A 72089-nucleotide genomic window follows, 5' to 3' on the forward strand; every position below is an offset into this window, starting at 1 on the left:
AAAATTGGGACAAGTGTGTGAAAATAAGAGTGGGCCGATTTTAGTGTGCATACATATTCTCTCAAGTTCTTCCAAGGTGTTTTGGTGATTTGTGATTCGATTTGAGGCTTCCACACTATTGGGGCTAAGCTCTTAAAGCTTGAAGACATCAAGCTACATCAAAAGGTATGTCATCTAAATAGTTAATATTTGCATGTATAATAGAGAAAACATAGATCCAAGGTTTATAGGGTTGCATGTACACCATAGGAGTGTTAGAATGCTCAAAACCCAACAAGTATAACCAGAGTCTCCTGGAGGGAGAGCGTGAGATTTGTGAATAGATCTATTCGGGACTGACAATCCCACATCTGGACTGCTAGCTACAGTTAGGCGGGCACGCCTGAGATGTACAAATGTCATTTAACTCGACGCCTGAAGAACGTTGGAAAGGTCTCTAGTCATATCAAGCATGGTTATACGACTCACAATATGTATAAATCACTTTTAATTTACAACTTAACACTCTTCGACAGTTTTATTTACATTAAATAGAACTGATACACACTACAACTGGAAAACTTTCAGAGTTTACAAATAGAACTGAACATACAATGGTTTCACGCACGAAATACTATTACATCATGATAAGCATTAGCTAGTCACATGAAATAATAATTTCGCATATCATTACAGTTTCCAGTGACAAACATTCATGGTTTTACACAGAATTGAAATCACTACTTTCTCACTAAAGAAAATATCGGATTTTCTTGGCACTATACAATTATTTTACAAACTCATTAACGATTTTCACTGCAAATCACCGCTTATGAACTCACCAGCTTTATGCTGATACTCTTTCAAACTGCTTGTATTCTCAGGAAATCAGTAGACAGGTAGTTGCTGGATTTTTGAGGATCTGGAGCAATAAGAGTTTATGTTTATACTATATACAGAGCTATTGAATGTGATTCAAACCGAGTTTCAGACAAAGTTCCAAACTGATGTAAACATTTTTATTTAAGTGTTCAATGTAATGGTTGTGTTGCTATGATTGCTATTATTCATTGGTTGTGATGCTACACATGACGTCCTCCACCCCAGAACGTTTCCACCATTCTGGTTTTGGGGTGTGACAGGGTACCCCTTTGACTAGACCCTTCTTGGACATCTTTTTCATCGACTCGAAATTGATGTGCCCAAGTCTTGCATGCCATCGCCACGTATCTTCACTTAGTCTCGAATGAAGGCAAATAAGAACTCCAATTTGTAATTTTATTTTATAAAGTCGGTTTGGAGTTCTTTGTACTTTCATTAATAAGCAATTATTGGCATCGTGCATGGTCAAATAGTTGTCTTTCATTCGAATATCACACTCGGCTTCGGTTGCTTGTCCGAGACTAATAATATTGTTATTGAGATCCGGTATATAGTAAATCTCCGTCATCAGCCTTTGTTGACCCCTCTTGCTTTGAACAAATATAGCACATTTTCGTTTGATTTTTACACACGAATTATCTCCGAATTTAACCCTCCTGGTTATGCCTTCATCGAGTTCGAAGAAAAAAGATCGGTTTCCTGTCATGTGATTGCTCGCCCCATTATCCAAATACCACACATCGTTATCTTGTGAGTCGTATCGAGACGGTATCACCTTGTCTTCGTTTAAAAATACGGTCTCGTCGGTATCGTTATATTCGGCAAAATTACTTTCTTGTAATTTTTGGAGTCGGTCCGGACATTGAGACGTGAAGTGGACTGGTTTATCACACCGGTAACAGATAATATCAGATCGGTCCTTTTTTGATTTACGGTTCGGATCAGAATTGGAATGGGGCCTGCCGTTGAATTGGTTATTACTGGACCGAGTGTTATTAGGCCTTCCACCTTGGGCCTGTTTTGTTTTACACCCACTTGGGCCTGATCCACTTGACCCACCATTCGACCCGGTTCCCTGGTTAAACCCACTCGACCCATCATTCCCCTTCCAGTTCCCTCTTCTTCTTCCCTCTCGCTTATGCCTCGATGATCCACCACCGCCACACGACGCCGATTTCGTGAGCATCACTCTCGCCTGACCCATTCCGTCGTCCTCCTCTTCTTTGATCCTTTCTCCGTACGTCTTGAGTCGTCCCACTACATCTTCAAAGCCAACATATTTTAGGTCCAAGACCGGTTCTAGTGATGCTACTATATGGATGAATTTCGATCGGGGTAAAGTTTTCAGAAACTTCTTTACCAACTTGAATTCATCAATGATTTCTCCGAGGGCTGCTGATTTCGAGGCGATATCGGACAATTTTTCGGCTTAAGCGTCAATTGACTCCGACTTTGACATTTTGAGTCGATCGAACTTGGCGATTAGGGTTTGCAGGCAAGCCTCTTTCACACGATCGACCCCAATATGACGAGCTTTGATTGCGTCCCAGAGCGTTTTTGCAGAATCCACATCACCGATCTGCATAATCAGGGATTCGGGGATTGCCTGATACAAAAGCCCCATTGCCAGGTAGTTTTTCTCTTCATTCTCTTCTGTTCCTGGGTCAATTACACTCCATGCCTTATGAATTCTTAAGACAACCTTCATACGTAGGGACCAAAGTGTGTAATTTGTGGAATTGAGCATGGGACATTGAACTGAGGTCGATCCAGTTTCTCTCATAGCCACCGGAGCGGCTCCTTCATCTCCCCCTGCATTTGACATGTTGACCTGACTCGTCAACAGGTAAAATTCGATCTCACAACTTCTTGTTTCACGCTCTGATACCAATTAAAGTTTAGAAAACAAGAATGCAAAACAAAATAACCAAAATAACTCTTTGATTAATCGGAAAATCACTCAAAACCGATGTTTTACAATTGTGCACTCTTAATCCTAAAACTCGATTAAGATATGTATATATAGACCTAATGACCGACTTGAATTAGATCACAATTAGGAAACTAGGAACCGACTTGAACATAGTTCCCTAAAACTAAGTTGCTTTAAATTGAATTGTTTGGTCTCCAAGTCCTACTCGGCTTAGGATTCCAACAGAGGATTTGTTCCATATTTGTCCTTTTGCCTTTGCGATTAAGTTGAATTTAGTAGTTATGGTTATTCACAAAGTTTACCCACCTAATTCTTGCATTCTGGATAGAAAAGCATCATTTTAGTTTAAACAGTTATGTTGGGGAGTCTAGAGATAATTAGGTATTTATGTGGTTCATGCTTTTTGTTGGTCAAATGAAGTAGATATGCAAATAAAAACCTCCAAAATTAATTTCCAAAATACGATAATATATCCAAAGTCCAAACGACCAAATTTTAATCAACTATCATCAAATATAATTAGAAAAAGTAATTATTGTCATGGCTTTTTAGTTTTATATTTATTTTATAATGTTATTATCCAAGAAACTTTAGACCAAAAAAATCAGTTTATTAGAAGACTTTTCGGAACTGTGTGAGTTATCCCACATAAGAAGATTTGAAAAATAGTGATAAATATTAAAATATATTATTTTTAAAAGAATTGTACAAAATAACATATAATTTATTTAATTGCCTCACATGTTTTGAAAAATAATTTTTATAGTGAATTGCATGTGGAATTTGTTGGATTAGTGTCTAAGTTCATAACTATTTTGGTATGTACTTGACCCGATTATGAGCATGGTCCTTTTGGGTTACCTTCACCATAGCAATATGTAGGATGAATTAAGGAGAGAAATGTTTAATTATGATTCATTAATATATTATAAGAATAATATATTAAAGGAGAAATCATAATGTTTAATTGATATTAGTCAAGAATTAATTAAGAATTAATTTTGTGGCTAAAAGAGATTAATTAAACTTAAGGGACTTGTTGTGTAATTATAAGATAATTATATAATTGGGCTATCGATCACCTTGGAATAATAGGTTGGGCGAATTCTAAGGGGAAGCCCATTAGAAATCGTCCAAGACATGTTCCAGAAGGGGTCCATGGGCTACTTAGGGCTTAAGCAGTCAGATTAGGGTTTCCTAGTTGCAAACCCTAATAACCTACATGTATATATAGGACCCCTATGCCCCAAAAACGTGGCTTAAGAGTTCCTCTAGGGTTTCCAGCCGTTTTGGTGCATCCTCTCTCCTCCCTCTTCATCCAAGTTGCTTAGTGGTGTTTGTGACTCCATTAGAGGTGCAACACTTGAGGCACTAAGTTTTTCTGAAGCCAATCAAAGCAAGGATTGATTGTTATTGCTATATAACAATCAAAGGTAATTACTAAACCCTTATTTCAGTTCTTATTTGATAGATCTAGGGTTTGTAAGTCTTGGATTCATTGCATGTACAATAGAGAAACCTAGATCCAAGCATTAGGGTTTGTATGAGCACATAGGATTGTTGTTATGCATAAAATCCATCAGTGGTATCAGAGCCTTGATTGGTTTCTGTTGAATGTGATGCAATTGTCGTTTTTCTGCTGAAAATCGCTTTTTTTTGCCTCTGCCCGACTCAACTCGGGGAGTCAGTATCTGGACTCGGCGAGTTGGCCCTACTCGGCAAGTTCAGGACTGACTCGGCGAGTCCGGGAGTCAGACAGAGTATATTTCGGGATTTACTTGCTGTTTTGCTGTAGGATTGATGCCAAAATCGTTTTTTGATAATAAAATCCGAATTTTATTGTATGTAAATGATTATCCTTACCAAAACAAAATATATTTTCAAATCTTTTGAATAATTGTTTCTTTATATGATAAATATGGATTATTCAAATTATTTGGTAATTATCTTGTGACTAAAATTGGATTAGGTCAAATATAGATAATCCCAAAATTAAATGTTTGATTTATATTATTTGTTATTTGATCCCTAGTAAGTTTGAATAGTTTCAAATTACTCCCTTTAGGTTTTATAGTTTAAATTTGAACTTAAAAGTTTTGTTTTTGAAATTTAAATAGTTAAACCCTAATGTTTTGAAAAGTTTCAAAGCTTGCCCTCAAGTTTTGGAATTTAAATTTTTGATTAAAAGTCTAATTTTGAAATATTTAAATTCTAAACGCTAATGTTTTGAAATGTTTCAAAACTTGCCCTCAAGTTTTGGAATTTAAAATTTTGATTAATAGTTTAATTATGTTATATTTAAATTCTAAAACTCTAGTATTTGGAAAAGTTCAAATTACACCCTCATGGTTTTGTTAAGTTAATTAAAAGTTTAATTAAAGGAGAAAGTTAATAAAACCACCTAGTATTTTAAAAGTGTAAAATACACCCTATACTATATATATATATATATATATATATATATATATATATATATATATATATATATGTAACATTAAAAGTCTAATATTATATATATGAGTAAAGAGTCAGTCTTACCGTTAGTAGGCCTCATTCATGAAGCTGGTCTATAAGGGGTGTTTAAGGAAATTGCCTATAAAATGGCGATTGAATGGGTATCCACTCTTACCCACCGCACTCTTGACTAGTGGAGGGTCGTTAGCCGAACGGGTAGGATAGGACGAAACCTTCCATTATAAGTATAATGAAGTACAAAGTAACTAAATGCTTTTACAAATTCCCAATCTTAGTTACTTTAGGGCAAAATGTGAATTTGTATGCTAATCCATGGAATTACACTTCGTACCATTGTCAAACGTTAGTGGAGCGTGTGTGGCTAACCGGCACACTAATTTGGGATTGACATTGGTGGCGAAGGGTGGCTCGATGTTTATCATAGATCAATGGAGCGTGTGTGGCTAACCGACATATTGATTAGGTGATAGTAGCAATTGGGTGCACCACGTGATTCGTATGGTTATTCACACCTTGTTTGTGATCCTCGGCATCCCAGTCGCAAACTTGAAGGGCATAATCGAGATTAAACATGCCATTGAAAAGATTCAATGAATCTCAAAAGATATAGGAGTTTCAATTCATTTAAAACTTAAAAGTCTTTTTGTTTTTCATGGTGGAATTGGTAAATCGTCATTTACCTACCTTCAAATATTCTGCAACTAGATTATGGCATCCCTTTTCTAGGTTGTAGAGTATTGTGTTGGATCCTAGCCTTGATGTTTCATTTGGGTGTTACATCAAGGATTCTTATCAACTAACTTGAATTTTCTCCCGTTTTGAAGATGTCTAAATCTTACAATGGTCTTCCCAAGTCCCTTGGAACAAGCTTTCCAAATGAAGATGACGTTCCACGATACGATCAAGGAAATGAGAGTCATGCTTCACTTCCTCCACCTCCTCCAATTATTCTCCCTAACCTACAAGTTCAAAGGCTTGAAAAGTTCAAGCTCACTCAAGCCCTATTGGCAAGTAAACACGAAGATGGGAAACCTGTGTGTGCACACATCTTAGAGATGAAGTCACACATTGATAGGTTAAGGATGATGGGTGTCGATATCTCAGAAATGTTGGTTGTTGACTGGGTTCTTCAGTTACTTCCTGAATCATATAGTGAGTTCGTTAGAGAGTACTATATGATGGACCATGACGTGACCCCCATTGATTTGACCTATTTGCTTATAGCTGCTGAATCAGAAATGATTTGGCGTGCTGATCGAACAAATTTGTCTGGCAAATCAAACTCCCAAACTTCAATGGACATTAAAAATGGTGACATTGGAAATCCAGAAAAGGTAAATTCTGAGATAGTTCCTTGTGCCATTCCAAAAGAGTCCATCTGCTTCTACTGCCAAGAGAAGGGGCATTGGAGACGAAGCTGCCCTGTTTACCTGAGAGATCTAAGAGATGGGAGAGTCAAGACGTATGGCTCTACTTCAGGTAAAATCCAATAACTAACTCTATAAGTTCCTATTCTTTGATTTTCAATACATGATGTGATAAGATTACATTTTTATGTTTTGTAGGATCGAAGAAAAGAGAGGAAGCTTAAGGGAAGAAGTAAGATGAATCTGATCGTGAAGAAATGGATTTCGATCGCATTGCTTGAAGATCGGATTTTTGAGCTACTACTTTAGAGTTAGAATAGATTGCTTAGAAATTGAAATAGCATAGTTTTCATTTGAATTGCATTGTAAGGACAAGTTTTTCCGCAATAAAATGAATTTTGATTTCGTCCTATTTATTTATCCTTGCAATGGCATATGTGAAAATGGATGTTTATGTATTTCTAATTTTAGCAATGTTGAATTGGATGTGATTCTTGATTATGTTATTTGTGAAATGTCGAGGATTTGCCAAATAAATGAAGATTCTCATCGCCCAAGTTTCAATTGGACAGAAACTTGGAATCATACAACTTGGTTGCGTGATGAATGAGAAACTTCATATTTTGGAAATTAGACTAATTCTTTGGCAAAGTGTCAAGAGAAGGACCAGGAGATCGAGTACACTAGGTTGTGCGTTGATCAAGTCCACCACAAGAGTGATAAATATATTCGTCATGATTTACTAAAGTTTAGTAAATATGATTATACTTATAAGATTAAGTATAATTCTGAGTTGATTGAAAGAGTTTCAATCAATAGCAGAACGAATAAGAAGAATCAAGTAGGCAGAAAGATAAAAGTTTCTCTATTCTAAGAAGAAGGGAGAGTACCTTTTATTGTGTTTTATGATAAGTCTTAATGATTAAGAACCATATCTCAATTGATCCTCTAAGTGAGTCTTAGTGCAATTGCATGTCTAAGAAGTGGAATCGAGAATTGTAGAAATGGTTAAATCAAGAAGTCAATCATACTTCGTTCCAATATCAAGTCTTAGAGCCAAGATTCTGACATGAGTGACAAGTCTTAAGTAGGTTTATAACACTCGTCAGATGTGGAATTTGGAAAAGTTTTCTTATTCTTGCACATTTGAAATTGGTAAGTTGTGATGTCTTGGATAAGACAAAGACCAACTAGAACCAAGTGATAGTCATGATAAAAACTACACTAACTCTTGAATATTTGTTTTGTCAAGGAATGTCTCTTGAGAAGAGAATCTTATATGTCAAGGAGTCAGTGGGAGTCTTAATGGTCTTGAAAAGTTTCAAGAACAAATCAAGAGTTAAACCTAGTTGATCATCACTAGCACACGACTTGAGGTCTAAAGCCTATCGTGGATGACATACTCTTTTTTTGTGCCATTCAATTGAGTTAATTATGCATGTGAGTTCTATGAGTTCTCATTTGAATGCATAAAGACAAAGCACCTTGATCGATGGAAAGTACATTGATACGAAAGGGTGAGTTGCTTGGAAGACGTGGTGGGCATTCATGTTACCATGAGGCAAGAAATCGAGATTAAGCACGTTCGGTCCATATGAGTTTGGATTTGTCGTAAACTTTGGTTTTGACAAATTCACATGGATAGGAACACATACATCATAAAATCTAAGTGTCATAAGGTTTTCCTCCTTCATGAAAATGATTGTGAGGAAATGCTTTCACTAAGAGAGATTTTAAGAAGATAGCAATTGTGAAAATTGTATTCTCAAATTCGATTATGATTACGGCATCCCTTTTCATAGTTCGAATTGTGAGATTTGGCAATTGATCTGAACATTTGGGACTTAGTAACTAAATTCTAAATTGTTTAGACACACATGTGAGCTATCTAAGGCAAAAGTGTATGAGCTTAAAAAGCTTAGATAAAGGCTTATCAAAGCAGTAGGTATTAGAAATATGAACTTAAGGAATTCAATAAGCATTGTTTTCTAGAAGTTCAATTGTTTTCTGAATACATGTCAAAACTAGTGGGAGCATAAGTGTTATGCTGGTAAGAAAATAATCATAATGTTAGTGGGAGCATGATTATTATGGTAAGTATTGCAAGTTAGCAATATTAATTATAGAAAACAAAGATTCACGTTGCAAAGTTGCAAGTGTTGAAAAGTTGTTTTGCTATAATTAAGGGAGAGAATATTATACTTCGTTTCAAAATTATAAAGCTTAGATCGAGAAACGTTAATAAATATAGTCAAGGATACATAGTGCATTCTCAAAATTCGATTATGATTACGGCATCCCTCTTCATAGTTCGAATTGTGGGACAAGGCACATAAAATATTATGGCAGAAGGCTGATAAAGTATCACGTCTTTATGTGAGACATTATGCATCGTGTCCAATACGCTTCGGGTATAGGATCGATTGCATATGCTATAATGTTTGACCATTCTAAATTTTCCAAATGCCTAGGGCATTAAGAGGGAAAAAGGACTAGAATCGGTTTTGACTAAAATAATTAAACAACTATCAAAGGACGATCTGAGGTTCACTGAGGATTTGTCGCTTGTGAGTAGTTGGAAGTATAGTACTAGATGGACTATATTGACATTATTATGAATAGATAAGATTCTATTAAGAATGAGTTGTCATATGGCAAATATGGAAATGTTTCCATTAATAGGAGTTGGATATTAAGAAATATGTCTAGATTAGAAACTTTTATGCGAGAAGAATGTTCAAAGGAATGTATTTTGAATGTGAGACTTCACGTCTATGGAATTGTCTTGTAACAATTTCCGATAGAATACCTTGTAATTTCATTAGCCGGGTCTTGGTGACTTTTGTGCTATGACATTACGAAAGAATCATTGCATAAAATGTTAGAATCTGACATATTCTAAAAGTGGCAAGAATTTGATATTCTTATACTAATAATAAGGATTGGGGATTATGAAATGAGTTTCACTGGAAAAGTTTTCAAAGTATGGACCATAGGAAACCAAAGTGTGTATGCTTGGAGCATGGGAAAATTGTGGTTATAATTCGAGTAATAAGTTGATTTTCTGAAACAGTAAGCAATGAATAATGAGTAATCAATATGGTGTTTAAATATTATTATTGCATTTCATTTTGCATGTTTTGACTTCCAGAATAACTAGGTTATTCGAACCTCCACAGTCGGTCATCCGTTGGAAGTAGGTATGAAGGAAGACTGTCATGAATCTGTCTGTAGATTGTCTAAAGTGTTTAGACATAGCACAAGTTTGCTGCAGAGTTCATGAGTGCTTTGATAAGATTCAAGTATTGGATTAAACACACGCTCACTTGAATCACTTCATGCTTTTATCACGAGTGATTGGTGAGACGATAACATTGTATATTCTTGAAACTGAGATGTGTGAGTTGTTATTTGTTGGTCGGTTGCACATTGATGATAAGTAAACACACCAGTAACTTGGTGTTATAAAACTTATTGTTGTGTGTGATTCGATTAGTAGGTGCAAGCAAGCATTTGAGTCAAAGTTTATCCATTCCTTTTACCCAAGGTAGGATAAAAGCGATATCTGTGGGCCCCTCGATGATTTAATGATGACAAAGGAAAGTGCTCGGCCGGGCCAGGACTGATTTGATTTGTTCAATTAGTCGGTCGTCATAAATCGGAAATCGGGAAACGACACATAGACTGAGAGAATGATTTCAATCCATGTCTCATATCTATACGATATCTTATAGAATGGAGGAATATATGATCCCTTATCTAAAGGACACGCGTATCTGATAAGATCAGAGTTGACAGCGGCTTTTGAAAGCTACGATTGTTGATCAGGTTCTGAAGTTATGCAAAATAGTTATTAGACTTATCCAAGTGGGAGACTGTTGGATTAGTGTCTAAGTCCATAACTATTTTGGTATGTACTTGACCCGATTATGAGCATGGTCCTTTTGGGTTGCCTTCACCATAGCAATATGTAGGATGAATTAAGGAGAGAAAGGTTTAATTATGATTTATTAATATATTATAAGAATAATATATTAAAGGAGAAATCATAATGTTTAATTGATATTAGTCAAGAATTAATTAAGAATTAATTTTGTGGCTAAAAGAGATTAATTAAACTTAAGGGACTTGTTGTGTAATTATAAGATAATTATATAATTGGGCTATGGATCACCTTGGAATAATAGGTTGGACGAATTCTAAGGGGAAGCCCTTTAGAAATCGCCCAAGGCATGTTCCAGAAGGGGTCCATGGGCTGCTTAGGGCTTAAGCAGTCAGATTAGGGTTTCCTAGTTGCAAACCCTAATAGCCTACATGTATATATAGGACCGCTATGCCCCAAAAACGTGGCTTAAGAGTTCCTCTAGGGTTTCCACCCGTTTTGGTGCATCCTCTCTCCTCCCTCTTCATCCAAGTTGCTTAGTGGTGTTTGTGACTCCATTAGAGGTTCAATACTTGAGGCACTAAGTTTTTCTGAAGCCAATCAAAGCAAGGATTGATTGTTATTGCTATATAACAATCAAAGGTAATTACTAAACCCTTATTTCAGTTTTTATTTGATAGATCTAGGGTTTGTAAGTCTTGGATTCATTGCATGTACAATAGAGAAACCTAAATCCAAGCATTAGGGTTTGTATTAGCACATAGGATTGTTCTTATGCATAAAATCCATCAGAATTATCCACAACAGAAGTTTAATTTGAAAAATATAAATAAACTAAGTTATAATTTCAAAAATATAAATAAACTAAGTTATAGCCCTCTGGAAACCACGATTATAAAAATAATTAATTTTTTCTAGTAAACTCATAATTATTAATCAATTATTTTCAAAAAATTATTAATTAAACATGATGTTGTAGGATTTTCAATATATAAATACAATTAATTATCGGCAATTATAACCGAAACCTATTCAAGAAGAATTTAAATTTCTTCTAAAAATCAGGAATCAAATAAATAATTGTCTAACTTTTTGTCAATATCAATACTTTTTAAAAAATAAAAAATAATGTGTCATTTTTATAGAGATTTTGAAAAGAAAATGTATGTTATGAAAAAATGATTCTTTTATATAGGAAGATTATAAGTGGTACTAATAATTATTCTTTTATTAATATAGGAAGATTAATAAGAAGATATTAACAGAATTTATCTCCTAAAATATAATTAGAAAATAACTTAGAATTTAGTTAATTACCTCCATTGTAATAAATTTTGAATGCTTTACTATAAAATATGAATTAAAAATTACTATTAATATGAAAATTGTTCTAAACAAACAACTCATTTTTATTTTTATTAAAACCAATCCCCTGTCGCCGCAACTTTGCAATTTTGTTTTATTCTTGGTGCTTATATGATTACTAATTTGTTTTAATCCATCTTCAAAAGTGTAAATTTTGTTTTATTATGCGTAACTTTATGCTATAACAAAGAATTAATTAAAGCATCTTGTTGTTTAAGGCTGTATTACTCTTAAAATTAAATGTAAGAAATAACACCATACTTTTATTTATTTAAGTTTTGGTGACGATTTTTCTTTCAAGAAAAAACCATGAACTTAAAATTTTGCATATAGTTCAAATTTGAGCTAGAGAAGTGTTATAAATTGACCGACTAATCTACCCAAATTGAATAAGGTTTTGTTTAAGCAGTTAATATCAATCGGTTTCGGTTTAACCCAATGTCTGAAGCCTTATATATGTGGTTTGGTTTTCGTTGCTATTTCTACCATTTTGTTTAATTGAATACACCAATTAAGGATATACCGTTTTTAATTTTAAATTTTTGTTATTAAGCAAAAAACAATTTTAGTGAAACTACTATTTAATCGACTAATTTATTGTGTGTTATTTGTGTATGTAGATTAATTACTATATCTTTGTTTTTTCATCTACGTTTAGTTTAATTTGATAATCATGTAATACATATGTATTAACCGATTAAAACTGTATATAAAGAAGTTAAACACAATTAAAAAGCATATTGAGTTCTATTATGCAGTTAAAGCTACAATAAAATTTAACAATATATTGTAATTGTATTATCAGTTAAAAAGTTAAAGAATATTATTAAGCGTATTAGTTAAAACGTAAGTTAAATAGTTGTGATGGTTTTAGAATGTGGTTAAAGAAATTTTTTTTTGAACTATATTAAAAATAAAAAAATAACATCTGTAAAGGACACAAATTTAAATTTAGATTTAAAGCTAACACCTATCTTTAATAAAATATAAATTTAGATTTAGATTTAAAGCTAGCTAACACCTTTTTATCAAAGCCTTTTACAAAAAAGGAAAAAAAAACATAAAAAAGAAAGAAGAATGAGAGAAAGAAAAGGGGTAGAAAAAGAAAAAGAAAACTTATCACATTCATTGATGTCATGAATGTTCAAAGTCACTAGCACATTTTTTTTTAACAGCCACTAGCACATTCATTAATGTCTTTAAAACAGAAACCCACAGCTCAATATTATTGGGATCAAGAATGATACATGAATGTTTGTGATCATTCTTCTGTTTTAAAAATGAGCATATAATTCGGAAATAGATCGAGCTAAGAAATATATACAAAACAAGGTTATGGGCAAGTTGAGTTTGGCGGAACAAATAATTGATTTTCTTGAATAATGATTAACTCATACTATAGGAAACTAGGCACTAAAGTGTGAACTTTATTTTAGATGCTTTGAAAACCAACACAAACCTCTAATTATTAAGCAACAGGCTTCACTTCTTCTATAGGACATACAAATTAATTGCAACAATCCATCATTAAAACTTATTGTCAAACCAGAAGACACCCTTGGCCTCTTCATTATCATCTGATTCAACATATACGCATTCTTTTGCTTCTCTATACAAGGCTTTCAGAACAGGCGTTTCATCAAACTTGTAATAATCTTTCAATATAGGCCTGATTGCTTTTGTGGCCTCCATCGCATGATAATGAGGTATTTTCGGGAATAAATGATGGATGACATGTGTATTAGCGATGTTGTGGCCTAACCTATTCATGATCCCATAGTCTCTATCAACTGTCGCAAGGGCTCCCCTCAACCAATCCCATTCTGTTGAATCATAGTGGGGCAAAGAAGGGTGCGTATGTTGCAAGTATGTAACAGTAACAAGTGAACTATTGAGAATGAGCAGTGGCGCAACATAAATACAAAAGACCCAGGTGAATCCTTTGTTCATTGCTAGAAGGTAGAGTAGGTAAGTGACAACAAGGATCCCAGCATCAGAAACAAAGATCTGAGCACGTTCATTTTTGGAGTAAATAGGGCTGTTTGGGTCAAAGTGGCATGCAAACCTATCATATTTCCTGCCAGCATAATTAAAGATCAGGTACAAAGCCAAGCCTAGGGCGTGGTTGAACAGGAGATGGAGGATTCGGCCAAGTGGGTTGTTTAGGTAGAGAAGTAATGAAGGGAGATTGGATTTTAGTTTGGGGACGAAGACTTCATCATTTTCAAGTGAACTAGTGTTGGAGTGATGGCGACGATGACTGTATTTCCAAGAGAAGTAAGGGACTAAAAGAGAAGAATGTAGCAGAAAGCCAACAGTGTCATCAAGCCATTGGTAGTTACTGAAGGCATGGTGGCCACATTCGTGGGCTATGACCCAAACACCACCTACGATAGTCGCTTGTAAGATCCAGTAAATAGGCCATGCAACGTAAGAGTGGTTTTGCGGGAGGATGTGGATGTAATTGGAGGCTATATAGTAGAAGATGAAGGAAATAGTTACGTCGAAAATAAGGTAAGAGAAAGAGTAGAGGATTGACCGATTAAAACAATGAGGTGGGATTGCTTTCTTGAGATCTCCAATGGTGAATGGAGGTTTTTTGTAGGGGACTCGTCGGAGGGGTTCCTCATTGAATTTTTTACTGCCTTTTTGGGGTTTTGGCATTTGATCTCCTGTACCCATTGTTCAGTGGCCTGTAAGAGAAATGACCCAGTTAAGCAATATGAACTTCAGGATGCAATACTTGTTAGTAGTGAGTGGATGGATGAACTCGTTAAATTGGAAAAAGAGTAGCATGAAGGCCAACATGTGGTTCATGTATAAAATACCTAGAATTGAACTTGAGATCTAAATTATATATTAATAGTCACATCTTTAGAGTATTTAAATTTGTCACGTCCCTAAAATAAGTTATGTCTATATTGTGTAACTAGGTTATAACCCGTGGTATAACCCGTGGCGGATGAGAAAATTAAAAATAATATTATTTATAATAATACTTAATAATTGAAGAATAAGAATAAACTTTTTAATAAGTAATAAATATAAATGTTTTATCAGTCGTGTCATAATTATATGATGTTTCGTTAAAATTACAAAAGAATAGTGGTTTTCATATCTGGTCGACAATTTGCATTTGTAGATATGTTAGGAAAATATCATTTTTGTATAATTGAATCAAAATTTAAAAAAAACATAAATTGATATAAATAATAAGATTGTACAAAGTTTTTATAAATTTCTAAAAACTTCTTTATACACAACGTTAGATGTTTTATTTGATAGTCTACCATCCTTATCTAAAATTAACAACTTTAATCTCTCTCTACTTTGAACTCTGGATAAAGCAACGTACAATTGGCCATGTGTAAAAACAGGATCCTTCAGAAACAAACCAACCTTCGATAAAGACTGTCATTGACTCTTATTAATTGTCATTGCAAAACATACAGCCAATGGAAACTGTCTTCTTTGAAATTTGAACGGGATCTTGTTTTCAGTAGGAGTTAGAGACATTCTTGGAATAAAAGTCCGGTTTCCAATATTACTTCCAGATATGATAACTGCCTCAATAACATGTTTTCCCAAAAATTTGACTTGTAGTCTAGTGCCATTGCATAAGTCATTTTTCTGATCAATGTTTCTCAATAACATAACTGGAACACCGACTCTTAAAATGAGATTATGGTTGGGCACACCTGAGACTTTAAGACCATTTAAAACATCAGGTGAGTATAAATTTTCATCAAACTGATCATGAACAAACTCAGACTGGCAGAGGCTATCCGAACTTAAATATTCTTTTTGCTCTCCTGGAATCAATTTTAGCAACCGATCATTTATTTCTTCAACAACTTCATTCTTGGGAGCAAGTATTGGTCTTTCTTGAAAATAACCCGCAATGTTGAAGTTTTCAAGAATCGAAGGATATACAAAATTGATTAATGAACCTATAGGATCACATGGATCTTTAATGAGAATATCTTTTGGAATATCAACAATTGCTTCACCATCATTCGGACCACCAACATTACCTTCTCCTATGTCCAAAAGCCAGTTTGAAAACCCCCTTATTCGATCAACAGCAGATGAATCGCTTCCAACAGTTAACCTCATGTTTTTTTGTTAATTTATGGACTTTGCATTGTTGCCATAAAAACGAAAGCGTTGACAATGTTTTGTCTACTGCCACCCGGAACAACAGGTAAAATTTGTCTGAAATCACCTCCAAAAAAAACCACTTTCCCTCCGAATGGAATATTTGAGTTTGTAGGATCGACAAATCATAATATATCCTTCAAAGTTCGATCTAAAGCTTCAAATGCATGCTTGTGTACCATGGGTGCTTCATCCCAAATGATCAATGAGGCTTTTCTTACTAAACTCGCAAGATCACTCTTTGAATTTATTCTACAAAAAGAATCCTCGGTAAGATTTATTGGAATTATAAATCGAGAGTGTGATGTCCTGCCTCCAGTCAATAATAATGAAGCGATCCCACTTGAAGCAACGTTTAAAACAATCTCTCCTTGGCATCTAATTGCTGCAGAAATTGTCTTCCAGAGAAATGTCTTACCCGTTCCACCATAACCATAAATAAAGAATACACATCCCTTATTATTTTTAACCTTAACCATTATATCAAGAAAAATGTTGCGTTGCTCGTCGGTTAATGAAACAAAGAGCCGATCAAAATCATTCTTCAAATTTGGTATGTCATAATCTAGCTCCTCGGCTATCAAACGATTGTTTGAAGATGAAACCAAATCAGCATCTGGGTAAGGCATCCTTTTATAGTTCTTGAGACTGGAATTGTTTCGGAGTAAAATTTGTTTTATCTCAAACAAAGTCAAGTTTTTAATTTGATCTTCATTTAGTGATAAACCTGTACGAACAATACTATAATAGTTACAACATATTAAAAAAGAGATTAAGTGGGACGTAAAATGTAATTGAGTGCATATTGGAAATTTATATGATATCGTTTTAATAATAATGTAATAAACATATAATACCTGGAGACTTAATCTCTTTTGTTGAGTATAAAGAATTCCATCTGACGGGTATTCCCATGTGTTTTCCCACACAATCTCTGGTTTACACAAACTGCTGGACAATAACATCGTAGCAAATAAGAAACGCAAATAAAAACCAGATCCAGAAAGACTTGCTTCCTTAATTGCTTCGATGTATTCTTTGTCATCATCCAAAAGGCCCAGATTATAGCATGCATCTTTAAAAGAAGAACAAATTTCACCATTGACCTTGCGAATTTCTTCGAAGGATTTTGGACCTTTCACTTTATTTAAAAGAATTCTTAAAAAATATGCTTCGCCAAGCTTAGGTGAAATGGAGTGAATTCTACCAATAGAAAATCCAACTTCCCTTGGCTTCCAAGTTTGAAGTTTAGGTTTCCAAACAAACTTGGTAGGAAATTCAAAATATGTAAGTTTTCGTGCTTCTTTATTGATCTCATTACACTTCATCCAAGATATGAACATTGAAGAAGCAACTGAAGGCCGGTCAAGAACATCTTCTCGTCTGCCTCATATACAACTTGTTGTTGGCCAGGCAAATGAAAAGGTACTCTAATCACAGCAGGATGCCTATAATGAACATCATATTTAAAAATTCTCCATGATGCTTCACATATATATATATATATATATATATATATATATATATATATATATATATATCTACAATCATAGTATTCTTTGATTTCATCCACTACATCGTTGTTCTCAGAATCATTATTGCTTTGCACCATAGCAACAGTCGCTCTATCAGGACTCTTGTTTATATATTTAAATAAATATTATATAGAAGATCCTTGATTGCACCATTCAACATTAATGTGTGCCTGATATCTTTTTAACAAATATTTGTTGTATGGAACAACATTTCTGTTATCTAACTGAACACTAGATTTTTCAACAAAATTTCCATCATTTCTTCTCTTATATAAAGGAAAACCATCTGAATCAACTGAAGTATGATTACAGAATTGCTTTGGAAAGTTTTTAGAACACGTTCTGTCCACCATGCATGGGCAATTGAATTTTTCAGCTCCACATGGACCGTGAATCATGAACTCCTTGACAAGTGAATACAATTCTAGATCTTCATCAATATTTGGAATCTCAGCAGAAATAATTGGATCGATATATTCAACTGTAGGAAGCTTGCATTCAGAATGCATAAACAGACATATATGACTATGAGGCAGACCTCTTTTTTGAAATTCGATTGTGTAAACCACTGCAAATAAAAATATACAAATAGGATAGAAGTTAGCAACTAAGGAAGATATATATATATATATATATATATATATATATATATATATATATATATATATTAAAGTATAATTTCAAATACCTGCTTGAAGCTTGCCAAAAATTTTATTTTCCCTTAAATCTTTAATAAATGCATCCAACTTAATCTTAAATAACCTACATAATATATACGGTCTATCTTCATGATGAAGTGGAGTGTCCTTAAGAAACCTTTGAACTTCTGGCCATTTTGGATTACACGTAAAGGTTATGAAAAAATCTGGATATCCAAACCATTTACATAGCAACATGACATCCAAATAGTTTTGCATCATATAACGTGCACCACCGGTAAATGAAGAAGGTAAAATCACACGTTGACCAACATTCGAAATATCTGTACTACCACGTGCTTGGTGATTACGCAGATTCTCATAAGACTCACATCTACTAATTTTTTGTTGCTTACGTATGAAAAATAATCGCTCGCTTTCAATCATTGTATAACCATCAACCAAAAATTGTTGAAACAACCTTTTTGCATTAACAAGTAGTGCGAACGATTGATCTCTATCTTGAATTCTGTAAGAAAAAAATTCTCTCATTGTACAGGTTGGGCGCTTGCTGTTACTTGAAGATGTAATACCTCTATGAAGGATGTCAACTCTATAACCATCATCGCCATATGGAAATAGTAATGGATACTGAAGAGCAAGGTAAGAAGGATGTAATTCACTGATACACTTTAGTAATCCTGATGAGGTTTCAACAATGATGTCTATTTTTTCAATTGAATTACAAATGTCACCGACAACTAAAACAGCTACCTCAGAAGAAGTTGGTAAGTTATATGTCCTTCCATCTTGTTCTCTTTTTCCGATTAATCTTAACTTCAAGTTAGCACCATGATTTTCATGAAGACTGTCTCTTACCATCCTATAAGACTTGACCAACGCATTGTTTGAATGTAACATAACCTTCAAAAATTCTATAATCTGGAGATCATATAATCTTGAAGTTGATGTAGAACCGCTCGTTGGTCCACTAAAAATATTAAAAAAAAATTATTAATGTTAGTAAAGAAAATAATGAATTGAAACGGTTTATTAAAATTATTGTAAAAATATACCCAATACTTGTCGATCTATTTGAAATCTTGTTCTCCGTATCATATGTAACACTAGTCAAAATAGGTCAATAGACAATCACATGTGATTATGCTAATCATGTAATGTGATTTTGTTAAACTAGTAATGTGATAAACGTGCTATGTATTTCATGATAAATTCTAACACAAATATGAACTTTCTTTATGATGCAACTCAAAGTATACGTCCATACGGTTCCAAAAATATAGAGAACGCCTGAATCTGACTTCGCATGAAGAAGTTATGATAAACCGAACACTATAAATCTCTATAATAAGATGAATTTAAAATAGACTTAGAATTAGCTATTAGAGTCTAAAAGAGAGTTGTAGTACTAGTAAATACCTACGCGTGCATATAAATAACGTCAAAAACGGAGTTTCTATGTGAAAGTTACGACCTTCCGAAGATACAGCTGTCAGAAACCCTAATCCGACTGAGCTCACGACGTGAGGAGTCATTTTTCCACATTTCAGATCTAGAAGGTGTGTGACGAGGCTACGAAGGGATAAGTTATAAGCTCACGATGTGAGCAAGGATATCTTACGACGTGAGGAGTCACATGGCCACCTTCCGAAGTTAGGGACGCAAATGGCAAGTCTACGGGGTGACCAGCCATGGCTCACGACGTGAGACTATATGGCTCACAACGTGAGAGGCCAAAAATCTTACTATAAATAGCAGGTCCGACTCTAGCCATTCTTACACCTAAACTTCTTTCTCCTCTCTCCTTTGCTGAAGCCCTCTTGCATCCCGAGCCCCGACGGCCTCGTACCGCTGACCGTTTCTGCTTAGACTACATAAAATCACGCTACTAGGGTGAGTTTCACGGCCCCACTTTCTAATATTTTCAGGGGAAAACGCATGCTAAATATTATATATACTTTACTATTATGTCTATATGATGGTACATTAGTATCAACGTAGATAGTTATGTTAACCGGGATATAGTTGTTCTAAATATAACATTTTGAATATATACAACTATTATCAACTTGTTAGCATGTTATTATACTAATGTAGATCTTGAGTTATACTTACGATTCTATATATATGTTGTGTGCGATATAGTTCCGAAGTTATATTCGGAAGTTCTATATGTTAATTTATAAAGTATGTTGCTATTATTGGTTTTATGTCAAGATAAAACTTGGTATGCTATATGTTGATTGTTGGTTTTATGATAAGATAAAACTTGGTATGTTATATGTTATTGTTGGTTTTATGTTAAGATAAAACCTGATTTTTCCTCAAGTTATAGCTGTTATACTATCTAAAGTAATACGAACTTAGGAGTAATGTTTAAAGGCATAGTCTAATAACTTAGGGTTTTAGACATGAAAATGCTTTTGTTGTTAGAGCTATAGGAACCTGTCGAAGTCTACATGAGTAATTGTATTCATCAACTAAGATTTAGGATATTAGTGGAAATCCTCTGAACTGTAACCGTTAATCCTGTGTGAGCGAGGAAGTCATGTATAATTAGTATACGGGTTGACCACCCCGCTTGTGATTGTTAGCTACAGTCAACCATAAGCAAGTGACGAACTATCCTTTTACTTGTTATTGTTCCGGCGTCGATGAAGCGTACGGTGTTGTTCTCATGGAAATCATGAGTGTTGTTTCTCATGGAAATCATGAGTGTGTTATTTCTCATGGAAATCATGACTGTGTTTTATCAGAGGTATTATGTCATAGCAGCGGTTACAGGCTCATGGTAGCAAATTGTTAGAAACATTATACTTTGTCGTATACAAGTATTAATGTTAAGTATAAGTTTCCCCTACTTATACCTTAGGCTCAAGGAATGTTTAGGTATAACACTTAATTGATAAGTAAACTATTATACCTAATATATATACTAAATGTTGGAGAGTTAAAATGATACTTTCAAAACTATACTTTTTGAGCAAGGAATGTTTAGGTATAACACTTAATTGACGTATTTTTAAGTGCATTTGTTTTCAGGAAATTGAAAAGCTGTTATGTATTCGAACAGGAGAAGTTTTACTATTACCTTTCTGTTCATTAAGAAGTATGCCATAGTCGGATATTATGTAATAAGTACTAGGAAAACAATAATGTAACTTTCAATCATCAATAAAGGTATCTATTTTCTTTAGTACTGTTCAATGTATGTTATATAACTGTGATACGAAGAATAACGTTACACCGCCCGGTGTTTCCGCCGACTGCTGGGGGTGTGACAGATTGGTATTAGAGCTATTAACTATAGTGAACTAGTACTTTCTTAGGAAAGCACGTCTATAGTTTAGGGCTTACTCTATTAGGTTCAGGTATATCCCTTAGCCTACAATAAAAAGTATTAATAATTTTTCTACTGAAGGACTACTTACGGGAGCGGTGACAAGGATAGACATGTCGATTTGGGTTGTTGGATTCCAGAACGGCTATATGCTAAAATGATCATGCCCTTTCGACTGTCCTGACTGGCCAGAGCCTTATCAGATAGACCTAAAGTAACAAACAATAATTAAAGCGTGAATACAATAAATAAGAATATAGAGTCATATATAAAAACTCAGACCCACGATGAGAATACACCTTAATACCCGGAATGTTTTTGATCTCAAGGATTTAGATCAAATATTCGAACTAAAGTTTATATGTGCGTAGATCCTATCACAACTAGGTGTAGGTGCGCAACTACATTTTATTATGATCAGATCATATGAACTATTTAATTTGGGAGTAATATTTGATAGACTAAACTCTTGGTGATCCAAAATGTATAGGAATTCGACATGGCACATTCACGAGAATGGATAATCATCGAGGATACGGATGAAGAATAGGAAGTTTCATTCCCCATGATGGTGGGCGATCCTTACTACCCTATAAATCCAACTACCTTTCATCCAATATCTTCTGACGATGGAGCACCTTTACCTTCCAACGAATGGGAAGAGAGTGAACCAATAGAAGAGAGCGAATCAATGGAGGAGACATAATCGGTGGCATCATCTTTACCACCAATGAACACTCTTTACCGTTAAGTTCCAGGAGGATCAAAGATGAAACGCACGGCACGTAAATCCATACCAATATGGAAAAGGATTAAGAAGAATCAGAAGGCGACCTCTTCAGGAAGTCATAGAGTTCAAGATGAACCTGCACGGATCGCACAAACCGTTGATAGGTGGGTGGCAGAAGAAAGCGCTGCTAAGATGTATGAGACTGGTCAATCATCTCAACCACATCCCCCACATTCTTCTGAAGTTAACACTTTATCTCAATTGTTTGAGAAAAGTGTGAAAATTGAAGATAAGATGGAAATTGTCGAAAGAAGGGCTACTCATCTCTCCAGAAGAGTACGAAGGCTAGAAGGACAAAGGACGCGAGATCAGGAATCGGTGATGGATGTCCATCATCGTATAAATTTCGCTTATAACGACATGATTACTCATGATGCAAGGATTGCAAAGTTAGAGCTCTACAATCAAACCTCAAGAAATGAAGAACGCACAGGAAGTCTTGAGCAGAGAACTCAAGCACTTAAGGAGCAAGTGGTTAATGTCACTGACGTGCTAGGCCATCACTTAGGTTTCTGGTAGATAAGCTAAAACTAGTGGTTGTGTAAATAGAAAAAAATTAGACTGGTTAAGGCAAGAAGAGTAAAGTTTATAGCAAGGATGTAGAAAACCTTGCAAATTTTGCAATGTTTATAGAAACGTTTCTCTTATAAGCCTAAATAAACTGATGTAACCGCTGGTAATAATATGAGGCATATATTACAGTAATCATTGTGTTATCCATTATGTTTTACACTTTGAAGAATAATTAAAGTATTTAGTACTCGTGTAGTAAATGACTAATTCTTCATGAAACTTATAAAATTCTTATTATTTATAATAGGAACTAAAACAAAATGCCTAGAAGGAGTAGTGCTCGGCTAAACCCTAGCCAACGATCATCACCACAACAATAACCACCAGAACCAAACCCCCCAATAAGTACAACAGAACTTGAAGAAATCATAGCTCAAAGAATTGTTGCGGCTCTATCTAATGTCACAAGAGGTGGACTTAGAAATGAAGGCCATGTAGGGACCGCTAGAACGTGTACCTACAAAGACTTTATGAATTGCAGGCCAAAGAGCTTTCATGGAAATGAAGGGGTAGTTAATTTGACTAGGTGGATAGAAAAGACAGAGTCCGTCTTTCAAATAAGCTTTTGTCCAAATGATTGTAAAGTATGATTTGTAGCATGTACTTTCGCTGATGCAACACTTACATGGTGGAACAGCCATGTGAATACAATGGGAATTGATACTGCAAATTCCATGAAATGGGAAGAGCTGAAAATGATGCTAGTAGAGGAGTATTGTCCTAGAGAGGAAATACATATGCTGGAACAAGAATTGTGGACCCTAACCATGAAGGGTTCAGAGATAAAATCTTATACTGCTAGATTTAATGATCTTGCAGTAATGTGTCCAACACTTGTAACCCCTGAATATAAGAAGATTGAGCGATATATCTGGGGTTTAGCATCGCTAATTAAAGGCATGGTGATCGCATCAAAGCCTACAACCTATGACATCACCAAGAGCATAGCTCATTAGCTAACCCTCACAGAGATCCAAGGAACAGTAGCGGTCTCAAAGGCTGAGTCTCCCAAATCTGGAACAAACAAGCGCAAGTTTAATGGGAAGAATCCCAAACAATCATCTGAGAAAAGACAAGAAATGGCAAACAATTATGCAGCCACGGTGGCAGTAACCACTCAACCAAAATCTTCATGGTGCAATCAGTGCAACCGTCATCATCCAGGTGACTGTTTTGTTTGCACGAAGTGCAAGAAAAAGGGGCATAGTGCTAGTTACTGCAGGAGCACAACACCTGTAACAGTCAATCAGCAAACAAATACTGGAACAGGACGTGGTGAAGGAAGAAAGTGTTTCGAGTGTAGCGAGGTTGGACACATCAAGAGAGAATGTCCAAAGTTAAGGAATAAAGGAGGCATAAGGCGTGGCAGGGCATTCGTGATCGGAAGCAGAGAGGCTATCCAGGACCCTTCGGTCGTATCTGGTACGTTTCTCATAGATAATTTATATGCTACCATACTCTTCGACTCTGGAGCAGATAGAAGTTTTATAACTCCGACGTTTAGAAAATTGTTAAATCATGAGTCTAGCAAATTAAAAGAAATCTATGAAGTAGAAATCGCTAACGATCAAAATGAGAAAACACATGAAATCCTAGAAAAATGTCTGTTAACTCTTAATAACTACATTTTTCACGTCAACCTCATGCCAATGCCTATCGGTAGTTTTGATGTCATAATTGGCATGGATTGGTTATCTTCACACCACGCCGAAGTTCTATGTTATGAGAAAGCTATACGACTAACCTTACCAAACGGCAAAGCCCTCATTATCTATGGTGATAAATCTAGGAAGAACCTCACAGTCATCTCTTGCACCAAGACTGATAAATATCTACATAAGAAATGTAGCGCATTCTTAGCCCACATTGTAGATAAGAAGAGAAAGACAAAAGAAATCAAGGACATACCTCAAGTATGTGATTTCCCTGACGTGTTTCCTGAAGATCTACCTGGAATACCTCGCGTCCGACAAGTCGAGTTTCGAATCGACTTAATTCCAGGAGCAGCACCAGTAATGAAATCTCCTTATCGGTTGGCTCCATCCGAAATGCAAGAATTGTGTAGCTAACTACAAGAACTTCTTGAAAAAGGCTTTATCCGACCAAGTTTGTCACCTTGGGGAGCACCAATCTTGTTTGTCAAGAAGAAGGACGGATCCTTTCGAATGTGTATTGATTATCGGGAGCTGAATAAGCTAACGATCAAGAATCGTTACCCGCTTCCAAGGATTAATGATCTATTCGATCAACTGCAAGGATCTAGCTACTACTCAAAAATAGATCTTAGATCAGCATACCATCAACTCAGAGTACAAGAAGATGATATTCCAAAAACAACGTTTAGAACTCGTTATGGTCATTATGAGTTCTTAGTTATGTCTTTTGGATTGACCAATGCCCCAGCAGTGTTTATGGATCTCATGAATCGTGTTTGCAAACCATACTTGGATAAATTCGTGATAGTATTTATTGATGATATATTGATATATTCACGAACCAAGGAAGAACATGGTCAACACCTGCAAATAATCTTGGAACTACTAAGAAAAGAAAAGTTGTACGCCAAATTCTCCAAATGTGAGTCTTGGATTAGAGAAGTACAATTTTTAGGTCATGTAGTTAGCAACGAAGGGATTCATGTTGACCCATCCAAAGTTGAAGCAATTAGGAATTGGGAAGCACCAAAGACCAACAAAAGTGCGTCAATTCCTAGGACTTGCTGGCTATTACCGCAGATTCATAGAGAATTTCTCCAAAATAGCCAAGCCGCTTACAACACTAACCCAGAAGGATACAAAGTTCAACTGGGAAGACAAACAAGAAGCTGCTTTTCAGAAACTGAAGCAAATGTTGTGTAGTGCACCAATCCTATCCCTTCCAGATGGGACAGAAGATTTCGTTGTATACTGCAGGGATTGGGATGTGTGTTGATGCAAAGAGGAAAAGTTATCGCCTATGCATCACGACAACTTAGGGTGCATGAGAATAATTACACTGCCCATGATCTTGAATTGGGAGCTGTAGTTTTTGCACTAAAAATCTGGAGACATTACTTATACGGTACTAAGTGTACTATTTTTACCGACCACAAGAGTCTCCAGCAGATCTTCAACCAAAAAGATCTTAATATGAGACAACGAAGATGGGTCGAATTGTTGAATGATTACGAATGTGAGATTCGTTATCATTCCGGAAAGGCAAACGTGGTAGCAGATGCCTTGAGCCAGAAAGAATATATTAAACCTCGTCGGGTACGAGCATTAACTATAACTATCGATTCTAACTTTACCGCACAAATTAGAGAAGCTCAACTTGAGGCTCTAAAAGAAGAAAACATCAAGAACGAAGCTTTGCGAGGAATGGAAAAGCAAATTATACAAAAAGATGACGAAACACGACACTTTATGAACCGAATTTGGACGCCTAAGTTCGATGGAGTCAGAGACTTTGTCTTAGAAGAAGCCCACAAGTCCAGATATTCCGTGCATCCAGGTTCTGACAAAATGTACTTAGATTTAAAAGTACATTATTGGTGGCCAAACATGAAGGCAGAAATTTCTACTTATGTGAGCAAATGCTTGACTTGTTCTAGAGTAAAGGCAGAACATGAAAAGCCTTTAGGTTTACTTCAACAACCGGAAATACCTGAATGGAAATGGGAGCAGATATCAATGGACTTCATCACTAAGTTACCTAAAACTCCTAGTGGGTTCGACACTATTTGGGTAATAGTCGATAGATTGACTAAGTCCGCCCATTTCTTACCAATTAAGGAGAACGACAAGATGGAGAAGCTGACTAGAGTTTATCTTAAGGAAATTGTCAGATTGCATGAAGTTCCAAATTTTATTATTTCTGACCGAGATAGTAGATTCACTTCACGGTTTTGTCAATCTCTACAAAAATCCTTAGGAACACGTCTAGATATGAGTACAGCTTACCATCCACAGACTGATGGTCAGAGCGAGAGAACCATTCAGACTTTAGAAGATATGCTCCGAGCCTGTGTAATAGACTTTGGAAATGTGTGGGATACTCATTTACCGTTAATTGAGTTTTCCTACAACAATAGTCATCACACCAGCATCTAGGTTGCACCGTTTGAGGCTCTTTATGGACGAAAATGTCGTTCCCCAATATGTTGGGCAGAAGTTGGAGATACGCAGATGATCAGAGAACGTACAGGCGATACCTTACGTACTGGACCAGAAATAATCCACGAGATAACTGAAAAGATCGTGCAAATTAAGGATCGATTAAAGGTTGCACGTGATCGTCAAAAGAGTTATGCTGACGTAAGACGTAAGCCTTTAGAATTCCAAGTTGGAGATAAAGTAATGTTGAAGGTCTCTCCTTGGAAAGGCGTAATTTGATTCGGGAAACGAGGCAAATTAAACCCACGGTATATAGGACCTTTTAAAATTCTAGCAAGAATTGGTTCTGTCGCATACCAACTCAAGTTGCCTGAAGAACTAAGTAATGTGCACGATGTTTTTCACGTATCAAATCTCAAAAGATGTCTATCCGATGACACTCTTGTTATACCTCTCGAAGAGATACAAGTCAACACGAAACTCAACTTTGTAGAAGAACCTGTTGAGATCATGGATCGAGAAGTCAAACGATTAAAGCAAAGTCGTATTCCCATAGTGAAAGTTCGATGGAACTCTTTAGGATGACCTGAATTTACTTGGGAACGTGAAGATTAGATGAAAGAAAAATACCCCCAATTGTTTGACAAAACCCCATCCATAAGATAAATTTCGGGACGAAATTATTCTAACAGGGGGAGAATGTAACACTAGTCAAAATAGGTCAATAGACAATCACATGTGATTATGCTAATCATGTAATGTGATTTTGTTAAACTAGTAATGTGATAAAAGTGATATGTAGTTCATGATAAATTCTAACACAAATATGAACTTTCTTTATGATGCAACTCAAAGTATACGTCCATACGGTTCAAAAAATATAGAGAACGTCTGAATCTGACTTCGCATGAAGAAGTTATGATAAACCGAACACTATAAATCTCTATAATAAGAAGAATTTCAAATAGACTTAGAATTAGCTATTGGAGTCTAAAAGTGAGTTGTAGTACTCGTAAATACCTATGCGTGCATATAAAGAACGTCAAAAACGGAGTTCGTATGTGAAAGTTACGAACTTCCGAAGATACAGCTGTCAGAAACCCTAATCCGACTAAGCTCACGACGTGAGCATAGAAACTCACGACGTGACGAGTCATTTTGCCACATTTCGGATCTAGAAGGTGCGTGACGAGGCTACGAAGGGATAAGTTATAAGCTCACGACGTGAGCAAGGATATCTCACGATGTGAGGAGTTACATGGCCACCTTCTGAAGCTAGGGACGCAAATGGCAAGTCTACGGGGTGACCAGCCATGGCAAACGACGTGAGACTATATGGATCACGACATGAGAGGTCAAAAATCTTACTATAAATAGCAGGTCCGACTCGAGGCATTCTTAAACCTAAACGTCTTTCTCCTCTCTCCTTTGCTGAAGCCCTCTTGCATCCCGAGCCCCGAAGACCTCGTACCGCTGACCGTTTCTGCTTAGACTACATAAAATCACGCTACTAGGGTGAGTTTCACGACCCCACTTTCCACATGCTAAATATTGTATATACTTTACTATTATGTCTATATGATGGTACATTAGTATCAATGTAGATAGTTATGTTAACCGGGATATAGTTGTTCTAAATATAACATTTTGAATATATACAACTATTATCAACTTGTTAGCATGTTATTATACTAATGTAGATCTTGAGTTATACTTAGGATTCTATATATATGTTGTGTGCGATATAGTTCCGAAGTTATATGTGGAAGTTCTCTATGTTAATTTATAAAGTATGTTGCTATTATTGGTTTTATGTCAAGATAAAACTTGGTATGCTATATGTTGATATTGTTGGTATTATGATAAGATAAAACTTGGTATGTTATATGTTATTGTTGGTGTTATGTTAAGATAAAACCTTATTTTTCCTCAAGTTATAGCTGTTATACTGCCTAAAGTAATACGAACTTAGGAGTAATGTTTAAAGGCATAGTCTAATAACTTAGGGTTTTAGACATGAAAATGCTTTTGTTGTTAGAGCTATAGGAAGCCGTCGAAGTCTACATGAGTAATTGTATTCATCAACTAAGATTGGGGATCTTAGAAGAAATCCTCTAAAATTTAACCATTAATCCCGTGTGAGCGAGGAAGTCACGTATAATTAGTATACGGGCTGACCACCCCACTTATGATTGTTAGCTACAGTCAACCATAAACAAGTGACGAACTATCCTTTTACTTGTTATTGTTCCGGCGTCGATGAAGCGTATAGTGTTGTTCTCATGGAATTCATGAGTGTTGTTTCTCATGGAAATCATGAGTGTGTTATTTCTCATGGAAATCATGAGTGTGTTTTATCAGAGGTATTATGTCATAGCAGCGGTTACAGGCTCATGGTAGCAAATTGTTAGAAACATTATACTTTGTCGTATACAAGTATTAATGTTAAGTATAAGTTTCCCCCTACTTATACCTTAGGCTCAAGGAATGTTTAGGTATAACACTTAATTGATAAGTAAACTATTATACCTAATATATATACTAAATGTTGGAGAGTCAAAATGATACTTTCAAAACTATACCTTTTGAACTTGGAAAATGTATTATTTTTATATGGATTCAAAACCTGTGGACTCACCAACTTTATTTTGACATATTTTTAAATGCATGTGTTTTCAGGAAATTGAAAAGCTGGTATGTATTCGAACAGGAGAAGTTTTACTATTACATTTCTGTTCATTAAGAAGTATGCCATAGTTGGATATTATGTAATAAGTACTAGGAAAACAATAATGTAACTTTCAATCATCAATAAAGGTATCTATTTTCTTTAGTACTGTTCAATGTATGTTATATAACTGTGATACGAAGAATGGCGTTGCACCGCCCGGTGTTTCCGCCGACGATTGGGGGTGTGACATCATATATGTATAACTGACAAAATTTTGGTTTTGATCCACCAGTAGGTAAAAGACTTCCCATACTATGATAATTTTGACCGCTAAGTCTGAATATGTATGGTGTGTTGTCTCTGTTGATGGATGAATCGACTTTGCCTCCCATGGATGTAAATGAAAACATTGAATTGTAACGTCGAATGTTCTTCATGAAGTGTTTGCTTTTAGAATCTACGGAACGGTAAAGATTTTTGTAAGATGAGGGTGCTTCTTTTAAGGGTGGTAGCTCAACTTTGCCCTCTAAGCGATTCATCTACCCATAATTTTGCATGACAAATCTGACATATAACAATTTCATCTCCATGATCCAAGTAATCTGTTGAATGAAAAAAAAATATAAAGATTATAAAAAATAAATTATTTAATAAATTTAAATAATATTAAAACTATTAGAATTATGATCACCTTTTGATATACCGCGGAATTTATCTTCGACAATATGATCATCATTACTTTCTTCATCTAATGTCAATTCAAACACATGTATAGAGGATATATGCGGAGTCTTCCTTTTTAATTGATGTTTTCCTCTTGGTAACTTGATTGATGAAGAATTCTGGATCATTGTCGAAAAATTACCGGAAGACGTGGCATTCACAAACATTGAATTATGTTTGTTAATAGATATTGGTGTTTAAATGTTATTATTGTATATATAATTGCTTGATAAAATAAAGATACCAATTACAAGGTTACCAATAGTTATGATTTATATAAAAGTAAAGTTTACATTTTTAAATTCGTATATTTATAAACGCGTACCGTTTGAAATGTTAGAAAATGGAGTTCTAACATTTAAATTTGTTGAAGGAGAATTATGAATTATTGTCGAACGATTGGTGGATGTTGTGCCAATGCAAAACATTGAATTATGTTTATGAATAGATAGTGGTGTTTGAACATTATTATTGAAAATATAGTTGTCTGATAAGATTAAAATACAAATTAGAAAGTTAGAAATTGTTATGAGTTATATAAATATGAAACATATATTCTTAAATTCGTGTATATAGAAGTACGTACCATTTGAAGGAGGATGAATATTTGTATGTTGATGTACATATGATTTGGCTGAGTTTATATTTTCCTTTTCTAAAGTAACGTTTGTATAGTTATCTGTAGATATTAATCTAAGACGACGACTGAAGACATTTGTTATATAATTAGAAATAATGGTTAGTACTAATAAAAAAATATTAATTTTTATAAATACTATGAATTAAAGAGTGTTGCAAATTTTATATAATTTTTATATTTGCATATCAATTGTAAAATAAACGAATATAATTACCATTATTCGACATGTAAGAAGCATATGTAATAGAGGAATTTTGACGGGTTGATGCGCTTAGTAACACTTTGGATTTTCTATTATCCAAATATAACTTTCTAACTTTTCTCCTCTCTTTAGCGTTTGTAGATGCTGCAACGTTATTTGAACCTGTAAAATAGTAGAAAACAACTTTAAGTCAATATTTTATATTAAGTGCAAATATATTTTAATTATTTTTTTTTAAAATAAATAATATATTTAAAACTAAAATAAATAAATAAAACATATTATAAATGCAAAATAAAGAAAGAAGGTTACCGTATTGGCTAAAATTAATAGCATGTGCAGTAGGTGTATAATGAGACGATGATGTAGTACGATGTTTTTTGGATTTTTTGTTATCCTAATATAACTTTCTGTTTTTTCTTTTTTCTCTAGTGTCCGTTGCATCCATATTCTTGTTCGATACATAATAACAATAAAAAAGTACATTGAAAAAGAAAATTAACAATTTGATAGTAAATGTTACATACGATTGATAGCTTATGTAATTTGTATAAACTTAATTTGACGAATTAAATACTAATCAAATACGAAATAAATGATATTCCAAAATCATAAAATTACATAATCATATATAAATAAAATTTACTTAATAAATTGTTGAGCATAATAGATAAAAATGGCAATTTAAATAGTTTATGTCAATTTAAATTACAATTTAATAAATATAACATATAAATATAAATTTTGAGGTTATTATTTAAATTATAGTTCTTTTAATATTAATTGGGTATATATATATATATATATATATATATATATATATATATATATATATATATATATATTAATAAATGATATTCCAAAATCATAAAATTACATAATCATATATAAATAAAATTTACTTAATAAATTGTTGAGCATAATAGATAAAAATGGCAATTTAAATAGTTTATGTCAATTTAAATTACAATTTAATAAATATAACATATAAATATAAATTTTGAGGTTATTATTTTAATTATAGTTCTTTTAATATTAATTGGGTATATATATATATATATATATATATATATATATATATATATATATATATACCAATTTAAATTATTTAAATATTATTGATAGAAAAATTAGAAAAATAAAAGTTATTTCTTTTTATTGTTTTTATTTAAAATAAAAATAGTAATTACTATTTATTGTTTAACAACAAACCCACCTACACGAAAAGCAATCATAATTACCCTCTTTTCCCCCTTTGCCGTAATAGAAATGAAGACCTAGAACAATGTTATAGCAAAATCGATATATCAGCAATCAAGATTAACAACTCTAAGGTATTCATTTCAGAAATCTATAGAAGTTTGTCCATTGGTATCGATGAAGGCAGAAAGTAATATATAAGCAATGAATCTGATTTGAACCGAGTAGTCAGTTTTTATCGATAATATACGATGTAGAAGTCACAGAATGAAGGTACGAGATTAGGGGTTGAAGATGTGATGATTGAAGGCAAGAAATTATCTAAATATACGTACAAAACATAGATTAGTTGGAAGAAATTATACCTGATTATTTTGTACAGAAATGATGTCTTTCGAAGAACCGATCGAAAACTAAAGTGGTATGAAGAAAAATTCGAAATACTTCAAGACTGGAGAGACAATCAGCTAACTTTCAATTTGAATGAAATCATGATTTTCATACTTTCTGCATAATAGTTTGAAAATTTAAAATTCGAATTTGGTAGATGTTAGTGTTAAATCTGTTCAAATGTTATTCCGATTAATATGAGTAAATAAGTTATTAATATATTTTTATATACCTTCTGAAATTAGATTGCAATTTTTTAAAAGATTTGCCAAATATTAGGGTTAAATATATGCAAAACGCAAGACAAACTCATATTAATGTTAATGTATTTGAATATTTGATTACTGAATTAGCATTTACAAAAAAAATCATATTAGTGTTTAGATATTTATTTTTTTTATACAAATTGAGGTCATGTTGAAATACTAATTCAACATCTATGAATGGCATCAGATGAATATGCTTGCCTATATTATTTTCCAGAATCAAATTACAAAAAATATTGTTCAAACTAATATCCTCGTTTTTACATATTTGATTCAATGACATAGTTAAAGTTGGCAAAGTAAATCATGATCGATTGTTAATTAAAAAAATTTAACCATTATATATATATATATATATATATATATATATATATATATATATATATATATATATATATATCCGGTTATAGTTATTATTTTGTCAAATTATTAATATTTCTGGATCTTTCTGATATTTAATTAGAATATAAGAACAACAATCTGCATACTTTTGTTATATGGACAAAAAGAATGACATTATTTTTAACAGCTAAAAACTCAAAAAGAACAATAACATCTTTGGGTAATCGATTCTTTAAAACTAATTTGTAACCCAAAACTAACAATGCTTTGTTTTGTTACAACATATATGAAAATAATTATGTAACCCATATAATAAGATGGTAACTGAACATTCTGTCAATTATAGGGTTATTCTGTAATTTATGTAACACAAAATTGCTAAAAGGTCAGGAAACTGATGTAGAATATGTATAATAAGAAAAATATCATTTATTTGTGAATTTATTTACGCAGCTACTTCATAGCATTTTCCCTCGGCAATAATATTGCGAAATGAAATATTAAAAATGCCCTTTTGGTCATTTAAACTCACACTACAGTAAATCAGGGGCATGATATGGAAAAAATTTCAATTTCAATTACTATCTCATTAAACCAAAAACATAATTTGTCAATTACACATATGTTTCTTTTCCCATAAGTTCCTTCATTTTCGTCATCCAATCTAATCTGTATAAATTCTTTCAGTTAACATCCTTATAATTCAACTGTGAAAACTTAAAATAGAAAAAAATAATGTTTAATTTATTTAAATGACCATTTTACCCCCAAAATAGACCTGAAAAATCTAAATTTTTAAATTCGTCTGTAAGAACATGTACTTTTACATTTGTATGTGATTCTTTATTAGTTGTTCAGTATGTTTTTCTATTTTTTATTTGTGTGACTGTTCATGGAAATCGAAATTTTCATATAGTTTTTGTATAAAGCATAAATTATTTAAGAAACCCACTAAAACAAAAATGGTGCTAAATAAATGTTTCAAAATTCCAAAGAGAATATAAAACTACAAGAATGTAAAATAAAACTAAAGTTTATTAATATAAACAAACATATATTTTCAAACTTGATCTTAAAATCAAAAGTTAAGCAATGTTCTCCAATTTCACCTTCATAATCTCTTTACCGTGTTGACAAACATCAGCATTACTCTTGAACTGAAACTTAAGTTTTTTGATATTGATCATATTTATCATGCTCTTTTTCACCCTTGTTATATCGAAAACCTTTTTTTTTTGGTATTTTTAGCTTCCTTATAACTCATTGTTTTTTGTTTATACATTACATATAGAATGTATGATTCTGTATTTAATAAACAACCGAATAAAGATGGAAACCCATGATGGTATAACAAAAAATATGGACAAATTTATTCATAACATGCTATACAAATATAGCATCACAAACCATTTAAAAATAAAATGATAGAATCCAAAGTTTTAACCTTAAAAAACAGAATTGTTGAAACATGAAACCAATATAGTTTAAAACCACCATGCAAAATAAAACTGAAAATTGTTCATGAAATTCCAAAAAATAATTCATTTCCAAATTAACCACAAAAAGCCGAGTCAGCCACTTTTTTCCAACTTCACCTTCAACAACTGTTTTCCTGGACCATCTGGAGATACTTTTGGAGTTTTTGAGGACGATAAGTTTTCATTCAATTCTTTATTAAAGACTTCTTCTAGATTTCGTTTGAAAACGGGTATAGTGTTGTTAAACTTCATTGGGCTTGTTGCTTAGTTTTTGTCAACAGTGGAAGGAGTTATGTTGTCGTCAGTTCCAGAAATTGCATCCTAAATAAACAATTATACAACATTGTTATTTAAATCGAAGTATTATTTTATAATATATTTATCTAATGTAACATGCATAAAACCTTTAGAGTTCTGTTATCTTGAGATTCGAATTCGCCCAAACCAATATCCAGAGAGTGTGTTATACCAGTCTGCAAAAGACAGAAAATAACAATAAAATTGTTTTAAAAAAAACCCATAAGAACATATAGTTAGCAACAAAAAAACAATAATCAACAAATTAATTACCTGTGAATCAGTAAACTTGTTTTCGAGTTTTTCAATTATATCAACATTATCACTAACTCTAGTAATTCCATATTGATTGGTTTTTTTGACACATTGAAATCCGTAACAGAAATCTTGAATGCCAATTTTAGACCTTTCAATGCATTAACCTCCCCCGGAAAAAATTCAGTTCTGTCTCCACTCTGCAACGAAAAATAATATAAATACAACTTGGTGCAAGTTCACATATATACAAAACCTAATAATCATTTATAAATATTCAAATGACTTTCATTCTTTTAACCAACTCCTTTGCTGTACTCTTCAAAAGATATCTTCCTTCTTTTTCAAACATTGTTAAGGTGATAGTCCCGGTATTATCTTGCACACGTATCGGTATCATAAATCTATAATAGGTTTACAAAATATATTATTAATATACATGGAGTAAAAAACATTTTTGTATGATTATAGTAGAAAGAATAACCTCGGTACAACAAAAGTTGTTGTTTTTGTGCAATTTCTGTTATGACATTCATTAGAAATTAATTTTGCATTTGATTGATGAACATCAGTATCATCTTTTGCATCATTAACCTGAGCACAGTAATTGCAGTTTGTACATGCGGGATAAAACAATCTCTTATTTTGCAATATCCCCTTTATAGTGCCAACTATAATGAAATATGTTTTCTGCATGAAAAAAGTTTTTATTTATAGTATTTTATTATTTTATAAGTTTTATTTAAGTAATTTTGTTTATCTTTTCTTATCAGGTAAAAGTATCTTTCAAACATTAAATTGATGATTATTTCACCTTTGTGAGGAAACATCATATTCATTATTAGAAGGTTATTGCAACATTATTCAGGTATATTTCAAATTTAATATTTGCATGTTAAAGATTCATTTTGATACATATAGAGATATAGTTGTTATATTACATTCGTATATAGAAAAGTATTTATATTTATAATTTTATAATTTATAATATATATAAAACAATATTTGCAAACCATTGAAACAGAAACAGTTCAAGATATTTATAAAAATACAAAAAATAGATATATCAATATAAAAGTTTACAAAATTAAAATAAATACCTCAAGGGGTTCAAAAATCTCAGCAATAGTCTTCACCTTAGTTCTAACTATGAAATCATCAAATCCAGAAAGTTGTTTAGATTCATTAACTGAAATTGTATTTGAAGACGGATCAGGACGATCATCCACATCTAAACTGTAAATTATATAAAGTATACATTATTAGTATTATTGAAATGAAATGTTGTATAATTAAAACCTATATGAAAATGCGTTACCTTTTTTTGAAGAGAGTAATATCATCAATGTCAGAGTTAATGAACAACTTTGAAGATGTAAAGTAGGTGTTAACACTTGGACGATCTTTAATAAAAATAAAAATAATTAGTATAACAATCCAAGATGATTAAGTGTGTTGATAAAATAAAAATATACCTCTCCAAACAGTAATCTGTGCAAACTGAAGTATAACAACAACATGTTGATTTGGTGAATTTTTATCTATGTAATTCTGCATCTTGTACGCATAATCACCCCACAAAATTACACGGAGTTGCAAAGCACTGAAAAGTGAACAATTGTTTATTAAAAGTCATTTTTTTAACATAATATAGACTACAAATATAAAGATATAAAAAAACATACTTTGCATCTTGGATGTGAATGGTTAGCATGTGTTTAGACTTATCTGAATTATCTCTCATCATCTCACTAACAACAACTACTAATCCAATAACATCTGTAAAATAAAAAAACAATTGAATGAAGAGTTGTTTAAAATTTGAAGAGATTATATAAATTAGATAAGCGTAATTAAGACCAATTAAATTTTTAGTTTATAACGGGAATTATAAATACTAACCAACACATGTATCTTGAGGATGTAGAAATGAGAGTATAGATTGATACTCAACAAATGAAAATCCAAATTTAGATCCAGAAAATTCTGCACATTCTGTAACAACAGTATCTTGGACAAATGTTAGTTTTTGATCTTGAGGAGTTAATTTGAAACTACCGGGCTTTTGTGATGCAACACTTGGACTTGTGATGTAAAAAACTGACCCATCCTTTAACAAATTTTTGAATCGATACAAACATTTTTTGTAGACAGTAGCTTGAATTTTGCTCCCATATAAAAAAATTATATACCATAAACAAAGAAGTAATTGTAATTAAGTGTTTAAGTGTAAGAAATCATTAATATGTAGAGTGTAGATACCTTTTCATCAAGTAAGATTAATTCAATGGCCCAAATGTCATCCTTGTTGTAGAATGACATATGTTTCCACAAGTTTATGACACGAACTTTTAGTGTCAAATCGTCACTCAGCGCATCCACATCATCAATCAAAGTGACACTGCGATCACCCATTTAACTGAAAAAAAATACAAATTTATATAAATTTGATGAAAAATATATGTAACAGTTTGGGCTAATTTTTGTTTTGATTTTTTTTTTATCAATCCAAAGTAGTTTTAAAAGTAAACCAATTCTGAAAAGACAAGGTTTCTGTGCACTTATATGTATTATCTATACAGAAACAATAGTATATAAATGTTATTCTTAGTTAACAAAAAATAAAAGATATAATTTTCAAATAAGGCATAAAGGGTAAATTTGTCCAACATATAAAAATAATGATAAATAATGTTGTAAACATTTTTCTTATTAAAAGATTCGAAATACTTCTTTACAATTTATATCCATAACAGCTTCGAAGTAGCTTTCTTATTGATATAAAAGGTAAAGCTGTCTAACATTAGAAATATCCATACTTTTTTACAATCTATAACAATGTACTAAACCAAATAAAAAAAAGGGTTCTCGTGCACTTCTAGGTTTTGCACAGAAACAAAAGCATAGAAAGCTTATTCGTATTTAACAAAAATTAAAACATATAATTTCATTCTGTTTAAACCTTTTTAATTTATATAGTAAACCTTTTTAATTTCTATAGTCACCATTTTTTTATGGTGATTAATATGATGAAGTTATGCATTCTGTGTCTAAGTATGAGAAAAATGATGGTTTTGTCTATAAGATATTACACAAAGTAATAGAAGGAGAAGAATATAGATATATAATCAAAATAAAAATAACAATAACAATAACATAATTGCATGGTTTATATAGAAAGGAAAAAACAGAAGGAGAAGAATAACGACATTGTTGTTTGGGGATGCCTTACCAGAATCGTAGTGTTTTATGATTCAGCTAATCAGCAAAATGCGAATAGGCAAATATTGGAAACGAATTCAAAGGTTTCGTATTTATAAGTAAAAGAAAACATTCAAATTCGAAGTTAATATTTTATTTGATTTGATTTGATTTAATTCCTATTATGATGCAAATATATTTGGAAAAATATAAACTTATTAAAAACTCATTGCTGATTTTATGTGATATGATGGATTTTAATGCAGGTTTAATAAGGAAACAAATTTGCTGATTAGTAGCAGAATGTGTGGATTGGGCGGTCAAAGATTGATAACAAACAAAATTTTCGTTTTATACTATAGTGATTTTATTTAAATTGAATTTGAATTTGAATTTGAGTTTGATTAGATTACACTCCGTTAATTTAGGTACTGTTTGTTTTTTCGCTGCAGATCTGCGTGGCCTCTTCTGTCTGCGCCGCGCAGACCATGCACAAACATTAGCCTTTGCAGATTGTTTGTTTTTTTGAAGACTGCAGACCTAAAAATGTCTGTGCGCCCTCTTCTTGGCGCAGATGTGGACTAGAGTCTTCTAACATCTTCAGCCATCTTCTAGCCTAAAAAAACATATATATCTTTGTTTTTTTTAGTTTTTTTTTAATTTATATTTTTTCCAACTTTATTAATGATAAAAAATTTGAAAAAAAAAATTAAAAAAACTTAAAAAAAACGTTCGACGATACAAATATGATATTTTTGACAAATTTATAAATAAAGATTTATTACACTAATAGTCGTTGAAGTTGTTTATATAAATATGAAAAAAAAATCATAATATATTCTTATATTTTTTGCCAAATTTTGTAAAACATTATTTAATACAGTATCGTCAATTTCTCGAGAAAATATTTATGGTACGTTTTTAATAGATTTAATTGAAAAAATCAAAGTTTATTTCCATCCATTTATGTATCAAATTATTTGATCACTAATTATAATATTTACTTATAACTTTGCAACCAAAGTTGTTGGTTTTTATCAAATACATACGTTAATTGATACCATTTTTATTTTTATTTTTTATACAATAATACATAAAAGTTGATCTAGATTCGTTAATTATTTAAAACAAAGTCATAAAAATATTAAAAAATCACTTTGAAGTTTAAAAAAATCAGTTTATTTTAGTAGCCCGCAGATGTTAAAGAAACAAACAGTCTTTTTTTTTCAGACTGCAGACGTTTGGTCCACCTCTTCTACTGCAGAGGTCTACAATTTTGCGTCAGAAAAAACAAACAGCACCTTAGTGTTACATTTAGATTTCGATTAGAGTTAGAGTTAGAGTCCGATAATAATGTTTTGGGCGGGAAGTTTTTTCTGTGAATATAGGAGGTAATGACACGTGGATTGTTATGGGTTATAAGAGGGACATGTGGCAAACCTAGAGATGTTTTTATTAGGAAGAGAGATGTGTAATTAACAAAGGCATTTGTCAAGTAGGAGATACCATGTTGATCGGTGATTATTTAAAAAAATATATCTCTTGCAATTTGTTCATTACTAGGTATGAGACTCATGTATTAAGTTAGTTTATTTAAAAAAATATAAAATTCTAAATATTTGGGAAGTTTGAATTTATAAGAAAAATGAGAAAAATATTGAATTATAAAAAATTAAAAAGTTTTTTTTTTAAATTTAAACAAATAGTTTAGATAAATATATAAAGGAAATTAATGAAGCTTTAATTTAGTAATTTTGAAATTAAAAGGAAAGTTCATTAAGAAAATTAATATGCATGTATTATTGCACTAAGTGTGAGACCCATGTATTACATGAGTTTATTTTAAAAAATTAAATATGAAATTTTAACAATTTGAAAAGTTTGAATTTATAAAAAAAATGAGAAAAAATTTAAATTATTAAAATTAATGAGGCTTTAATACATTACATATATAAATCATTTCTAATAAATACCTTACATATATATTACCTTATATATTAAATGTGAAATTTTAATTTAATAAATGGAAAAATACAATAAAATGACAAGTGTAAAATAGAAAATTCAAAAATTCTAGAAAATGTTATGTGTCCAAATGAATGAGAAGAAGACATGTGGCAAAAAGATTTTGATTTATTAGAGAAGATTTAAATACTATGTGGAATTTAATAAAAAAACTATAAAATGGCACGTGGAATAAAAATTAATTCAAAATAACCACAAAATGACATTTGACAAATTAAATGAGAGTATGACAAGTGGAAAAGAAAACCTTTGTTTATTAGAGTAGATTAAGTAATGATTTGTGACTTGTGTTGTAATTCTTCACTTAAAAATTTGATTCATCAAGTTATATATATATATATATATATATATATATATATATATATATATATATATATATATATATATATATATATATATATATATATATATATATTAACAAGATCAAATAAGAAGGAAAATTTTGGTAGGAAGCTAAGAAATTTTTTATATATTTATTTTTTAGCAAACGAAAAAAACGAATCAATAGATGATTCAAAAATAACATTTTTAAGATAATAAATTTTTTTATATTTATTTTTTAGCAAACGAACAAAACGAATCAATAAATGATTCAAAAATAACATGACTCACAAAAAAAATTCGAAAAAACACATTTAAGATTCATTTTTAAGTAAATCACGAAAAAAATTCACCTTTATGACAATTTTAGTAAATATTAACAAAATCATTGTAGAAATGAATCATTGAGATGTTTTTTCCGGAAATTTTTTTGTGAATCATGTAATTTTTATACATTTATAAAAGGGAAGGTTCACTTGAGATTAAAAAAAGTAGAGATCTTGAGATACAACCTCAGCCACATATTTCTCATTTGCCGCTCTAACGCTCCAGCGTACTAGCAGCAGCAGGGTATGCGTAATTATAAATGATTATACATATATGTATTTGCATAGACTGAGTAATCATAAGTGATTATGACAGTTGGTGGTAGAAGAGGTAGTAGTGACAGATGTGGCGATGGTATAAGTGACGGAGGTGACAGTGGTGGGGTTAGTCGGTGTCAGAGGTGGTTGTAGTGGTGGTGGTGGCGGTTGTGGTGGTGGGGATGGATGTAACAACCCGATATTTCGAATCAATATAACGATCCAAAGTCAAGTTTAGTAACCTATATTAATATAATAGGAATAATGTCATAAATGAAATGTTCAAAAACCTCAATGTAAATGAACTAAGTGGTAGATATCGTATCAAGGTTTTCAAAAATATAAAGAACACAAAAATCCGAGTTGTAACGAAGAAGTTATGACCAATCGAAAATCCGCAACAAAACCGGCAAGACACTGTTAAGCGTAAAATACGAAATTTCAATAAAATACTTTTCAGCCTGAGGTATCTAAATGAAAGTCGTAGATATCATTAAACCGTAAACGTACATAAAGAGAACGCCCAAATCGGACTTCGTATGAGGAAGTTATGATTTTTCGAAGTTTCAGACATAGCAGTAGACAGTTAAAAACTCGAAATAGGGATCGAGCGACTTTTAGCCAACACAATCTTAACGAGAATCGAAGATCTCAACAATAGTAGTACAATGGTAAAAAGACAGACAAAATCGGACGTCGGATGAAGAAGTTAGGGATTTTTAACGGACTTTTCCAGTCCCGGCCTGTTAAAAATATAATATTTAAAATAAATTCAAAATTAGCCGACAGAGTCTAAACGAAAGTTGTAGAGGATAATCTCACCTACGCGTGCATATAAAGAACGTCGAAAACGAAGCTCATACGCGGAAGTTACGGATTTTACAAGTTCGAGACAGAAAATCTGACGCTGTCAGGCTGGCCACGACATGGCACAGATGGCCACGACGTGGGACCATGACTGATGGGTTTTCAGGCTTGGCAGCAGACGTCTCATCCATGGAAGAGGATAGGATCGACTCCACGATATGGGCAACCCTTTTGCCACGACGTGGGACCCAAAAATTGGGCTATAAATAGAGCTCAAAGGGTTCTAGGTTTAATTGCTCAATTCTCTTCTTTCTCGTGCTTATGCTCTGCGTTTAACCCCTTGAAGCCATCCCGGTTTGCACATCCAAGTCTCGAAGTAAGTGTTACGCTCCCGAGATTCCCGAGATTCCCCAGATTCCCAAGAATCCCGAGAAATCATCCTTCTCCAGTCGAAGTTCTGCTCGATCTTTGTCTCACCTTCTTCAACCTACCAGGTGAGTTCATACCCCTATCACTAAGTTTTCAAATGCTTTTTAAACGCTTTTAAACGCTTTTAGGGGGGGGGGGGGAATACAAGTAAACACATGGTTAAACTCATGTGAAACACAAATCTTTTGCTATACACTTCATACTGTTGTTTTAACTATCTTATGAAATTATTATCATGCAAAACATCATACATCACAACTTTACCCTCATGGGGTACAATATGTTTTATAAATAAAAATATGTTTTATTTATATATCTGTATTCTACATCATACCAAGAGTAACCATTTCAACTATAACATCATGTTTATATAAGAAAATGCAACTCATTATTATGCCTTTGTTAACACTGTAGAGAGGGTAATCATTTCAGAAATCATTCATATATCTTTCCAAATACGTGACTTAATTGAGACTATGTGAGTCAATCGTCTTCACCATACCTGTCAAGGTACCACTAGAAAGCCCTGTTTTATAACCAGAGTCTCTGTTGTGAGAACGTGATACGTGTGTATAGATCTATACGGGACTGATGATCCCGCACCCTGACTGTTAGCTACAGTCCGCGGGGTGACAAATATCATATCGCTTCGACGCCTGAAGAACGTCGTCGCAGGAAAATCCATCATAGCACGGTTATGAAAACTCACATGATAGACAATTATTACGGTATTTATGTTTTTGCAGGAAAAGTAATATTACAATTACTTTTACGCCAAATTGCAAACTTCTTATAGTTTTGTTTACTAATAAAACTATGCATCATTATTTTAAGTATGACATATTTACTTACAAATCATAGTCTTGGACATTTGAGACTACTCCTCATTGTTAGGAAAATATAGGTTTTTCCTGCGCCAAATTACAAACTTCTTATAGTTTTGTTTACTAATAAAACTATGCCTCATTAGTTTAAGTATGACATATTTACTTACAAAATCATAGTCTTGGACATTTGAGACTACTCTCCACTATTAGGAAAATATAGGTTTTTCCTGGTTCGACACATTCATTCTATACAAACAAGGATTTATAACTCCTTTTATGAGGAAAATATCGGATTTTCTGGAAAACAAACACGAACTTTCGAATGGCATAAACTTATACAAATATATACTTATGAACTCACCAACTTAAATGTTGACACTTTTTCTTTGAAATAACTTGTATTCTCAGGAAATCGCTAAGCCAGGTAGCAACTACTTTTGAAGACTAACGCGCTGGCGTTAGTAACATATTTTTGGAACACCATATTGTATTTGATATTTAAACATGTAACACTTACAATCATCTAAACTTTTCAAATATATATGTTATGGTGGTGTGTACTTTCTTTACTATTCAATTGTTATGATATTGAATATGACGTCCTCCGCCCCCGAACGTTTCCGCCGTTCTGGTTTGGGGGTGTGACAGATTGGTATCAGAGCTTTGTTTATAGTGAACTAAGTATATCAAAACCATTTATTTTTGATATACAACTATAAACACAACTGGGCAAAAACACTCTGACTGAGAGTTATACTTTTAAAATGAAAATTTTATAAAGTATACATGCATACATCATATATCAGGGTCAGTATTATAATGAAAACAATATAGAAGTATTATGGATAAGTTGTGCACCACATGTATGCCTTAGGATATGTAATCAGAACTGGGATGAATATAGCATGATCAACTATATTTATCCGAGAGTCGACTAACGTATGCCAAGGAATAGCTGCAGTGGACAACAAATCTAAAACTTACCAAACATATAAAATTTAGAATCAAACATAACATTTAGAATACTATAGGAGTATTTGGTAAATGCAATAAGTTTAAACTTTGATACTTCAGTATGTGCTTTAGTGTATGGTAAATTCTTAACCCAATTCTCATATAGATATCATGGCTGGATTCCATCTCCCCGGAGATCCATACTATCCCAACAACGGCAATGCAGGATGGTTTGGAGAAGAGCCAGAAGATGATCACCCAATCCTTTTGGATGATCACCAAGCTGAAGGCTTTTCTGATGGTTCTGACTCAAAGCCAGAAGTCAACAACCTACCCCCAGTAGCTAAAAACCCAAACCCAAATCCTAACCCTCGTCCTGTATTTCAAAGCCCCACACCTCTGTGGGCAACAAACTTGAACAGATGGAGTCACGAGCAAGGTCAGCCGTTACCTTACAACGGAGATCGAAGCTTCTATGACTTGAGCGAGGGAGGCTCAGAGGACATAATCTTGCCTATTCTAGTCTGCAGGGTTGCTCGTACTGATGAGCAGGGTAGAGCGGCTATCCACCAAATCTTGCAGGTTGATGCTGACACTGGAGTCAACACAGTCCGCATTCGTCAGCTGGAGTCTGCTCGTGAAAGGACTCAGAACCAGAATCCAGCTCTGCAGAGAGAGCTTACTGAAACTCAAACTGAAGTCAGGGAACTTCGAACACACCAGGCAAGGTATGAATTGCGTATGCTCGAGATGGAGCGTCAGTTGGCAGAACCCAAGGCTCATCCAAGCAATTCCCATCACGAGTAGAGGGCACTCTACTCACTCTTTCTTTTGGGTTATGGAATAACCTTCGTATGTACCCTGAGTAGTACTCTTGTCATGTAAACTTTCCTGTCTAACTAGTACTGTTTTACTAGATCTCTATGCTGTCAAGTTTTCCCTGTGTGGTGTATTGTAGACCTACTCCAGGTCAAGTTTTCTGAATTCTATGTAACTTCTATACCAACTATTATGACAGACTTCTTGTTTCCTTTAAAAAGATCATCACTATAAATCCATGCTTTGGCTATGTAAACAATTCATGTCATAAACTGTTTTAGCAACTCACGACACTATCCTTGTTGACCTAATCTATGGAAGTTCAATGTTATTGAACTTGGAAACTTTGTTGAAGTCTTTCCACCGTTTCATCTTTAACCCTATAGCAGGAAAATGCCGTCTCGCTAACCAAACAGACCAATCCTTCGATAAATCCAACTTTTCTATCACCTACACCCTTTAGAAAAAGAGACAGTTACCATAGGATATCAAATCTCTACAACTTCAACTAGGGAAATCAAAACATTGACAGAGATTCAACACACCTGAGAAGGACACCCTATATAGATACCAGGAGATAACAAATCATTTCCACCAAAAATATGAAGAGAACAGAGGGAACCACTCGTGAAGAATGCGAGGTGGTAGAGGACCTAATGCGTCAAATGAATAATTAATAATTAATATTACCTAATGAGTTGGTAATTATATTACTCGCGCTATGAGATAGGTATGTGATATCCTTCTTCATAAATAGAAATAGTAAGAGAGATACCGTCTTCCAAAACCCATGAAACTAGATCGACCTAATATTTCAACATCTATACCCTAATTTGCTAAAAAATTAACTTAAATACAATACCTATTTAAACCCTCATTCATAAATACACCATAAGGATGTAGGTCGAAGCATTAAAAACCGAATAGCAGGATGAGAAATTTGTACTTATAGAATTTGACTATCAACTACCGTAGTTAGCTAACCGACTCGTTTCACATCATGTAGCAGAATCATGTCTTCACATGGAAATAACCAACCAACCAACGAAACACCACTCCTGCGTATAGACTCAACTACTTTTCAAGCTGCGGTCACAGCCGCCGTGACAGTCATCATGGCACATCACAATGCAAGTAACACTAGTAAAAATGGAAAAGGTGTCGACAATTCAAATCTTAGTAACAACCAAGGAAGCCAACGAATGTCTACCTACAAGAATACTCCAACCCACAAACCTAAAAGCATGAAACGAAAGTTATGGAACGAAAAGGGGAGCAGCTCGACTCAAGGGCCTATAAAAAGGCAACAAGAGGTAGCAATCCCTGCCCCCACTGGCCCTACTCCCTCAACATCGACAACACCATATTTAGGAAACCTCCCACAATGCAAAAGGTGCAACTACCTGTTGGATAAGGTGTCTAAGTCCATAACTATTTCTGGTATGTACTTGACCCGACCCGGCATGGTCCATTTGGGTTGCATGGCACCATGCAATTGGATAAACTAAAATGAGAGAAATAACACTTATGGTTTATTAATATATTATAAGTTCTAATATATTAATAATATTATTTAATTAGTTTGATCAAGAATTAATTTAGAATTAATTAAGTGATCAAAAGATAACTAATTAAATATATGGGTAGATTATGTAAATCTTCCATATCTTATATAGTGGGCTAAGAGGCTCCATGGATTATCAAGTTGGGTTCCACCCATAGGATGCTCCATGGATGCTCCATGGGAGTTACAAACCCATGGGTCATGGAAATGAAGAATCATGATACATTAGGGTTTACATGGTGTAACCCTAGATGTGTCAACACTATATAAGAAACCCATTCTCCACCAAAATAGGCTACACTAAGAAACAAGAGGGCTAGAGCCGATTTTGCAAGTGTAAGATTCTCTCAAAGTTTACTCCTTTGCATTTGGTGTTGTGTGAAGCATTTGAGGCATCACACTTGGGGTGCTAGGCTCACAAGGTTTCAAGGATCATAATCAACAACAAGGTAAGTTATTCTATCTTTCATTCAAGTTAAAAATGTTCCCCATGTATGCTAGATAGGAATATAACCTTGGAATTCAACTTTGCATGATTATTAGACAAACATAGATCCAAGGTTATTAGGGTTGCATGTACACTTAGGAAGTGTTAGAATGCTCAAAACCCATCAGTGGTATCAGAGCCTAGGTTTGTTTGTTGTTTTTTTTGTGTGCAAACAGCTTGAAAAAAAAAACGTTTTTCTGTTTTCTGCTCGTATGAAAGTTTGCACATTTGTTTATGGAAATGGACTAGAAACATTACCCTAAACTGTTTTGATGTTTTAAAGCTTGTTTTAGATGGTGTAATGTTTATGCTAATCCATTTACAATGGCAATTATTAAAATTACAAGTTTTTTTAAGTGTAATTTTTGATTCTTGAAAGTGTTCATATTCATGTTCTTGAACTTATGAAGATTAGATGATCATAGGAATTGTTTGTAACCTTCATGGTAGTTTAATTCATGATCATAATGTGTTTTAATGGAGTCCATAACTTGTCCTCAAGTTATGGAAAACCAAAAGTCTCACTTTTATTAAAGCCATTAAAAGAACACAAGAGTTATAAAAATGAAGAGTCTTCATTTTTATTACTCAATTAATTCATAAGTTATAAGAAATGAAAAGTTTTGGAAGTTTACAAAACTTGCCCTCAAGTTTTGGAACATGTAAAGTCTTGATTAAAACTTTAGTTCCAACCCTTAGAATTTTAAAAGTTAAAATTCAACCCTTATACTTTATAATATTATAAGTTACTAATATATATATGTATAACAACAAGTCGTCTTACCGCTAGTACGCCTCATTCACGAAGCCGGTCTATAAGGGGGGTATAAGGTTGTTGCCTATAAAATGGCAACTTAATGGGTGTCCACTCTCACCCACCGCTTCCTTGATCGGTGGAGGGTCGTTAGCCGAACGGGTAAGACAAGGACTTATAAATTCTCATTAAAAGTATGATGAATATTATAAAGTAACTAAATGCTTTTATTAAATTCCCAATCTTAGTTACTTTAGGAAAATGTGAATAAGGTGCTAATCCATGAAATTACACTTTACACTTTGTTTAAGTCGTTGGTGGAGCGTGTGTGGTTAACCGGCACACTAACTTGGACTTAACAAGGTAGGTAAAGGGTGACTTAAGGTTTACCATAGCATCAGTGGAGCGTGTGTGGTTTACCGACACATCGATTGAGTGATAAACCTTGAGGGTACCAAGTGATTTGCATGGTTACTTCACACCTCGTTTTGTGATCCTCGGTATCCCAGTCACAAAACTTGGAGGGCACACTCGAGATTGAAACATGCCTTTGAAAAGTTCATTGAATCTCAAAAGAATCTAGGAATTTCTAAGAACCAATTAAAAACCTAATATTTATATTTCGTTTTTCATGGTGGAAATTGGTGAATCGTCATTCACCTACCTTTCAAATATGTTATAGCTTGGATTACGGCATACCTCTTCTAAGTTATAATATATTGTGATTGGATTCTAGCCTTAATATTACATTTGGGTGTTTTATTAAGGACTCTCTTAATATCTAAACTAATCTTGTTCTCTTCTTTCAGATGTCTTCAAACAATGCTGCTTCTGGCTCTAATCCTAATAGCTCCTTTACCCTTATGAACTTGTGTGGGAAAGTCACTTTTGATGGATCCAACTTCAATGAATGGATCAGAAACATCAGGATGATTACCCGCTACGAGGACAAAGAATATGTCCTTGACAAGGAGCTTAAGGAGATTGATGAGACCACTGCAACTCCCCAGGAGATCGCTGACTTCCGGGCACATGAAATGGATACTACAAAAGTGGCATGCATCATGTTGGCCACCATGACAGCGGAACTCCAAAAGTCCTATGAGGACTTCTACCCTTTTGAAATGCACCAAGATCTGATGGAAAGATACCATCAAAGTGCACGACAAGAGAGGTATGAAATCATATGCTCTATCATAACAACCATGATGAAGGACGGGGAATCCGTCACGAGCCACATGCAGAAAATGCAAAGGTATGTGGATCGGTTGCTGAAGGTTAATGTGAACTTCCCTGAGGAGCTTGCAATAGATATCATTTTGCACTCCTTACCATCGTGCTATGATCAATTCCGCATGACATATCACATGAATAAGGAAGAGGTCACACTCAGCAAACTTCAGGGACTCCTCAAGACCGCAGAAACAGGTCTTAAGGGTAAGTCGGTTGTTAACACTCCTACTCCAAACTCCGCCCCGGTTTTGGCAATCGGGAAAGGTAGAGGGAAGAAGAGGAAGAGCTCTTCAAAGGGTACCAAGGCTAGGACCCTTGATGGCTCTTCTTCAAGTGGAACCAAGAAAGGTTTCGTCACTCCTTCTTCTGACCCAAAAGAGGCTGAATGCTTCTATTGCCATGAAAAGTCACATTGGAAGCGGAACTGCCCAAAATACCAGCAAGATGTGAAGGATGGGAAAGTTAAACCCAACCATGCAGGTATTTACACTATCTTATCTAATAACTCACCCCATTCTAACTCTTGGGTCCTTGATACCGGTTGTGGTATTCATATCTGTTCTGATTTGCAGGGACTAAGAAGAAGTGAGAATGTGGAGCATGGAAGAATAAACTTAATCATGGGGAATAGGAAAGCTTTACCTGTCACCAAGATTGGAGTTTATACTTTATCGCTAAGTAGTGGGTTTAGTTTAGATTTGAATAAATGTTGTTATTTGCCAGAAATGGAAAGAAATATTATTTCCTTTCATGCATTGTATAAACATGGTTTCACCTTTTCATTTGATAATGAAGTTGGTTCGATTAATGCTTTCTTTAATAATGTTCTTTATTTTAAAGCATTACCTTGTGATGGTGTGTATGAAACTGTATCTGTGGTTGATAACTTAGGAAATAATGTATTGTGTATTGATTCTGTTAATGATAATAACTTGGATAAAGCATCATTATGGCATTGTCGTCTTGGACATATAAGCAAGAAACGCATAGGCCAACTCCAAAAGGATGGAGTCTTGGAGTCATTTGACCTAAAGTCAGATGATAGTTGCGAATCATGCTTACTTGGAAAAATGACAAAGTCACCCTTCACAGGTTCTTGTGAGAGGGGTGAAGGTTTGTTGGATCTTATACACACGGATGTGTGTGGGCCCTTCAAACATGCCACAAGGGATGCTAATCGTTATTATTTGACTTTTACTGATGATTACAGTAGATATGGATATGTCTACTTAATCAAGCATAAGTCAGAGACTTTTGAGAGGTTTAAAGAGTTTAAACAGGAAGTCGAGAATCAATTGGGCAGGAACATTAAGATGCTTCGATCCGATCGAGGTGGTGAGTATCTTAGTTCAGAGTTCCTCGACTATCTTAGGGAATGTGGGATTGTCTCACAATTGACACCTCCCAGGACACCGCAGTTGAATGGTGTAGCTGAGAGGTGTAATCGAACCTTGTTGGATATGGTTCGTTCCATGATGAGTCGAGCTTCGCTACCAATCTCATTTTGGGGGTATGCCTTAGAGACTGCCGCCCATATCCTTAATCTAGTTCCCACAAAGAAAGTTGCCAAAACTCCTCATGAGATGTGGACTGGTAAAGTACCCAAACTAGACCACATTAAGATTTGGGGTTGCGAGGCTTTCGTGAGACGCGAGACTCATGATAAGCTCGAACCTCGAAGTGAGAGGTGTATTTTCATCGGTTACCCACAAAAATCCTTTGGTTACCTCTTCTACAGACCTAGTGAGAATGTGGTCTTTGTAGCTAGGAGGGCGTTCTTTCGAGAGAGAGAGTTCATAAGCCAAGGAGACAGTGGGAGGCAAGTTGACCTTGAAGAAATTCAAGAGTCAAGTGGTGAAGGAACTTCAAACCCTAGCACTCAACTTGAGGAGGAAACTTCTGTTGAGCTAATTGACAAGTCTGTACCTCTGAGGCGTTCCACAAGGGTTAGGAATGCACCTGAGAATTACTATGGATTCCATATTACTGCGGAAGGTGATACACTTATCAGTGATGAGACACTGATAGGTCTGGATGAACCTAACAGTTATGCGGAAGCCATGGCAGGCCCTGAGTCAGCCAAGTGGAAAGAGGCAATGGACAACGAGATACAGTCCATGTATGACAATCAAGTTTGGAACTTGGTTGAGAATGTACCAGGTCGTAAGACTGTATGGTGCAAATGGATCTTCAAGAAGAAGACCGACATGGATGGTAATGTACACACTTATAAGGCACGACTGGTTGCAAAGGGTTTCTCACAAACTCCGGGAGTTGATTGTGATGAGACCTTTTCTCCAGTGGCCAAGATTAAGTCTATTAGGGTTCTGTTAGCCATAGCTGCATTTCATGACTATGAAATATGGAAAATGGATGTCAAAACCGCTTTCCTTAATGGAAAGTTGGCTGAGGATGTTTACATGAGTCAGCCAGAGGGTTTTGTCAATACAGAGTACCCTAATAGAGTGTGTAAGCTTAAGAAATCCATTTATGGGTTAAAGCAAGCACCTCGCAGATGGAATCTTTGCTTTGATGAGAAAGTCAAAGAATTTGGCTTTTCTAGGAGTGAAGATGAATCTTGTGTATATGTCAAGGCTAGTGGGAGTATAGTTAGTTTTTTGGTATTGTATGTGGATGACATACTACTCATAGGAAATGACATCCCAACTCTGCAGGAAGTTAAGTCCTGGCTTGGGAAGTGTTTCTCTATGAAGGACCTAGGAGAAGCTGCCTATATTCTAGGGATAAGGATCTTGAGAGACCGAAGTAAAAGACTAATTGGACTTAGTCAGAGTACCTACTTGGATAAGGTGCTGACGAGATTCGGCATGCAGGACTCCAAGAAAGGAGAGTTACCCATCCAGAGTAACGCCAGATTGAGTAAGACACAAAGCCCTAGTACTGAGGCTGAGATAGCAGAAATGAGTCGAATACCTTATGCTTCGGCTGTAGGATCGATCATGTATGCTATGACGTGTACTCGACCTGATGTAGCCTTTTCTTTGAGCATGGTTAGCAGGTATCAGGGGAACCCTAGCAAGGCACACTGGACTGCGGTAAAGAATATCCTCAAGTACCTACGGAGGACTAAGGACTGGGTCCTTACCCTCGGTGGGAGTGAAGACTTGAGAGCTGTAGGGTATAGTGATGCTAGCTTTCAGACTGATAGGGATAATTTCCGCTCTCAGTCAGGCTGGGTCTTTACCTTAAATGGAGGAGCAATTTCTTGGAAGAGTTCCAAGCAAGAGACAGTGGCTGATTCAACTTGCGAATTAGAGTATATAGCAGCTAGCGAGGCAGCAAAGGAGGCGATATGGCTGAAGAACTTCATTGGAGACCTTGGAGTTGTACCAGCTATTAAAGAGCCAATGGAAATTTTCTGTGATAGTGAAAGTGCAGTTGCCTTAGCCAAGGAACCAAGGGATCACGGGAGATCCAGACACATCGACAAAAAATACCATTTCATCAGACATCGAATAGAAGAAGGACTCCTCGTGGCAAAGAGGGTATCATCGGATGAGAATCCAGTAGATCCCCTCACGAAGGGACTGACTCGGGTTAAGCATCTCCAGCATACTCGGAGCATAGGGCTGAAGGATGATATTAGATTTAGTAGTTAGATAACCTTGAAATTTGTAAAGTGTAATTGACATTAGATGATGAATAAAAGGTGTTTTATTTATGAGTAAAGTGTTGCTATCTCTTGTCGATCGTTTACTATATTTCTTTTGCATGTTTTGACTTCCAGAATAATTATGTTTGGTATATCATATTATTCGAACCTCCACAGTCGGTCATATGTCGGAAGTAGGTATGAATCAAGACTGTCATGATTGGTTGCAGAGGTCTAAGTTGTTGGACATGGCTACAACACTCATGAGTGCTCATAAGTTCTGAGCATTGGACTCAACCCATGCTCACTGGAATCACTTCATGGAATTTATCTCGAGTGATCGTGAGACGGTAATATCATATAAGTCTTCAAACCTAGAGATATGATTTGTTACTTATGAGTTGGTTATGCATTGATTGTACGTTAACGCATTAGTAACTCGATGTTATAAAACGTGCTTTTGTGTATAATTCAATGAGTGGTAGAACAAACATATGAGTCGAAGTTTATCTGTTCCTTCTTGGATTAAAAGCTGATATCTGGGCCCCTCGATGATTTTGTTTTGACCTATGTACCGGGCCCGGTCAGAACTAAGTTGATGTGTTCAATTAAGTTCTTTGTCAAACAAATCGGAAATCGGGAAACAAACTGCTGGACAATAAGTAAGACATTGTTCCATGTATTTGTCCGGCTGATATTTCGAATAGAGGATTATATGATCACTTATCTTAAATGGCGTATCATCATCTTCTCAGTTCCGAGAGACCTTGAAAGAGCTACGATTGCCGTTCGGTTCCAGAAGTATTACAGTTATAGTTATTAGACTTATCCAAGTGGGAGACTGTTGGATAAGGTGTCTAAGTCCATAACTATTTCTGGTATGTACTTGACCCGACCCGGCATGGTCCATTTGGGTTGCATGGCACCACGCAATTGGATAAACTAAAATGAGAGAAATAACTCTTATGGTTTATTAATATATTATAAGTTCTAATATATTAATAATATTATTTAATTAGTTTGATCAAGAATTAATTTAGAATTAATTAAGTGATCAAAAGATAACTAATTAAATATATGGGTAGATTATGTAAATCTTCCATATCTTATATAGTGGGCTAAGAGGCTCCATGGATTATCAAGTTGGGTTCCACCCATAGGATGCTCCATGGATGCTCCATGGGAGTTACAAACCCATGGGTCATGGAAATGAAGAGTCATGACACATTAGGGTTTACATGGTGTAACCCTAGATGTGTCAACACTATATAAGAAACTCATTCTCCACCAAAATAGGCTACACTAAGAAACAAGAGGGCTAGAGCCGATTTTGCAAGTGTAAGATTCTCTCAAAGTTTACTCCTTTGCATTTGGTGTTGTGTGAAGCATTTGAGGCATCACACTTGGGGTGCTAGGCTCACAAGGTTTCAAGGATCATAATCAACAACAAGGTAAGTTATTCTATCTTTCATTCAAGTTAAAAATGTTCCCCATGTATGCTAGATAGGAATATAACCTTGGAATTCAACTTTGCATGATTATTAGACAAACATAGATCCAAGGTTATTAGGGTTGCATGTACACTTAGGAAGTGTTAGAATGCTCAAAACCCATCACTACCATCATTACGGAGCCTGTCGAGAGATGTATTGTGATAGGTGCAAGAAGAAAGGGCACACCAACGATCACTGTAGGACTCCAATCCCCAATGTTGGAGTAGATCCAGTATGCTATTTATGCGGTGAAAAGGGGCACTTTAAGAGAGATTGCCCGACAGAGAGGAATGATGGAGGAACGAGAGGAGTTTAACGACGAGTCATAAGGAAACAACAGGGAACCTACTGGAATTTTGGTACGTTTTCCAATCAACAATAATTAAGCATCAAATTTTCATAAAGGTTTTAGACAATTGAATCAAAATCATAAATTAACACATCAGTCATATAAAAACTTAGGATCCTTACGGTGGAGCTATGATGGCTTAGTATAACATTAGGGTCATACATTGTTAAAATTTTGCAGACTTAGAGTAAGTAATTCCGCTTTACTTCCTGTTTATTGGTTGATTTTGGATTTAGGGCAGAGCTGCTCAGTCGACTATCGTCTCAATCTTAACTATATACGATTTGTTTACACTAAACGAGGATAAAGGGACTTTGTAGGGATCATATTGCGATATTCCACCAGTAGTTACCAAAGTAGTCCTACTACCTATACTAGCTATAAAAGTGGTACAAATATTCGCAACAGTAATAACAAAAATAAAACAGAAGGCGCTAAAGACACATACATAGAAGATGCCATCACTCTAAACAATCGATGTAAAGCACATTACGATAAGAAGTTCCCAAGTAGCTATTAGAAATGGATTGGCTTGGTCCTCACTATACCAGCTCCAGGTGCTACGGAAAGATCCTTGGCTTTAACCGTCGACAGGTTAACCAAGTCTGCCCACTTCTTACCAATCAAGGAGACCGATAAGATAGAAAGACTGACAAGGACTTACGTCCAAGAAATCGTGCGACTTCACAGAGTGCCGATATCTATTATCTCGGACAGAGATAGCCGATTCACATCACGATTCTGGCAATCGCTACAGAAAGCCTTGGGAACTAGGCTAGATATGAGTACAGCCTATCACCCACAAACTGACGGACAGAGTGAGAGAACTATCCAAACCCTAGAACACATGTTACGAGCTTGTGTAATAGAATTCGGTAAGGCTGGGACATCCACTTACCGTTAGTTGAATTCTCGTATAACAATAGTTATCACACTAGCATCAAGACCGCTCCTTTTGAAGCCTTCTACGGCCACAAGTCCAGATCACCTCTGTGCTGGGCGGAAGTGGATGACACGCATCCAGATCACCTCTGTGCTGGGCGGAAGTGGATGACACGCAGTTGGCGAGAGGCCTAGTCCCTGATAAACTCTCACTGACCCATAAATCATTAGAGAGACGACTAAAAAGATTGTCCAAATCCGTGAACGACTGAAAGCCTCAAGAGATAGACAAAAGAGCTACACCGACAAAAGACGAAAACCCTTGAAATTTCAGGTTGGTGACCGCGTCTTACTGAAAGTCTCACCCTTGAAGAGCATGATACGCTTTGGGAAGCGTGAAAAACTAGACCCGAGGTACTTTGGACCCTTTGAAGTTACTGCGAGGATTGGTCCAGTAGCTTATAGACTTCAGCTTCCAATCGAACTTAGCAAGGTACATCCGGTGTTTCATGTATCTAACTTGAAGAAGTGTCTGTCCGACGAAACTCTCGTGATTCCACTCAAGGAAATCGAACTGAATGAAAATCTTAACTTTGTGGAAGAACCCGTCGAAATCATGGATATGGAAATCAAACGAACTAAGCAGAGTCGCATACCAACCGTGAAGGTTCGCTGGAATGCTAAGCGGGGACCCGAATTCACTTGGGAGCGAGAAGATCAGATGCAAAAAAAGTACCCGCATCTTTTCCCTAGTCCATAAACTTTTACTTTGTAATTAATTTCGGGACGAAATTTCCTCTAACGGGGGGATGATGTAACAACCCGATATTTCGAATCAATATAACGATCCAAAGTCAAGTTTGGTAACCTATCTTAATATAATAGGAATAATGTCATAAATGAAATGTTCAAAAACCTCAATGTAAATGTACTAAGTAGTAGATATCGTATCAAGGTTTTCAAAAATATAAAGAACACAAAAATCCGAGTTGTAACGAAGAAGTTATGACCAATCGAAAATCAGCAACAAAACCGGCAAGACACTGTTAAGCGTAAAATACAAAATTTCAATAAAATACTTTTCAGTCTGTGGTATCTAAATGAAAGTCGTAGATATCATTAAACCGTAAACGTACATAAAGAGAACGTCCAAATCGGACTTCGTATGAGGAAGTTATGATTTTTCGAAGTTTCAGACATAGCAGTAGACAGCTAAAAACTCGAAATAGGGATCGAGCGACTTTTAGCCAACGCAACCTTAACGAGAATCGAAGATCTCAACAATAGTAGTACAATGGTAAAAAGACAGACAAAATCGGACGTCGGATGAAGAAGTTAGGGATTTTTAACGGACTTTTTCCAGTCCCGGCCTGTTAAGAATATAATATTAAAAATAAAGTCAAAATTAGCCGACAGAGTCTAACCAAAAGTTGCAGAGCATAATCTCACCTACATGTGCATATAAAGAACGTCGAAAACGGAGCTCGTACGCGGAAGTTACGGATTTTACAAGTTCGAGACACAAAATCCGAGGCTGTCAGGCTGGCCACGACGTGGCACAGATGGCCACGACGTGGGACCATGACTGATGGGTTTTCAGGCTTGGCAGCAGACGTCTCATCCATGGAAGAGGATAGGATCGACTCCACGACGTGGGCAACCCTTTTGCCACGACGTGGGACCCAAAAATTAGGCTATAAATAGAGCTCAATGGGTTCCGGGCTTCATTGCTCAATTCTCTTCTTTCTCGTGCTTATGCTCTGCGTTCAACCCCTCGAAGCCATCCCGGTTTGCACATCCAAGTCTCAAAGTAAGTGTTACGCTCCCGAGATTCCCGAGATTCCCAAGATTCCCGAGAATCCCAAGAAATCAGCCTTCTCAAGTCGAACTTCTGCTCGATCTTTGTCTCACCTTCTTCAACCTACCATGTGAGTTCATACCCTATCACTAAGTTTTCAAATGCTTTTTAAATGCTTTTAATCGCTTTTAAGGGGGGGAATACAAGTAAACACACGTTTAAACTCGTTTGAAACACAAATCTTTTGCTATACTCTTCATACTGTTGTTTTAACTATCTTATGAAATTATTATCATGCAAAACATCATACATCACAACTTTACCCTCATGGGGTACAATAAGTTTTATAAATAAAAATATGTTTTATTTATATATATGTATTCTACATCATACGAAGAGTAACCATTTCAACTATAACATCATGTTTATATAAGAAAATGCAACTCATTATTATGCCTTTGTTAACACTGTAGAGAGGGTAATCATTTCAGAAATCATTCATATATCTTTCCAAATACGTGACTTAATTGAGAATATGTGAGTCAATCGTCTTCACCATACCTGTCAAGGTACCACTAGAAAGCCCTGTTTTATAACCAGAGTCTCTGTTGTGAGAACGTGATATGTGTGTATAGATCTATAGGGGACTGATGATCCCGCGCCCTGACTGTTAGCTACAGTCCGCGCGGTGACAAATATCATATCGCTTCGACGCCTGAAGAACGTCGCCACAGGCAAATCCATCATAGTACGGTTATGAAAACTCACAAAATAGACAATTATTATAGTATTTATGTTTTTGCAGGAAAAGTAATATTACAATTACTTTTACGCCAAATTACAAACTTCTTATAGTTTTGTTTACTAATAAAACTATGCATCATTATTTTAAGTATGACATATTTACTTACAAATCATAGTCTTGGACATTTGAGAATACTCCTCATTGTTAGGAAAATATAAGTTTTTCCTGTGCCAAATTATAAACTTCTTATAGTTTTGTTTACTATAAAACTATGCCTCATTATTTTAAGTATGACATATTTACTTACAAAATCATAGTCTTGGACATTTGAGACTACTCTCCACTGTTAGGAAAATATAGGTTTTTCCTGGTTCGACACATTCATTCTATACAAACAAAGATTTATAACTCCTTTTATGAGGAAAATATCGGATTTTCTGGAAAACAAACACGAACTTTCGAATGGCATAAACTTATACAAATATATACTTATGAACTCACCAACTTAAATGTTGACACTTTTTCTTTGAAATAACTTGTATTCTCCGGAAATCGCTAAGCCAGGTAGCAACTACTTTTGAAGACTAACGCGCTGGCGTTAGTAACATATTTTTGGAACACCATATTGTATTTGATATTTAAACATGTAACACTTACAATCATGTAAACTTTTCAAATATATATGTTATGGTGGTGTGTACTTTCTTTAATATTCAATTTTTATGATACTGAATATGACGTCCTCTGCCCCCGAACGTTTCCGCCGTTCTGGTTTAGGGGTGTGACAGTGGCGGAGGAGAAAGGAACAGACAACGCTCCATAATCATTTATGATTATAACAGGCCTGTCACGTCGGTACGTTAGTGTCACACCCCCAAACCAGAACGGCGGAAACGTTCGGGGGCGGAGGACGTCATGTAAGTATCACAACACATGCATTATAGTAATCAAAGTACAAACAACCATTGCATTAATAAGTATAAGTTTTACATAAGTGTTTAAACATTACATATTGAAACATCAAAGTAGAAACGATAGAAGACAAAAGACGCAACACGGTACTAGGCAGTCTTCTCAAAAGCTTCGGGAGTGTACGTGTCTACTGGATTCCTGAGAATACAAGTTATTTTGAAAGAGTAGATCAGCATTTATGTAGCACCCGATTCCTGGTACGTATTTAAATTCAAGAAATGTTGCAATTTGCTCTGGGACTCGGCGAGTTGGAGGCCCAACTCGTCGAATAGACTCGACTGTTGATCGGGGGCTTAAGTGACCTACTCGACGAGTCGGAAGACCGACTCGACGAGTAGGAGCTGACTGGACAAAACGCTAGTATACAGGGTCTGCACCCTATTTAAACACTTTATCTCGTTCCAAACCAGCCCCCATCACCCTCCTAACTCAGAGAAACCCTAAATTGAAACCCTAAACCCTTTTCGAGTGATTTTGAGCTCGTTATGCCATTTTGTGCAAGTTAGAAGGTTGAAGAGAAGAAGAAGGTGCTTGGGAGTTCAGAAGGAGCAAGGAGATCCAGAGGTTTTGCTTCATTTCCTGTTTATAGAAGGAAAAAAGTCCAAACCTTGCTTCTTCTTCCATTAGATACTCTTTTTGGAGTAACTTAGGACTTTTGGAAGCCATTTTTGGAGCCATACTTGGATGCAACCACGATTTTGGGATAAAGACTTCAGATCTGGAGCCATTGAGGGTTCCCATGGCATAAAGGGGCCAACTTTATGGCCATGGGAGACCAATGCATCATATAAACCCCTTTTTATGGCTTTTTTAGCCAAAGGCCCTATTCATGTACATAAAGTTTGAAGCTTTACATATAAAATGGACCCTAGGAGCCTAGATCTATGGTTGTGACGCGTTAAGACCCATTATAATCGACTGTATAGTTTTGGACATAGAGGGACTCGGCGAGTCGGGGTGTATTTTCCACCAAATCCTTCCTGTTATGCACCAGTTGTTAGGATCGAAGGTTCCCCCAGTTGTTTAGATTCATTAGAGACCTGGGAATCATAGGACTCGGCGAGTTCAAAGGGAACTCGGCGAGCTATAAACTGAACATCTTCTTATGGATGAAGATGAACTCGGCGAGTCGGTTGATGATTGCCCGATGTGTTGTTGGAGGCGAACTCGTCGAGCTCTTGCTAGACTCGACGAGTAGGGACGGGATCATGACATTTTATGGACATGGGGACTTGACGAGTTGGCGGGCCAACTCGGCGAGTCGATTCAACCAGACGTTGACCTTGACCAAAAGTTGACTTTGACATTGACTTGGATTGAGTGACCCTTGTAAGGGTTACGAGTATGAGTTCATAACTTAGAAGGGTTGTCGTGTAGGGATTGAGGAGTCGGGGGGAGTCGATTTCCACACCGAGATCAGTGCAGACACTACGCGACATTGATGTGAGTTACCTTCCGGTAGAAGTGGGTCTAAGGCACCAAGGCCGGCCCACTAGTAGATGTTTAGTGAGACGATTGTCTTTGTGATGATTGTCTGATTTGTTATTGCCTGATATGTTTATATGCCAGCATGATGTGTTATATGTGATAGTATTGGTAGGAGGGGACTAGTCCCCTGATTAGGTCGCTAGGATCGAAAGATAGGTCGGACACTCCAGCTATGTCTGACAGCATGATTATGATATGATATTATATGCTAGTGGTAGGGGTGAAATAGTCCCCGTGTCCGGTTGAGATAGACCGGAGGGTAGGTCGGCACCCCAGAATGGCTTGACATGGGTAGGTCAGCACCCCAGAATGGCTTGACATGGGTATGTCGGGCACCCCAGAACTGCCCGACAATATGTATGATGTTAGTATGTGGTATGATGGGGGAACTCACTAAGCTTTGTGATTACGATTTCAGTTTTGGTTTCAGGTACCTCTTCATCCAAGGGGAAGGAGCCGGTGGTGTGCACCGCATCACACACACATGATTTCCGCATTGAGTTTTCTGGGATTGTACTCTGATTTTTATTACTATTGATGATATGGTTTTGAGACACGTTGTTACGGTTTTATAAACTGATATGACATTGGCAATGTTTTTGGTAAACTATTTTATAAGTTACTTAATTAAAAGTGAAATTTTTGGCCTTGAAAATTAGGATGTTACAAGTTGGTATCAGACCCTTGGTTTGAGGGATTCGGACACACCCTCGGGGGGTGTCTGGACTCAAATCGAGGGCTTGAAAGATTTTTACAAGAAAATTAGTTTTCTAAAACCTATGTTAAAGAATTTTGAGAAAGAGCGAGGTGTGTGATGCGTGCGACCGACCGAGCTCAAGTAAGTTTTCCCCAAGATACCCATACTTGTTACGTTATGTTATATGGTGTGATGATGAGAACTGCATGCTAGAATATGGCTAAGGATCTAGGAGGATGCCTTGTATGCCTATTAGGTGCTTATGAGAACTGCATGCTAGAATTAGGCTAAGGATCTAGGAAGGATGCCTTGTATGCTTTCTGTAGGAGCTTATTGAGCTGTATGTTAGAGCTGATAGTCAGCAGTATGGTAGCTTGAGTAGGTTATGCTCCATTTGGTTACTCAATTCACGAATGCTGCTTGCTTTGTGCTATAGGGGTTCTGACTAGCTTTAACTAACTAGTAAGCGAATATGTAACAGTATTCGCAAGCTAGTTAGGGAAAGGTGGTAGGGAATCCTAGTGCAGTTGATGGCGGAGAGTAGGTCGGAGGGTGTCCTAGGAAAGCCTAGGATGAGCTTAGTTGGGAAGTTGTATTAGTAGAAAGGGACTTGGTTAAGTCAAGGCAGTTCTTGAGGAAAGTACGGATAGATGTGGAAGGTAGTATGGGCCCGTACTACTAGAAGCAAAGGATCTGTACTCGAATCAAGGAAGGCTGAGCTAGAACCGGGAAACTTGGAGAGTGTGTGAGACCTCTCGAGGTTATGTATGATCCTGACGTTTATGTGTTTATTTTCTGTATGGCGGTTACGCGACATGGAGCAGGATCAGGGTCAGGCTCGGGTGCGGGATCCAAGCAGGTTGATGACGGTTTACGCGAGTTCATTACGTCTGAGATCACTAGAGGTATCCTTGAGTCGACCCCTATCATCTTCGGGTCGATCAAGGAGGGGATTGTTGAGCTGATGGAGGATCGCCTCCAAGCATTCAGGAGTGACTTGGCGACCAGCCATCTGGGTACGCGCACTCTGTCCTTCAAGGACTTCCGGGGGAGTGGTGCGCCGAGATTTAATGGGGTGAAGGGCCCCATTGTTTCCAAGAGATGGATCGCAGATATTGAGTCTGCACAGTTGACGAGCTTCTGCCCAGAGGGGTCGAAGGTCCGCTTTGCGGCAGGGTGTTTGAGGGACCGAGCTAGAGATTGGTGGGAGTCAGTCGGTGATTCGCTGGGGGCCCCAGCCATTGAGGCTATGACCTGGTCAGATTTTGTGACCAGGTTCAGGGCTGAGTTTGCGCCGGATGTGGAGCTTCAGCAGCTGGCCAGGGAGTTTCTTGACATGCGACAGACGACCGAGACAGTGGTAGAGATCACTACCATGTTCAGGGAGAGGGCCTTGTTGGTGCCTCAGTATGCGGGGGATGAGGAGATGCGAAAGACCCGCTATCATGACATGTTGAGGGCTGATATCTGGGAGCATGTCAGGTATTCAGCTTGCCCTACCCTGGAGTCCATGATTGCCAGGGCGCGGGAGAGGGAGATTGATTTGGAACACCTCAAGAAGAGGAAGGCAGAGACTGAGCAGGTTACGGGGGTTTCGGGGAAGAAACCCAAGGGATCCGACGTTAGGTCGAAGGGCCAGCCGGGCCAGCGCCGCTGAAGGAAATGCGGCAGGCCACATGAGGGGGCTTGTAGAGCGGGATCGTCAGGCTGATACAAGTGCGGCAAGACGGGGCACTTTGGCAGGGATTGTACTGCCCCCGCCCCCACAGTTCAGACATCAGACCTGATTTGCTTCCATTGCAATCAGAGGGGCCATAAAAAGGCCAACTGCCCTAGGTTGTTAGCAGCATCAGCAGCAGCTCCGGTGGTGGCGCCGACTCCAGCGACATCATGAGTTGCGGATGGCCGGAAGGTCAAGGCAGAGGGTCTAGTGGTGCGGAGCCGAGCATTTCAGTTGACAGCCGAAGAGGCACGCGCCGCACCTGATGTGGTGACGGGTATGATTTCTTCTCCCTAACTTTCATATTATGTCGTTGTGATTTGATATGTTATATTATGATATGTGCTCTGTTCAGGATCGTTCCATGTGAACGGTATTCTAGTTCATGTGTTGTTTGATTCGGGTGCTACCCGATCGTTTGTCTCTCTTGCGCTTAGCAAGAGGTTTCTTGAGTCCTCGGGCACGCTGGATTGTCCTCTAGAGGTCGAGATTGCGGACTACCGGTCAGTGCGAACATCAGAGGTTTTTCGGGATTGTGTTTTGAGATTGTTCGAGGAGCGCTACCTGGTAGAATTGGTTCCCATACCTTTGCGGGGGAAACAAGGTTATTATAGGGCGAGAGGCCACATAGAGGACCAGCCTTATGTTCAGCAGCGAGGGCTAGGCGCTACCTCCAGTACGGTTGAGCAAGATATGTCGCTTATGTTATGGATACCCGGGAGGCGGGTAAGGCGGCAGTGGGCGATGTGCCAGTGGTACGAGAAAATCCTATATTTTCAGATATGATAAAAATGATAACCACAATAGTTCATTATGTAATTACTTAGTTTATACTAGTTATATATAACCTCGTATCGAACGGATAGTTAAATGTGTGTATCTGCCCTAAGCCCACAACCAAACAAGGAACAGGAAGTAAGGCAGAAGTGACACATTCCACTGCCAATAAGATATTACTTATATATAACTCTGATGTATAAACTAAGGAATTATAGAATCAACCATTAAAGGTCCTTTAGGTTATACTAATTTTAAGAAAGTAACTGATTACGTTCCAGAAAATCCTATATTTTCTGCTTTACAACTGATAAGTAGTTTTAATACCATAAAACCGTTCTGATAGGTAGTTTTAAATTCCCATAAAGCCGTTTTGTTAAGTAGTTTTAAATCCTCATAAAACCGTTCTGATAAGTAATTTTAAATCCCCATAAAACCGTTCCATTTTGTTTGTGAAAAGTAATTACTACAATAGTATTTCTTAAAAAGAATAAACTACTGGTGAATATAACTACCCTAATATTAACCTAGTTAATTAGGGTTAAAATGTGATAAAGTTGTAACCATGGTGGACTATAATGAACACGACGACCTTATGGTGTCGAAACTGAATATGTGACATTTGTCACCCCATGGATGGTTTGTCGGATTGTAACTAGTAGTCGGAATGTGGGATTGTCATTTCCGTATAGATTTATACACACAATGCTCGCTCTCCCTCCAGGAGACTCTGGTTACAAGGATGTAACATAGAAAGTATATTGCTATGTCCTGAATACGGACCATCACATTTTAGTTTGAGTAAAGATCGAATTATACCCTTTTCTTGACAAAGTAATTTAGACCTCGTATACTTATCTAGAAAATAGATTTCTCGTTGGTTTCATAAATTATACCTATTATAATTTATACGTTCTATCTGATTAGCATCATTTCTCATGAGTGTACCCCTTTGCTCAGCGTGATACAAAGGTAATGATATCGATTGAAGTAACCTTTTATATTCTCATATGTATAATGTATATAATTAAAAAGGAAACGACCTACGGACAAATAACCCCACCTTAAGCCCACATCCAAACAAGGAAAAGGAAATAAGGCAATTCATTAGTCCTAAGCCCTTTAAGTCTTATTTATATACTTATACATATATGAACATGATTTTGACAATTAAGATAAAGGAGTTTATAAAACATTTTCTAAGAGTTTAACAATATTAAAAGAGTCTATATGACTTTAAGTCATTTTGGAAGTATTCAACAATCCTTTATTGTTAACACAATATTTAAAAGCATAAGTAAACCTTTTATGTGATTGACATCACAGGTAATTATTAACACAAATTAATTGTGTTCAACTTGTATTCCCCCCTTAAAAGCATTTAAAATCATTTAAAAGGTAGATTATAGGGGTATGAACTCACATTATGTTGGTGATTCGATTGAAGATATGATATAGGATGATAAGTTTCCCGAATGAAGTCCCGAAGCACAAACGAGTCCTAAATGACATATAATGATACATATAAGCATGAATTTAGTGAATCTAACCACAAAGGTGTTTAGCAAACAACCTAGGATTGAAGAATAACTCACCAAAACAGTGTTAGAAACAAATTAGGAGGCTGAAATGGAGTTCACAGCCAAGAGTGAAGGTTTCACGGCCCTATGAGTGGTTCGCGGCCCAAGAACATGAAGAACACTTGAAGTGTTCACGGCCAAGATGATGTGTTCACGACTCTGGGATGGTTCACGGCCCAAGAACACCTGATGATCTTGAAGAAAAGGTGATGAATCAAAGATGGAATCAAAGGGTTTCACATGAACATCAAGAAAAGGGAAGTGTTTCTTACACTTTTGAGGAGAAAGGAGGGTTCATGATTGATGATACTTGAGAGAGAATAGGGTGGTTCACGGCTGGAAGATGTGAAATGAGGAGAAAATGGCTAACACCTTTATATATATGCGAGGGTTCACGGTCCGAAGGGTTCACGACCGTGAACCTCGTTTACGGTCCGAAGGCGGTGGTGGCTGAGAACATGATTACGGCTGCGAGGGTTCACGGTCCGAGGAGTTCACGGCCGTGAACCTTTTGAGGCCCGAAGTGTATGGTCCAAAGTTTACTTGTTCTCGGTTTTGAGGTTGGTATGCGAAGGGAAAGAAAGAATGAATTTCGGACTTCAAGTTTTCACCTCTTAAACATATAACACCTTGAATACGAGGCGTACACATTTATAAAACATTAATCTTATCCATTTAAAATAGAATAAGATTTAAGTCAATTTTAGTTGACCCAAGTTTGACTTTGATTGACTGGGATTGACTTTTCAAGAAGAAAATAATGGGTTGTCACATCGTCCCCCCATTATAGAGAATTTCGTCCCGAAATTAAGTCTAAAGAATATACATGAACGAAGGTGAAAGGTACAAATACTCATGTTCCATTTGATCTTTCTGTTCTTAAGTGAAATCTGGTCCTCGCTATGCATCTCAGCGGATCTTCACTAATGGGGTAAGGATCTGATTAGTCCTAACGAATTCGGTGTTTAGGATTTCTACGGATTCTTCCACGAAGTTGAGGCTCTCGCTTACCTCGATCTATTTGAGTGGTATAACAAGAGTCTCGTTGGACAAACAACTTGAAAGATAAGGACGTGGATGGTAGGGTGTATGCTATTGAATTCTCGAGGTAGTTGAGGTATATACGTTACTGGATCAACTCTAGTAGGAATATCCAATGATCTCATGTACTTTAATTTAGTATTCCATGCTTTCCGAAGGGTATCATGCCCTTCCGGGGTGAGACCTTCACATGACGAGGTCACTAACCTGGAATTCCAAGGGTTTTCTCTTATCGAAGGCATAACCTTTCTGCCTGACCCTGGGAGCTTCACATCGCTCCTGGATTTGTACTCTCTTCTCGGTAGTTTCTCGGAATATTTCCGGACCAGCGAAGGTGCTGTCTGGAAATTGGGTCTTTAGCTAGTTGCGTGTCACCTACTTTAGTCCAGTGCAGAGAGGACCTGCACTTGTGACCATAGGAGGTTTCGAATGGAGCAACTTTAGATGCTAGTATGATAAAAGACTCGAATAGTTGATAAATGGGTATTCCATGCTTTACCAAAGTCGATCACATATGCTCTCAGCACGACTTCTAATGCTTGAATCGCTCTCTTATTCTGTCTGTCAGTTTAAGGATGGTAGGCTATGCTCATGACTAGCCTAGTTCCCAAAGACTTTTGAAGTGACTGCCTGAACTGGGAGATGATTCTATTATCTCAAACGAAGATAACAAATATTGGAACACCGTGCAGTCTAACTAATCTCTCTAACACACGATCTAGTTAACTTCTTTATTTTACCTGTTTCCTTAAAATTGTAGGAAGTGCACGGATGTGGCTAATCTGACGACGATCACCCAAAATGGCATCAAGTTCACCTGTTGCCTTGTGTAACTTGATTGTGAATCCCAATGTAATCCTCTACCATTTCCACTCAGGTATCTCCGGTTGTTGTAGTAAGACTGCAGGCTTTTGCTCTGAAGTTCATGATAAGACTCATACTTGGCTCATCCATCATCACCTCGTGTATACGAGTCGTATATAATTTAGATCAACAAAACATTCGATTGGGTGGCTCTGCCCCAAGTCCACAACCAGACAAGAACAAGAGATAGGGCGGAATCACACATCCTAAATCTTGTTGAGTCTAAATTATATACCACTCTTGTGTATATACTTAGCAGTGATAGACCAACCTAATGAGTTCTTAGACTCTATTCTTGAACTTGACCTGTGGTACAAGTGATCTGCCTATGAGATCCATTGGGGATACTCCGGTGGTTACTGACTTCTGAGACTTCTTTGGTACTTTTCGCTTCAAGTTTTCTATCTACTGAGCAGGCTAGAAAGTGTGGTACCCCTCGCATGGGTACTTCTGAAGTTTTGAAGTGAGAGATGATATAAAGGTTTACGTTATGGATTGGAAGAATTTCATCTGACGGCTGATTAAGGAAAAAGTTCTTTTTACACAACATAAGAATTTTTGCATGGTAAGGATCAAGCCAAACCATGTCGGATGAGGATGACGGAACTTCCCAACGAAATAGATATTAAGTCGTTCTAGAAGAAACTATTACTAGGATGATGAACTATCCTATGTACATAAGTTTTATGCACTTCCGGTTTTATTCTGTTATTATCGCTACGAACCCCTTTTGATTCGAACATGGTGAGTACTAATAATACGAGCGTTCTAACAATTTGAAATTATGAACTTTCATGAAATGATCCTACTAGGTCTCTCTATAACCGCTTGGTGTACACAAGTCATGTACAATTAAGATTGGTAAGACCGTTGACTGAGCCACCCTGCCCCAAATCCACAACCAAACAAGGAACAGGAAATGAGGCGGAACCACTCACTCTAAATCTACAAATCTTAATTATAAATGACTCTAATGTATACACTAAGCCATCATAGCTTACCTGTTAGGGTTCCGAGTTTTATATGAGTGCTGTGATTTGGTTCGAACAAGAGAGTAATTATAATTATAAATAAATTATTGGGGTTTGGAAGCGTACCAAAATTATAGCAGGGTCCTTTGATGCTTCCCCATTCTCTGGGGTCAAACTCCTCCTGCTCCCCTGTCGTTCTTCTCTATTGGACAGTCTCTCTTAAAATGTCCTATTTCACCACAAAGATGACATATTGGACTGGTTCCAACATTGGTAGTTGACGTGATGAACTCGACCAGAGTCCTACAGAAGCGGGCGATGTGCCTCTTCATGTTGCATCTATTGCAATGCAGCACTCGGCAGACTCCATTATGATGGTAGTTGCACTTGCTGCAGTGTGGGAGGTTTCCTAATTACGGTGTGGTCGGTGTTGGGATAGTAGGGCTGATGGGGGTATTGACTGCCCCAGCTTGTTGGCCTTCAGATGGTCATTGAGTTGAATAACTCCCTTTCTCGTTCTCGAACTTTCATTTCAGGTTATTAGGTTTGAGGTCTGGAGTGTCTTTACAAGTAGGCACTTGTTGCTGAAATTGGTTATCACCACGATCGGGATTGCCGATCACATTTCCACTAACATTTTTTTGTTAGCATTAAGGTGAGCCATGACAGCTGCTACGACTGCTGTGACTGTAGCTTGAAACGTAGTTGCATCTATCTGAAGGATTGGTGTTTTATCGGAGGGTTGGTTACGTTTCTTCGGAGGCATGATTCTGTTATAAGATGATAAAATGAGCTCGTGAGCAACGATGGTTGGCTCTAGATGTATTCCAATCATTTATATCTACATATAAACTTTTTGTTTTGTTATACTGTTCTCAATTATTCGACCTACATCCCTATGATGCAGTCGTGGTAAAGAGTAGAACTAAGTTTCTAGAATGGTTACCAGACGAGTATCATCCGGACTAAGTTATCTTTGGTTGATGGATAACATGATCCAACTTCCGAAAAGATTTGAAAGTAATTCATAATAGAGTCTACATAAAATAGACTTGTGAATCTGAGAAGTAATCACTCTCGATTGAGATTTCGTGATCCGATTTATTGTTATTAGCCGTGACAGGAAAAGATGATAAGCTCAAAACCTAATGTGAGTAATGTAATCACTAACTTACTAGGTTGCATTAATTTATTAGTTATTATTGTGACGAAAAGTCACTCAAACACTTCGCATGTAACACGCATGGTTTTCCTCTGTTCTCAGTTCCATTCTAGGCGGTAATGATTTGTTCTCTCCTGGTATCTATATGGTTTCCTTCTCCTCCGTAGGTATATTGAATTTTCGTGCTGTCTTACTTTCGATTCTAACACTGATCCCCATTACTTCATAATTGAGAGTTCAAATCCCGGAAGTTCATGCGAACCTCTCACCGGTGCCCTTAATAAGGTAAAGGCATTTGGTAGTTTCTATAGTTTCTTTAGTCGTCATCTATTTCTTTCTCTGAACTCCCCTAATAAAACTCTACTGGATCCTCGCTATTATTCTATTGGTTATTGTGGTGAGGTGGTTACATCTATCTAAGTGTTTTACACGAGAATGGGAATGTCTAAAGAATCTATGAGATTAATAAAAATTAAATTTTTATGAAGATGATCCTTTCTGGTCTTTCTATAATCACGAAGTGTGTACAGATTATATATAATCCAGATTATATAGAACTTCGAATAAGTGATTCTACTCTAAAACCACAACTAAACAAGGAACAGGAAGTAGAATGAAAGTCACCTATTCTAAGTCTATAAAATTTCAATTATATATAACCTTAAAGTATACACTTAATAATTATAGACTTACCACAAAAGGTCTTTTTAACAATTCCCTAAAGTTATTTATGGTACCTAAAATACTTCTATGGTATTTTAATTATAAGTTTGATTCTTGGACTTCTAGACATATGAAGTTGATAAGTTTTCAGTTTTATTGTTATATCATCCTAAAATACTCCTATATTATTTTAACCTTTATGTTTGGTTCTAGAATTCTTCTGGTACCTAGGTAAGTTTTAGACTTGTTGCAACACTACAATCACTCCCAAACACATGTTGGTCATATCTCAAATGAATATAGTTGATCAGGCTATATTGATCCCATATATGATTACATAGCTGTCCAGGTTTAACCGCAATGCCCAACATCCAAATACTTTTGTTTTGTTCTTCTTGTGATACTCGTTCTAGTATATATATTCTGTAAGTACTTATACTTTTATAAAATATTGTTATATTTTAAAGTATAATTCTTGCTCAGAGTGTTTTTATCCCAATGTGTTTATAGTTGTATATCTTTTATGACTGATATACTTAGTTCACTATAAACAATGCTCTGATACCAATCTGTCAACCCCCAAACCAGAACGGCGGAAACGTTCGGGGGTGGAGGACGTCATGTAAGTATCACAACACATGCATTATAGTAATCAAAGTACAAACAACCATTGCATTAATAAGTATAAGTTTTACATAAGTGTTTAAACATTACATATTCAAACATTAAAGTACAAACGGTAGAAGACAAAAGACGCAACACGGTATTAGGCAGTCTTCTCAAAAGCTTCCGGAGTGTACCTGTCTACTGGATTCTTGAGAATACAAGTTATTTTGAAAGAGCAGATCAGTATTTAAGCTGGTGAGTTCAAAGGTATTTTGTTATATTTTTTTATATAAAGTATATTCTAAGTTCTTGGGAAAGTTCACCTGTTCCTCCAGAAAATCCTATATTTTCTGATCTGATAAAAATGATAACCACAATAGTTCATTATGCAATTACTTAGTTTATACTAGTTATATATAACCTAATATCGAACGGACAGTTAAATGTATGTATCTGCCCTAAGCCCACAACCAAACAAGGAACAGGAAGTAAGGCAGAAGTCACACATTCCATTGCCAATCAGATATTACTTATATATAACTCTGATGTATAAACTAAGGAATTATAGAATCAACCATTAAAGGTCCTTTAGGTTATACTAGTTTTAAGAAAGTAACTGATTACGTTCCAGAAAATCCTATATTTTTTGCTTTACAATTGATAAGTAGTTTTAATCCCATAAAACCATTCTGATAGGTAGTTTTAAATTCCCATAAAACCGTTCTGTTAAGTCGTTTAAATCCCCATAAAACCATTCTGATAAGTAGTTTTCAATCCCCATAAAACCGTTCCATTTTGTTTGTGAAAAGTAATTACTACAGTAGTATTTCTTAAAAAGAATAAACTACTGGTGAATATAACTACCCTAATATTAACCTAGTTAATTAGGGTTAAAATGTGATAAAGTTGTAACCATTCTGGACTAGAATGAACACGGCGACCTTCTGGTGTCGAAACTGAATATGTGACATTTGTCACCCCATGGATGGTCTGCCGGACTGTAGCTAGCAGTCGGGATTTGGGATTGTCATTTCCATATAGATTTATACACACAATGCTCGCTCTCCCTCCAGGAGACTCTGGTTACAAGGATGTATCATAGCAAGTATATTGCTTTGTCCTAAATACGTACCATTACATTTTAGTTTGAGTAAAGATCGAATTAT

At 35.6% G+C, this 72089-nt stretch overlaps 2 protein-coding genes and 2 pseudogenes across 2 annotated transcripts; all 4 read right to left on the minus strand.

The window, feature by feature from the left end:
* Positions 1–13233: 13233 nt before the first annotated feature.
* LOC145129897 (delta(12) fatty acid desaturase FAD2 pseudogene) lies at positions 13234–14721 on the minus strand (annotated as a pseudogene).
* A 577-nt stretch (positions 14722–15298) lies between these two features.
* On the minus strand, positions 15299–16000 carry LOC145131809 (uncharacterized). Its single transcript, XM_079066458.1, has one exon. It carries the CDS (start codon positions 15998–16000, stop codon positions 15299–15301), a length of 702 nt encoding a protein of 233 aa, XP_078922584.1.
* Positions 16001–16167: 167 nt separating this feature from the next.
* On the minus strand, positions 16168–35197 carry LOC145131810 (uncharacterized). The gene is made up of 9 exons (XM_079066459.1): positions 35047–35197; positions 31282–31431; positions 30396–30452; positions 30228–30306; positions 18266–19206; positions 17728–18145; positions 17384–17490; positions 17037–17177; positions 16168–16769 (listed from the first exon to the last, which is right to left on the minus strand). The coding sequence occupies exons 1-9, from the start codon at positions 35195–35197 to the stop codon at positions 16168–16170; spliced, it is 2646 nt and encodes an 881-aa protein (XP_078922585.1).
* A 12-nt stretch (positions 35198–35209) lies between these two features.
* On the minus strand, positions 35210–37912 carry LOC145131811 (replication protein A 70 kDa DNA-binding subunit B-like; annotated as a pseudogene).
* Positions 37913–72089: the final 34177 nt, after the last annotated feature.

Source organism: Lactuca virosa, chromosome 8 (assembly GCF_052849685.1).
Source record: "Lactuca virosa cultivar CGN04683 chromosome 8, Lactuca_virosa_CGN04683_v6, whole genome shotgun sequence".
In the NCBI taxonomy this organism is placed as follows: domain Eukaryota; kingdom Viridiplantae; phylum Streptophyta; class Magnoliopsida; order Asterales; family Asteraceae; genus Lactuca; species Lactuca virosa.

What these genes read in the sequence shown, in the direction of transcription:
- LOC145131809 (XM_079066458.1), bottom strand. Translation starts at nt 16,000, where the DNA reads ATGAGGTTAACTGTTGGAAGCGATTCATCTGCTGTTGATCGAATAAGG.
- LOC145131810 (XM_079066459.1), bottom strand. Translation starts at nt 35,197, where the DNA reads ATGAAGTTTAACAACACTATACCCGTTTTCAAACGAAATCTAGAAGAA. An exon ending in ATTCCGCGGTATATCAAAAG is followed by an intron (nt 30,307 to 30,395) that starts GTGATCATAATT and finishes TTCATTCAACAG; the next exon opens with ATTACTTGGATCATGGAGAT. An exon ending in AGCAAGTCTTTCTGGATCTG is followed by an intron (nt 16,770 to 17,036) that starts GTTTTTATTTGC and finishes TTGTTCGTACAG; the next exon opens with GTTTATCACTAAATGAAGAT.